The 72089-nt window shown below is 38.8% G+C and overlaps 2 pseudogenes; both read right to left on the bottom strand.

The window, feature by feature from the left end:
- Nucleotides 1-16441: 16441 nt before the first annotated feature.
- On the bottom strand, nt 16442-17496 carry LOC149180307 (dicarboxylate transporter 1, chloroplastic pseudogene; annotated as a pseudogene).
- Nucleotides 17497-17807: 311 nt separating this feature from the next.
- Nucleotides 17808-56546, bottom strand: LOC149180306 (uncharacterized; annotated as a pseudogene).
- Nucleotides 56547-72089: the final 15543 nt, after the last annotated feature.

The raw sequence follows: 72089 nt of genomic DNA, 5'->3' as shown, positions 1-72089 counted from the left end.
ATTGTACCGGGATTGGATGAGTTGAGGCGAACTTGTTGTACCAACATTGTATGAGTTGAGGTATTATACTTTATCTTCATTACTATAACAATATAAAGTGTGTCAATGCTGTCCTAAATTTGTGATTTCCAATATGATTTTTTTCATGTATTGAACAAATTTCGGGGCTATTTAAGCACGTTGATTTATTGGGACAGCGACACTAGATCCTTTGTTGATTTCAACATTCTTAATGAAGATTTAAAATCTCTGTCATTGTTATATTTCCAATGTAGATGAATTGACTTTCATATCTATGTACTAAGATAAATATTTCCCTTAGGGCTCATGAAATGATATATGCTTGAAGTCTTTGTGGTCTACACTCTTGAGTTTGACTAGTAGTGTTGGGAAAATTTGATGTTTCTTACAGGGTTGTTGAAGAAAATAGTTTAAACACCATTACGAGAAACCCTATGAAGTAGATCCATGGCCTCACATTAGTGAGGTGGAAATTTCAGATTCAACATATTTTTTAAGTTTTTACAGCTTTAACATGGGAGGTCTTGGTTTTAGGTCAGGAAGGTTTATAGGTAATTATGTTGAAAGCTAACAGAGGCATGGGAAAACCACCTTAGCTTATGAGTCTATGTATCCTTTTCCAGGTGGACTCGAACCCCCAACATCCACCTTAACATAATATAACCTAGGACATCCACCTTAGCTTATGAGTTCTATTTTTTTGCCAGCAGTATTCAAACCCCCAAACCCACTGGTTAGAAATTGCCCCCCACCAAACAACGCTTCAGGCACCACTCAATTCTACATTTTGTATCCAAATTCTCAAAATTTAGTTGTGCATAATTTTGTTTTCTGTGATTAAAACATAGTAATTTTGAATAGATTAAAACCCACACAAATGTTAAAAATGCAGAGCATATATACATACATTTTTTTTCCTACTTGAAGACGCGCATAGTCCGTGCTTTGATAACAATCTGAGAACGACTGGGTCGGGTCTTCATGAGTTTCTCTTTGTATATGTAGATATCCATGTACAATTTCATGATATTTTTGTTAATCACATCGCTCTCTTATTCATCTACCCCAACCAAGAACCCCAACCAAAAAATAAATCACACAGTGGATCAAATCATAGCTACTATGTCCAATCATCCGTGGCTACTATATTATATAGAAAATAATTGCTTAAACACTTACTTACTCATACGCCTCCTCCACAGATGGAGGAGGGGGGCCTTCTTATTCTTGATACTAAATAACCGGTTTATCATCTTTTCTTGAGTCGAACTCTCCAATGCTCTATCAGTATTGATGATAGGGTGTTAAGGCTCCCCTCCTAGAGAAAAATCTCCATTGCACTATCAGTATTAGAATTTCCAATGCAATAATAGTATCGATGAGAGAGTGTGAAGCTTCCCTCCTGTAGCTCTGCTCTACTATGTTGGTAACAAAATTTTGTCTTTGTTTGGTTTGCACGCCCATCCTCCATGGAAAATACCCTCTTAAATTCTAAATGGAGTGGGAAAATGATATTCGTATGAGTCAAAGAATTTAAAGAAAGGTTCAAAACAATGTAAAAAAAGTATTTGAATATAATAAATACTTTTTTTTTGTAATTTTTTTTTCCAAATATTACAAATATTTTAATATTGTTTGCAAGCCACTTTGTCTTCTTATTTTTTTTAATTCTTTTCAGTGTATATGACCAGTCTAGATCCATCTTAACTTTTGATCTACCAAATACCCACAAGGATCAAATCTCTTTTCACTCTAAAAGACGTTTGCACCTCAAGAGATTTGATTCCTCCATGTCGGTGCTTGGTATATCTAGAGTTAATATGGATCTAGATTGGATTAATTATAATTAATTATTATTATTATTAATTATAATTAATTATTATTATTATTAATTTTATTTTTAATTTTAATTTAATTTAATTTTGATAGAGTCAAAATGTTAAAGAGGACATTATAACATCTCTACCATGGGAGAGGAATTCAACACTGGAGAAACCTTAGAGGCCCACAAAAAACTGCAGATGGAGAAAGGGTCGTGGAGTTTTAGACTAGAGGAGGGCATAATTTTTAACAATGTCAGGCTTTAATATCCTTGTCAAAATGCAAAATAAGATTAAATGGTAGCCATGAGTTTTTATCCACATGATATATATGTATATGTATATGTATATGTATATGTATATGTATATGTATATGTATATGTATATGTATATGTATATGTATATGTATATGTATATGTATATATATATATATATATATATATATATATATATATATATATATATATATATATATATATATATATATATATATATATATATATATATATATATATATTTAAGTACAAATATGGTCGTCACAATGAACCCTTTGAAGACACACAACGACTCGTCAAATATGATTTTTATATCAAAGATGTTGGTTATATATATATATATCTATATATATATATATATATATATATATATATATATATATATATATATATAAGTACAAATATGGTCGTCACAATGAACCCTTTGAAGACACACAACGACTCGTCAAATATGGTTTTTATATCAAAGATATTGGTTTCTTACTATTGGACCCACGGGGAGGAGGATGAGTTGGTGGATTATGCACTGGAGGAGTGGGATTTTCAATAAAATGGGCTAGTCCCAAGAATTTAATCCATTTGCATTTGGAAGTTTTCTTAGTAGGCCAGCAGATTGCAGTTTCTAGGCCTACCAGGTCTTTAGAAGCAAAGTTAAGAATTTAATAGACGACCATCTGGTAGTTTAGAGGCCCTAACCCCTACTCAAGACACGCATTGTTCGGGTCCTCTATGTTCGACCATACTAGGGCCTGAGGACATTTTTCAGGGGTTGGAGAAATTTTCTTAGGTTCTCTAGCTCTAAGTTTAGTTTCCCTATTATACCAAAGTCCAGAGGAAGGCATACATTATCTTACGAATTCCTTAAGGTTTTCAGAATTTTTTGAACATTGTGGGCGTTCTTCCCTCTCATAAGCCTCTTTGGTTTATTTTCTTGCCTATCCTCCATCTCAAGTGCCATCAGCCTCGCCCTCCTTGGGTGAATTAGTGAAGGAGAGCCTTGCCTTGATGATAGAAGAAAGTTGAACTAATGTCGCAAATGTGCTAGGGTTTTCAAAAATTCAAGTCATCAACTGTAAAAGCATTGGTGGACAAGGAAATATCGCCTACTGTCAAATGTCAACCAGAGGTGTCTCTGCTAACCCGAATTTGGATTCATTTGTGCTTCAAATATGCACTTGACGCCAAGAAGGTACAACAAATGGTTTTGAAAATGAATTCATCTCCTATCCTTTTCAATTCAAGATGCCCCTCTTCCATGCAAAGTAGGAGATGTTAGATATGTTGAAGAATGTAACTAGATTTGGTTGTCATTGTACTTGAGTCAAATTAAAAGAAAGATTTTTATTTATTTATTATTAATCGAATTGACTTGTTAAAGCATGGGTTTCATGCTTGGGTCAATTATCATAGGTCAAGCCTCCATTGTAGGCTTTAGGATTTATAAGTCAAAGACTATATTGTTATGTTAAACTTCTCCATAAAAGTCTCCTTGTTGTCGGCCTCAAAATAAATCATCATCAAGTTGGCTACACTCATTGAACTCATGTCGACTCAATATAGAAGGGAAATACTATATATAGGAGTGCAGCCTTTGGTCATAAACATAGAAAAGAATTCGTGAGATCACAAAAGTAAGTGCAAATTACATGTTCGGTTAAAAATATCAGAAGGAGGTTTGGATGTCACAATGATGGATTTCGGTATATATTAAGGAGAAATTTTCAGATCATTTTCAGAGATTGAGGATGTAAGTTCGCTCAAATCATAGAGAAGGTCTTTCAGTGGAATCAAGTGACAGGGCTTCGGTATACTACAATGAATTATTTGGATCAATTTTAGAGACATCGATTCGAGTAATCTCAAAAACAAGTTTAGATCAAGTTCAATGGAAAATCACAGTGAGACAATTAAGATAATATCAAAGAATGGGTTCATAGAGTTTGGTGAATATATATCACTATGACTACAAGACAATGTAGGTGTATTAAGGTCAAAACGTTGATATGTTTATGGGTTGAATACGAAGTTATCACAGAACTAATAGAAGTGCAATGAAGAAGGTCTACAACTAGTTAAAGAAAAGGAACTCGGTATAGTTTCCTGTGGAGACCTATGACTGCAAGAAGTATGATAAGGGCTATTACAAGACCAAGGACGAGGCCATAACTAAAGATCAAAGTATATTTAGGATCATATAGAATCGTGAGCATGTTTTGGGTGCCATAGAACTAAAGTATGTCACCATTAAGAAATGATAAAAAAATGATAGAGTTGACTTGATGGAGGCTGTCTCTATGTTAGGTTGTGAGAGTCTTGGTCGTCACATCTTGTTCTTAATATACCAAAGTAATATTTGACCCGGTTTTCCCCTAGAGTGGGGTTTTTCCATGGTTGCGTGCCTACATCTTGCGTCCTCTTTTATTTGTTGTTTGACATTAGCCTTGATGATAATAAAAAGATAAATTGAAAGAAAGAATAATAAGAATGAAACATCACAATATAATGTCATATCAAGAGAAATCGATTATCTTGCCTCACTTTGGATTTCTCAACATGGTATCAAAGATATGGTAAAATAATATCACCTAATTGGCAATAATATTTTGAAATTGGAGAAAAGCCACTGTCTAAGGTCGAATTCATTATCAAGACTATATCGAAGCATCCAAGACAATGAAATGTATAAAGCCTCCTTATTTAAGAGATATAATTTGAAGGAACCTTCACTGTGAGCATAAGTTCATCATTTAAGGGCAGAACTGGAGTTCATCATTATCACCAACATGCTACAAGAACAATAGCAGTCCTCCTACACTTGAAGAACAATTTGAAGTCCAAATTAATTATATAAGTTGATCCAAGTCTGGTTAAAATTATAGCTATGAAAGGAATCTGAAGTTTGTCCTATGGAGAAATAAATTCAAGCCTTCAAGATATGAATTGATAGTACAAGCACATGGTACTAGCTCAAGGAAATCAATTAAGTATTGTCACTTAATAATATGCACATGCAACAAGTCTAATGAGTTATCAAATCAGAGTTATGTAAACACAAGGTACGTATATTCATAAGATTTTTAATATCTCTAATCTTAAATGATTCATATAATCCTTGTTTATAACTAGTCTAGGGCAAAAAGTTGTAATCCTTAGATAACATATGAAAATCTCATATTAAAACCTTAATCCTTATCTTCTAGGGTTCACAAGTAATCTAGGATGTCAAGTAAAAGTCCTAATATTGATTGAAGGAATAACTTGAGTTTTAATATCATAGGATTCCATACTCCATGGTTACGTAGAAGATCTAACTTGAGAAATTAAATCGTGTTCTTGGTATCATATGTTTTTATTGAAATTATGTATTACAGGTATAAAAGATCATGGCTTAATACAAAGAGAACACTTCAAGGAATCCTTACAAGGTTTGTCAAGGAACATCTCCAACTATGTCTTAGACAATACACCTTATAAAATTCTCTTAATATAAAAAGTGTGTTCATATTAATTTGAAATTTGCATTACTAACGTCATTATGTTTAGCTGTATTGAATCATAAATATTCTTGTTTAGGGCGATTCATCATTTGATAAATCTACCCTCTTCACATCCTTGATTGTTCTTATAGAACCCTATAAAGGTTCTCTGAAAAACTCTAACTTAATGGTATGCTAATGATAATGTGTGAAACCCTAGCCTAGTTAGGGTTATTGGGAAATGCTATTTGAAGTTTTTGATGTCTTGTTTGGGGTTTTGGTGTGATCATGAAAACCCTATCTTGTTAGGATTGAATGATGTTGTCTGAAATCCCAAACCTTTGAAGTTTTGGTAAAGTAAGGTTTTTCTCTATTATGAATTGAAACCCTAGATATTTAGGGTTTGATTGGGCCTATAAGTAAAACCCTTGTAATGTATTCAAAGTGAATTCCTAGGAATGAATCCCTAGATGTACACGTGTCCACTTAGTCGAAACCCTAGCCTGGTCTAGGTCAATATATGTCTAATATATTAATATTGCCTCTCATATGATGTGCTTATGCATGATGGTGAATTCGTAGATATATGAGTTGACCTAATTGAATTTTTTTCTTTAGGATGATAATATTTATGAATTCTAGGGTTTTGGAGTTAAACCTTAGTAAAATTTCAAATCTCTGGTGTATAATGACAATATAGTATAAGATTGTTGAAATCTAAGTTATATGTGTGTTAAAATTGGCAACCAGGGCAAAACTTCATGTGGGTCATCTTATTCATGGCTAATAATATTTTTATTAGATTCCTCTCGTCGAGAGGTGTAGGATTGATATAAAGATCATCCAATTCCAATAAGTATTCATGGAGATATGAATTTATTTTGATTATGGAATTATTATCAAGCCGACCTACAACTCATGTAGGCTCAGAAGCCCAATAGTCGCATCTATTCACCCACCAACGTTGTGTATAAATATAAGAGGACTTTTCCTCATTTGGACTCACTCATCTCATCACATCTCTCTCTCTCTACTACGCAGATATGAGTCTCTTCTCTACTGCGCTGAAATGGGTCTCTCTCTCTCACACATGTGAAGCCGGAAGCTGTTGAATTTGAAGCTGCAACCACAGAAGTAAATATTGACTTGCGTGGCCTAGAAGATCTCCTCTTTGGAACTATGTTGTAGGTTCATCTGAGCCTCCTTTGAAAGCTGCAACTTTTGGTGGTGGAATGAAGTCAATCCGACGAACGGTTTGCAAGATATCGACTGCCCTAGTTTGAAGCCGGAAACTGTTGAAACTGAAGCTGCAACTGCAGAAGTAAAGATTGACTTGCGTGGCCTAGAAGATCTCCTCATCTGAACTGCGCTGTAGGTTCATCTGAACCTCCTCTGGAAGCCGAAACTTTTGGTGGTGGAATGAAGTCAATCCGACTGTCGGTTTGTGAGATATGGTCTGCCCTAGTTTGATAATGAAGTCGCTAATGCTGATGCTACTGATCTAGGGTTTGCTACTGCTGATATGAATAAGATTTATTGTACTATTTCTCTCTGCTGAATTTTTGAAGATAAAAGAAGATTTGATCAAAGGGTTTCCCCACACATTGTGGGGTTTGTCCCTGGCTAGCCGCCACATCTTGTGTCTCTTGTCTTGGCTTGTTTTCTGTCGATTGTTTAATGTTCTATCTGCACTTTACTTTATGTACATGTGATTGCTAATCGGTGGAATATAATAAGAAAAAGAAGTAAACTTTTATAAGCATAGAACATACCATAACTTAACATGGTATCAGATCTGAGGTGAAGACAAAGCCCGAGCAAGAGCAAGAGAAATCATTAAGAGAAGATTGGCAAGGCTATCTTAAAAGAACTATGGGGCCCTCAACACTCTTTCCTGCCGAAGACAAGCTCCGTGAGAAAGCTGACTATCACGGATGGAAGATGTCTATCGATCTAACCCTTGAAGATCAAGGAGTGCTGGATCATGTAAGAGGCAATATTGTTGAGCCTTCATCAAATGCATCTGCTGCTGCCTGGAACAAATGGAAAAATGGAGAAGTCAAAACAAAGAAGATCATCCAGGACTCTATCGACAAGCACTTGGTGGCCTACATCTCTGATCTAGACACCTCCAAGGAAATCTATGACAGACTGGTGAGTTTATTTAAAGTTAATGATGCAAATCAAGTTTTGTTTCTTAGAAATAAGTTGAGGGAAATCAAGAAGGGTAAAGATGAAAGTATGCAAGCATACTTCTTAAGAATCACCGAGATCAAGAACGATCTCCTATCTATTGGGGAAACCATTACTGACAGAGAAATGGCACTCACAACTCTCGGAGGATTACCATATGAATGGTATGTGTTCAGGACTACTCTTCTGAACAATAATGTAATTCCTAGTTTCGAGGAATTAATGGCTAGATGCATTCAAGAACAAACAAGGGTAGAAGAGCAGGAAATGCCCTTGCCTAAAGGTCCTCCTCCTGCTTTTTCTTATCATGCTAAGAAAAGAAATAATTTTGGGTCTAAATCGAAAAGAAAGGCTGGATTTAAGGGTGGAAGAAAAGGACGATGTTTCATTTGCAATAAAGCAGGTCACTATGCAAGGGAATGCCCTGATAGAAAGGACTCTCACCGTGACGATGATCAAAATCCCTCTCATGGTAATCGAAGGAACGGAAAATTCAACAACAAAGGAAAAAGGAATGCGGGAAATCAAGGAAGAGGGCAACCATTCAAGAAGGCTAGAAATTCCAGGTATGAATCTAACACTGTTGACGATAAGCAGGCTGAATATTATCTACCAGCTGCTCTATCTACCTCCGCTCCTTCGGACTCAATGAGAATTTGGCTCATTGATAGTGGTGCCTCAAGACACTTCACTGGTTACAAAGAAGTACTCTATAATCTGGTAGAGAAAGAAACTAACCTGGAAATTTTCCTTGGAGATGACATGAAATACCCAGTGAAAGGTGTAGGCAATGTTTCTCTTAAACTGAATCAAGGTAATACGATTCACTTACAAGATGTATTATATCTACCTGATCTCAAAAAGAACCTAGTATCCATCTCGGCAATGGAAGACAAAGGATATAAGGTAACCTTCAGCGATGGTAAGGTACGCATATGGAAAAATAATGTTAAAGATGCTTTCACTCTTGGGTTTCGAGTTGATTCTTTATATCAAGTCGGTGAAAGTCCGCTAGGTGTCATGTCTTGTGACACAACGCTTCAGTCCGAACTTTGGCATCGGAGGTTTGCCCACCTTCATTACAAAGCTCTACCCGATGTAAGACAGATGGTAACAGGGATGCCTGAATTCCAAGTAGAGAAAGAAGGTGTATGTCCGGGATGTGCCAAAGGAAAGCTCAAAAGGGGACCATTCCCTTCAAGTCAAAGCAAGACCTCCGATATATTACAACTAGTTCACTCAGACATATCAGGTATGATGCCTGTGAACTCCTTGGGAGGATACTCATATTATCTCACTTTTACAGATGACCATTCTCGAAAGACCTGGATATACTTCTTGAAAAAGAAGGATGAAGTGTTCCCTTGGTTCTGACACTTCAAAGCCCTAATCGAGAATCAAACCGAAAAGAAGATCAAGATCTTAAGAACTGACAATGGGACTGAATATGAATCTAATGAGTTCCATGATTTTTGTAAAGAGGTTGGCATCAAGAGGGAGACTACTACACCATATACTCCTGAACAAAATGGTGTGGCAGAAAGGAAAAACCGCACAATTATGGAAGCTGTCCGAGCCATGCTACATGATCAAAGTCTTTTTAAGTTTCTATGGGCTGAAGCTGCAAACACTGCCGTATATGTACAAAATCGATGCCCTCATCAAGCATTGGGTTCCAAGACTCCTGAAGAAAAATTCACCGGTAAGAAACCTGATGTTTCTCTTTTTAAATTTTTTGGAAGCCCTGTATACTTTCATGTGCCGAAAGAGAAAAGAAATAAATTGGGAGCATCTGGAAAGAAGGGAATTTTCGTGGGCTATGGTGAAAATACTAAAGGCTATAGAATCTATGTAGCCGGTCAAAGGGAAGTCATAATTAGTCATGATGTCACCTTTAACGAAGATATGGCTCTCAGCAAGGTGATCAATCTTCTGACTTTGAGGAGCTCTCAAGAAGCCGACACCAGGGAACCGAAAGAAAAGGATGATGAATCAATGCCTGATGTAGAAGAACCCATGGATCCGATTGATCCTCCTCCATATGAGCCTTCCTCTTCTAGGAAGAGGCCTTCATGGCTTAAGGGGTTACTTGATGATGCTGAAGGACATGCTGCACCTCGAGGAACCTTTCGTGAAAGTAAGAAACCTAATAGGTATCAAGGATACCTGACCATCATGAGCACGATCATACAAAATGAGCCTTCGTCATTCTCAGATGCCGTCAAGCATCAAGTATGGAAGGATGCTATGACTGAAGAATATGAGTCTATCATAAAGAATGATGTTTGGGAAGTAGTTCCCAGACCCCAGGACAAGACTGTTGTTACTTCCAAATGGCTTTACAAGATAAAGCATGCAGCAGATGGAAGCACGGAAAAGTATAAGGCTCGTTTTGTTGCTCGAGGTTTCTCCCAAAAGGAAGGTATAGACTATGATGAGATATTTGCACCTGTTGCCAGATATACGACCATCCGCTCGATCATAGCCCTTGCCGCTTCACAAGGATGGAACCTACATCAGATGGATGTTGAGACTGTGTTCTTGCATGGCTCGATCAAAGAAGAGGTCTACGTGGAGCAACCCAAAGGATTTGAGATTTATGATCGAAAATCTCATGTATGCAGGTTGAAGAAAGCTCTCTATGGGCTGAAGCAAGCTCCCCGAGCATGGTATGATAGGACCGATAGCTACTTGATGAAGCTGGGATTCACTAGGAGTGAAGCCGATCCTAACCTTTACTTTAAGGTTGAAGATGACAAGCCTCTCATACTGGTGTTGTATGTGGATGACCTCTTTCTAACAAGTGCAGATCCTCTCATTCACAAATGTAAGAGGGAGCTGGCCTTTGAATTTGAAATGAAAGACCTAGGACGGATGCACTACTTCCTAGGACTTGAAGTGTGGCAAAAGCCAGGAGAAATTTTCCTATCTCAAGGAAAATATGTGGTGAAGATATTGGAAAGATTCGGAATGGTGGACTGCAAGCCTGTAACTACTCCGATGGAGCTTGACTTCAAGAAGTTAAGCGGTAGTGCTGCTGGACCTGTTTTACGAAATGCTACCGAGTATTGACAACTCGTCGGAGCATTAATGTTCTTAGTGAACTCCCGTCCAGATATATTCTTTGCAGTCAACATGTTGAGCCAGCATATGGTTGAACCCCACCACATACACTGGATTGGTGCCAAGAATCTGCTGAGATATCTTCGTGGCACTATCACTTATGGGTTAAGATACATTTCCAGAGATGTGAGACTATTTGGATACACAGATGTTGACTGGGCAGGCAATGTGGAGGACCGTAAGAGCACTTCCGGGTGTTGTTTCTCCTTGGGATCTGCTTCGATATCTTGGATGAGCAGGAAACAAAAGTCGGTGGCTTTGAGCACCGCCGAAGTAGAGTATATTGCTGCTAGCATGGCTTATTGTGAGGCAGTTTGGTTGCAAAAGCTCTTCAGTGAGTTGTTTGGATTCACACTGGATACCACTGTGATCCTTTGTGACAACCAAAGTGGGATTCGTTTGTTAGAGAATCCAGTATTCCATGATCGCTCCAAGCATATTGATATCAGATACCATTATATTCGAGATATGGTGCAACGAGGAGCTATAAGGCTCCATCATATCGGTACAGATGAACAGGTCGCCGACATTCTGACAAAACCCTTTGGGAAAGTAAAATTTCTGACTTTCTGTGAACAACTTGGAGTTGTTCAAAGACCCTCCAATGAGGGTCATGTATGATACATTGAGCTCTGAGAGCTCCAGGGGGGTGTGGGGTGCTTCTTGGAGCAGCATATGACCACAGGATTATTCACTATCCCCTAGTGGTATACATGTACACCCCATGGCGACATTGTAGCAGGATTGATGTGTTCTCCTGTGAGGCCTGGATTGATGTGTTCTCCATGGCAGCCTGGATTGATGTGTTCTCCATGGCAATTGTAGCAGGATTGATGTGTTCTCCTGTGAGTCCTGGATTGATGTGTTCTCCATGGCAATTGTAGCAGGATTGATGTGTTCTCCTGTGAGGACATGATTGATTAGTTCTCCTGTCGAGGCATCCTACCCATGCAGTCTGGGACTCTTGGGAAGTACCTCTCATCTGATCAATGAGCAGGGAAATGAAGTTAGGGACCATAGTAGTACCGATGGACGCATCGTTGTAACTACCGTACTCCCTACGCTAAGATGACCTCCATTGATCTGGGATCAATGATACTGGTCTGGGACCAGTGGTAGGAGTTGTACCATACTATGACGCTGACTTCGGGTCGATTGAGACTGGTCTGGGATCAGTGGTACATACTCTGAGACTGACTTTGAGTCAGTGGAGGATGATATTGGTCTGGGACCATTGGAGTTGTACTCACTATGACGCTGACTTTGGGTTGGTTGAGACTGGTCTGGGACCAGTGGTACATACTCTGAGACTGACTTTGAGTCAGTATGATACATCCTCGATCATTTCTTCTTCTTCATAATTCGGACAAAAGCAGAGTAGAACAGAACAATGCAAGAGCAGAGCAGAACAGAACAAAACAGTACAGATCAGTGCAGGGCAGAACAAGACAAAGCAGAACAGGAAAAATAGAGCAGAGCAGGGCAAGGGTCAGGTTGTACAAGGCAGTGCATTTGATGGATGAATAGTAACGACCGATAGACAGATTGCAGATGAAGTTCTCCATGGTTGAGAGGGAGTGTTAAAATTGGCAACCAGGGCAAAACTTCATGTGGGTCATCTTATTCATGGCTAATAATATTTTTATTAGATTCCTCTCGTCGAGAGGTGTATGATTGATATAAAGATCATCCAATTCCGATAAGTATTCATGGAGATATGAATTTATTTTGATTATGGAATTATTATCAAGCCGACCTACAACTCATGTAGGCTCAGAAGCCCAACAGTCGCATCTATTCATCCACCAACATTGTGTATAAATATAAGAGGAATTTTCCTCATTTGGACTCACTCATCTCATCACATCTCTCTCTCTCTACTACGCAAATATGAGTCTCTTCTCTACTGCGCTGAAATGGGTCTCTCTCTCTCACACATGTGAAGCCGGAAGCTGTTGAATTTGAAGCTGCAACTGCAGAAGTAAAGATTGACTTGCGTGGCCTGGAAGATCTCCTCTTTGGAACTACGCTGTAGGTTCATTTGAACCTCCTTTGAAAGCCGCAACTTTTGGTGGTGGAATGAAGTCAATCTGACGAACTGTTTGCAAGATATCGACTGCCCTAGTTTGAAGCCGGAAACTGCTGAAACTGAAGCTGCAACTGCAGAAGTAAAGATTGACTTGCGTGGCCTAGAAGATATCCTCATCTGAACTGTGCTGTAGGTTCATCTGAACTGTGCTGTAGGTTCATCTGAACCTCCTCTGGAAACCGAAACTTTTGGTGGTGGAATGAAGTCAATCCGACTCTCGGTTTGTGAGATATGGTCTGCCCTAGTTTGATAATGAAGCCGCTAATGCTGATGCTACTGATCTAGGGTTTGCTACTGCTGATATGAATCAGATTTATTGTACTATTTCTCTCTGCTGAATTTTTGAAGATAAAAGAAGATTTGATCAAAGGGTTTCCCCACACATTGTGGGGTTTGTCCCTGGCTAGCCGCCACATCTTGTGTCTTTTGTCTTGGCTTGTTTTATGTCGATCGTTTAATGTTCTATTTGCACTTTACTTTATGTACATTTGATTGCTAATCGGTGGAATATAATAAGAAAAAGAAGTAAACTGTTATAAGCATAGAACATACCATAACTTAACAATGTGATTGATGTTTGATTGAGAAAATCTAGGGTTTGGAACAAACCCTAGTGGAAGCTACTCATGTTGTTACTTTGAATTGAGCTATGATTGGTTTTGATTGTTAAAAACTCATGTATGAAATCTAGGGTTTGTATGAAACCCTAGTGAGAAGTCTAGCATGTGAATTATGGAGTTGTTAGATACCTTGTATATCTATATTTTTTCTAGGGTTTGCAATATGATGTAGTAGGGTACGTCATACCTTTGAAAGAAACTTTGAAACCCTATATTTAATGATAGTTATGAAATGCTCAAAGTCTTGATGAAGTAGTCTAGGGTTTATAACAAAAACCCTAACAAGAAGTTGAAGAGTATGTGTCTCTTGTATGTAATTAAGTTTGGGAATTTGATATATAAAGTTGAATGATTCCATGATTTTGTTATGGCTAACTTCATGCTTCTATAGTTTTGGTTGTACTTTCTATCTAAGTTGTGCATGTACATAATCTTCAAGATGGCGAAAATAGTCGTAAAGTATGTCGATATGATAAGCATGACGTGAATGATAAGGATCATGATAACTCTGATGAGAAGGATGGAATCCATGAAAGAATCTTCGTTGTCATAGAAAAGAAGTAGAACTCTCTAATTTAAGAGGGAGCCTAGATGAAATCTCCCTAGGACAAGAGGGAGCTACAAATAAAGAAATCTCCCTAGGACAAGAGGGAGCTAGAAAGAAAGAAATCTCCCTAGGTTAAGAGGGAGATTGAATAAAAGAAATCTCCCTAAAGTAAGAGAGGGAGAACGAATGCAAGGAATCTCCCTAGTTGAAAGGGAGGTCATATCATAGTTATGATGGACACCTTGATAGAAGAAATTAGAGAATGAATTGGAAGGGCTACTGAGATAAGAAAATTCGAATCGATTTGTGGAATGTGTTTCTGCATGAGAAGTAGGAAATGAAGATTCATGGTTTAAGAATCTTCTGTCAAGATTCATAGCAAAATCTCCAAGTCCTACTATGAAAAGTTGAGAAGCAACATCAAGTTATTTGAAATACCCTGAAGGTTTGTATCTATTTATGTACATTTAAAGGTTTGTTACTGATTGGGGTTGTGTTTGTACTGTTAAATCTCTCGAAAGTTGGATAGCATGTTTTTACATGCTTATTATTGTCAATCAATTTGATTTGGAGAAATTTGTTTTTATGGAAGGATTTGTTACTGATTGCTTGGGAGGACATATGGACGACACTTTGTGTTGATGTCTAGGTCCCGAAGTAGGGAGGGTGTCATTGGTCATGGAACTCTGACCTTGGATATGCACCTGGACTAGGTTGATGGTTATTGAGTAAGCGTGGTGGTACCTAGATAATCTGGAAGCTTTAGTCCATCTTAGTCCCACTCAAATATATTTCCCGAGTCAGGAATCTAGTCCGTGGCATTAGGGTGCCTAAATTGTTGAGAGACCTTGGATAGATTGCCTTGGTCAAGAATCTAGTCCCTGGCATTGCGCAACCTAAACTCTTCATAGATTATGTGTTTTGAGATCCTCCATGTACCTCTATATTTATATGTAATTATGAATATCTCTCTAGTTAAGAGGGAGTGTTGAAGAATGTAACTAGGTTCAGTCTTCATTATACTTGAGCCAAAATGAAATATATTTGTCAAAATAAAGCAAAAATAATTTTTATTATTAATTGAATTGACTTATTAAAGCATGGGTCAATTGCCATAGGTCAAGCCTCCGGCCTCAAAATAAATGATCATAAAATCGGTTACACTCATTGAACTCGTGTTGGATCAAACAAAAGGAAACTACTATATATAGGAGTGAAACCTTCGGTCATAAACATATAAAAGAATTAGTGAGATCATAGAAGTAAGTGCGGGTTATAGGTTCAGTGCAAAATCTCATAAGGAGGTTCGGATGTCATAGTGATGGATTTTGGTATACATTAAGGAGACATGTTGATCCACATCTTGGGGAGGGCCCCAAGATCTGAGTAATTGTCGCACTAAGAAAAGAACAAAAGTGAACCAAAACAAAAAATAAATCATGAACTAACTCTTATTAGAACAAAAAATGATAGTTGCAACTACATTGTGTTGGAGAATCTGTCCTCTTACAAAAAGAGGCTCATTATTTATAACATTTTTTAGTTACATTACCATGGGTAAATACCATGGGCAGATTTCCATTCGGATCATTACCATGGATAAATAACATGGGTGGGAAATTACCATGGGTGGATTTCCATTCGGATCATTCCTCCCTCCTTAGGAAGCAATGGTCCCCATTGCGTGAAGTTCCCTCTGGAGAAGCTTTTGTTGAAGATGAGTTGTGGATGACCAAGTGTTGTCGAAGACAAGGGTTTTGCATGGTTGACCCATAACCGAGGGTTTGTGGATGACCCATAACCATGATGCACAAAGATCCAAGGATAGAGATACCTTGTAATGCTTGTGAGCCAACTATGATATTGACAATGTGTGGCCAAGCAAATGGATTTTTCTGGGAAGGATTTTGCATGGCTGACCCATAACCATGAGGAACGAAGGGCCGAGGATAGAGATATCCTATAATGCTGGTGGGTCAACTATGAGGTGGACAGTGTGTGGCCGAGCAAATGGAATTCGTTGATAAATATTTTTGTGTGGTTGACCCACAACCATAATTAGCGAGGGTTCGAGGATAGAGACACCTTGTAATGAACCTAAAGATCACTTGTCGATCTATCTACTAGAGATTTGGTGGCTTATGTTTGTAGATTCTCACAATCCAATGAGATGTTGTAAAGATGCCATCCAAGTGAACAAGTTTCAATTTTTGGTCCCATGGATATGAGTTGATAGGCCTACCATGACATTGCCTTCGCATTAGAAGGGGTACCTTGTCACAAACAAAAATATGCTTCAAGATAGTAAGAAAAAATAACCTTATCACCATAAACACCCCTAGCTGCTAGAAAATCATAATACAAAATTATGACACACACTATTGTTCTATAAATAATGAGCCACGAACCACTATTTTTTCCATAGTAAACAGAGGCTGATCTAATACCATAATGTGTAAGGCCTCTCATAAGTTTTGAAAGGAAAGAAAGAACCATTGCCCCAAATAAAGGTGGGGTCCCTAAAGAACTTGCAATAGATAAAAAGGCACTAAACATTGCCCCAATATGTGCTGCACCACTTGCAAAGAAGTAGTGAGAATAAAAGTACAACAATACCAATATTCCAAAAGAAAGTTGCCAGGACAGTCCAAGTCCACCAACACCCTTCACAACAGTCTAGATAAACAATGAAATAAGACCATATTTGTTTAGATATCCTACCATTGCAATGAGTGCAGCACACCAGGTAAGAGTGTCCCACACAAATGATTCATCCAAGCACTCCTTCCATGTCACAACCCCTGTGCAGAGTAGGACATACAAACCAAGGATCGTTGCAGTGACAATATCCACCTTTAACATTCCCCAAAATATCCAAAGACCCACCGTGACCAGTAGCGAGCCGCTCATGATGATATCATTCTTGGTCATCGATGCCATATTATGCAGCTTTTCCCACGCGAGCTTCGGCGCATCGGGACTTCTCTTGACACACTGGGCGAGTATATCACATAAAGAAGAAGAAGCATAACAATGATCATAGACACCTGACACGTCACCAATGCCATCAGTGCCCAGTCCGTCTCTGGCCAATGGTCCCTGCGACAAGATTCACACTCAAGGGATTAGCTGCCATGGTCGTCAAGAACATGGCAGAGGAAATGATGGACGTTTGGAAGCAGGTGAGCATGAGCCATGATTCCAGCCGTCGCTCTGTCCCATCACCAACGTTTCTTTTGCGGGCCACATAGAGATTTCAGAGGCAAAAAGATGTCGACGACACGAGCGGAGAAGAAAGTGAGCACAACAGCATCGAGGCCCATCAGTGCCATGACCCCTAGAGGCAATGATTGCGTAATGATCTCCACGATCGTGGTCAGGAATATCGTGAGAAACTACCAGGCGTTTTTCGTCACCCCCACTGGTGCCGGCACGAAGCATAGGAGGACACCAGTGGCGATCAACGTTGCCAGGCTTTAGCGCTGCGCCTTGCCATGGCCGCACAGGCGGCACTGGTGGAGGAGCCGCCACAGAGGAAGCACGTGACCTTCCAGCCGTCGGAGCGTTAATGGGGCAGTGGTGTCGTAAGCCTTCTAATGGGGCGAATAATGATTGTTTCTTCACCTGGATCTTGCTGCCTCCCTCACCATGATGAGACAACATTGTGTCTCTTTTGTGATTGATAATATTCTTCCAACTGAGCTGTAGCAACGGACAACTCATTGTACATAAGATTCACAGGGGTTGAAACCACATGAATTCCGGCAAGATTGTAGATGCTGAGCTTTAGAGTGGAATTCATTAATATCATCATCATGGGCACACCAGTCTCATCAGCTCCCTCGTCAACATGGAAATTGCTGAAGGAAATACTCTGCAGGGTAATCTGGGGCTTGTAGGGATGGATGGAGCTCCACAGTGATAGAAAAATATGGGAAAAAGAAAACCAAAACACGATACAAAGAGCACAACTTGACAATGACGGGGCCAAATATTTTTGCCCCCAGAATCATCATCGCGGAACATTTCCTTTGCAATGGCATTGGCATGAGGCCACTTGATTATGCTATTATTTTCATCAGGGATGACCTTGCCCCAATAACTGGGTGCTCGATAAAGTCCATGAGTGGCATTCCAACCACGACACCGACACCAAGCAATTCGAGGTCGACCTGAGTACAGTGAAATTAGCGGAGTGAATGGCTAAGGAGTTGTCCATCAACGTTCAGTTCTGCACGAAGTAGAGAGGCCTCTGTCGCATCGATGACGACGAAAACCCCATGCTTGACACCTTCGACTCCGACTTCACATGAACGCAACATTCCTCGACATGTCTTCGAATCCCCTCATCAACTCTGGCACTAGAAAATCTGATAGTCTCTTGATCCGACCGATCTCCAGGGACTATAGAATGATTATGGTCTGTACAATATCAAAAACAATGGCTGTCAATTTGTCCACGAGCTCCGACTGCGGAATCTTAGACATCTCTCTAAACAGAGCCTCGCTATACCTCTCATTTGATTCGAGATCAGCTCAATGCGTTCAAAGATGAGGGTTTGGAGGCTAACAATAATGGTTGTTGTAGAGGCCTTAGGGAAAATATTTTATTCCACTAACGTATTTCATATGATTCGAAATATGCACCTAGAGAGGGCAAAGGTTTTTAATATTGCGAGTGAACTAGACACACTGGAGACATTTCCACTGGTGTGGACTGGGACCAACTCTTGCTTTGATCGGAAGGTAAGATATAACCCACGGGTATCGATCTAGACCACATAGTTCGCAAAGGGGTCGATAAGAGAGGGCGAATAGTTGGTGCCAAATTTGCGAAACAAAATATTATGAGAAGATATGAGAAATTTTACTACAGACCTTTAGAACCTTGATTACCATGGAATCATAACTTGCTTTGATACCACTGATTAAGATCTTGGGGCCCTCCCCAAGATCCGAGTAATTTTCGCACCAAGAAAAGAACAAAAGTGAACCAAATGAGAAAATAAATCATGAACTAACTCTTATTAGAACAGGAAATGATAGTTGCAACTACATTGCACTGGAGAATCTGTCCTCTTATAAAAAGAGGCTTGTTATTTATAATAGATTTTAGCTACATTACCATGGGTGAATTTCCATTCGGATCATTACCATGGGTAAATACCATGGGTGGGAAAGTACCATGCGCGGATTTCCATTCGGATCACATGTTTAGATTATTTTTAGAGAATGATGATGTAACTTTTCTCAAATCATAGAGAAGGTATTTCAGCGGAATCAAGTGACTGGGTTAGTCTATTGCACTGAACTATTTAGATCAATTGTGATGGATTCGTGTAATCTCAGAAACAAGTTCATATCAAGTTCAATGAAAAATCCTAGTGAGACATTTCAGATAATCTCAAAGAATGGGTTCATAAAGTTAGGTGAATATATATCACTATGACTACAAGACAGTGTATGAGTATTAAGGTCAAAAAATTGATATGTTTATGGGCAAAATACCAAGTTATCACAGAACTAAGACAAGTGCAATGAAGAAGGTCTACAACTCGTTGAATAAAAGGAACTTGGTACAATTGCCTGTGGATATCTATGACAGTAAGAAGTATGATAAGGGCTACTACAGGACCAAGGATGAGGCCGTAACTAAAGATCAAAGTATATTTAGGATGATATAGAACCATGAGCATGTTTTGGGTGCCACAGAACTAAAGTATGTCACCATTAAGAAATGATCAAAGCTTGACAGAGTTGACTTGACGGGGGGAGTCTCTAGGTTAGGTTGTGACTTGTGAGAGTCTTGGTCGTCTCATCTTGTTCTTAATCTACTAAAGGAAGAATTTTTTGACCAAGTTTTCCCCTAGAGTGGGGTTTTTCCATGGCTGCGTGCCTACATCTCGTGTCCTCTTTTATTTGTTGTTTTACATTAGTATTGATGATAAGAAAAAGGTATATCGAAAGAAAGAATAATAATAATGAAACATCACAAGATAATGTCATAATAAGAGAAATCGATTATCTTGCCTCACTTTGGATTTTTCAACATGGTATCAGAGCTATGGTAAAAGAAGATAACCTTATTAGCAATAATATTTTGAAATTGGAGCAAAGTCACTATTTGAGGTTGAATTCATTGTCAAGAGTAGATCGAAGCATCCAAGACAATGAAAGGTATAAGGCATCCTTAGGTAAGAGATATAATTTTAAGAAACCTTCACTATGGGCATAAGTTCATCATTTAAGGGCAGAACTGGAGTTCATCATTATCACCAACATGCTACAACAACAATGGCAATCCCCCTACACTTGAAGAAAAATTTGAAGTCAAAATTTCTTATATAATTTGATCTAAGTATGGTCTAAAATTTTGACTATGAAAGGAATCTGAAGTCTGTCCTATGGAGAAAGAAATTCACGCCTTGAGGATATGAATTGATAGTTCAAACACAAGGTACCAACTCATGGAAATCAAGTAAGTATTGTCACTTAATAATATGCACATGCAACAAGTCTAATGAGTTATCAAATCAGAGGTATGTAAACACAAGGTACTTATATTCATAAGCTTTTTAATATCTCTAATCTTAAATGATTCATAAAATCCTTGTTTATAACTAGTCTATGGTAAAAAATTGTAATCCTTAGATAACATATGAAAATATCATTTTAAAACCTTAGCCCTTATCTTCTGGGGTTCACAAGTAATCTAGGATGTCAAGTAAGTCCTAATATTGATTGAAGGAATAACTTGAGTTTCAATATCATAGGGTTCCATCCTCCATGCTTATGTAGAAGATCTAACTTGAGAAATTAAATAATTTTCTTGGTATCACATGTTTTTCTTGAAATTATGTATTACATGTATAAAAGATCATGACTTAAATACAAAGAGAGCACTTCAAGGAATCCCTACAAGGTTTGTCAAGGAACATTTCCAGGTATGTCTTAGACTATACACCTTATAATATTCTCTTACTATAAAAAGTACGTTCATCTTATTTTGAAATTTGCGTTACTAACATCGTTACGTCTTGCTGTCTTGAATCATAAATATTATTGTTTAGGATGATTCATCATTTGATAAATCTACCCTCTTCAATCCTTGATTGTTCTTATAGAACCCGTTCTCTACAAAACTCTAACTTAAGGGTATGATAATGATAATGTGTGAAACTCTAGCCTGGTTAGGGTTATTGGGAAATGTTATTTGAAGTTTTTGATGTCCTGTTTGGGGTTTTGGTATGAAAACCGTATCTTGTTAGGATTGAATGATGTTATCCAAAATGCAAAACCTTTGAAGTTTTGGTAAAGTAAGGTTTTTCTATGTTATGAATTGAAACACTAGATATTTAGGGTTTGATTGGGCCTATAAGTAAAACGCTTGTAACGTCTTTAAAGTGAGTTCCTAGGAATGAATCCATAGGTGTATATGAGTCCATTTAGTTGAAAGCCTAGCCTGGTCTAGGTCAATATATGTCTAATATATTAATATTGCCTGACATATAATGTGCTTATTCATGATGGTGAATTCATAGATATATGAGTTGACCTAATTGAAGTTTGTTTATTTAGGATGATAGTATTTGTGAATTCTAGGTTTTGGGAGTTAAACCTTAGTAAAAGTTCAAATCTCTAGTGTATGATGACAATATGATATAAGATTGTTGAAATCTAAGTTTTAGTTATGATTGATATTTGATTGAGAAAATCTAAGTTTTATTTGTGATTGATATTTGATTGAGAAAATCTATATTTTGGAGCAAACCCTAGTGGAATCTAGTCATGTTGTTACTTTGAATTGAGCTATGATTGGTTTTGATTGTTAAAAAATCATGTATGAAATCTATGGTTTGTATGAAACCCTAGTGAGAAGTCTAACATGTGAATTATGAAGTTGTTAGATACCTTTTTTATCTATATTTGTTTCTAGGATTTGGAACATGATGTAGTAGGGTATGTCGTACCTTTGAAAGAAACTTTGATACCCTAGATGTAATGATAGTTATGAAATGCTCAAAGTCTTGATGAAGTAGTTTAGGGTTTATAACAAAAACCCTAACAAGAAGTTGAAGAGTATGTGTCTCTTGTTTGTAATTAAGTTTGGGCAGCTGATATATAAAGTTAAATGCTTTTGTGATTTTGTTATGGCTAGCTTCATGCTTCCATAGTTTTGGTTGTACTTTCTATCTAAGTTGTGCATTCACATAATCTTCAAGATTGCAAAGATGGTCGTAAAGTAAGTTAATATGATAAGCATGATGTGAATGATAAGGATCATGATAACTCTGATGAGAAGGATGGAAGCCATGAAAGAATCTTCATTGTCATAAAAAGAAGTAGAACTCTCTAAATTAAGAGGGAGCCTGGATGAAATTTCCCTAGGAAAAGAGGGAGCTAGAAAGAAAGAAATCTCCCTAGGTGATCCAAAATGGATCTAGTATAGACTCTAAGTCTAAAAATATTCCTCACAAATGAAAGTCAAAGGATGCTCTTGGAAATAGTCTCATTGCATAGATCTCTTCATTCTGAATCTAATGCAATTTGAATGGATCAAAACGGACTCCGGAAGAAGGAGTTATTGTAAAAAGAAAATTGCCCAATGTCTTTAGAAAATGAGGCAAATTCTTATAAATGGGACTTAAGGGCTCCTTAAAGAAATCGCATTGGAAAGGTTCAAAGGGAGGACTTAACCATAGGTGGAAGGACTTCCCAATTGGCGATCCCTGACATATCGCATCGAGGAAAGACTTACATATGATATCGGAACCCGGGCGAGCCGATTTGTGATTGCGATAAAGCGGGATCGGCGATCAACATTGTATATCACATCAGAGCTGGCTATGGGATGTTGTTCAGACCCCGGGCTGTTGGGCAATGTGACTGTGAAATACCGACGTGATTGGCGATCGGGATCACAAAAAATACAAAGGGTCGTTTATACATGCGACAAGTGACTTGCGATAGTGCGATGACCTATGACGCAATCGCATCCTAATCGTTGGATTGCGAGCTCGATCGGATTGTGGAGATTTAACGGGGAGTATTGCATCACTATTGTGTTAAGTCCATGGACTTGGGGCTCCTTCCTGTTGCGATTGCGATATTGCGGCCAAAGGCGGACCTGATGGGATTATAAGCGCGATTTCATATAATTTGAAATCCGGATTTACGAGATTCCTTTGTATTTCCATGTAATTGGGTTTTTTGGCCATACGCATTGCGATTGCGATATGCGATAGAATGAAGGACCCGAGAGGATTATAGGGCTGATTGCATATATTTTGAGTTCTGATTAAACGACTCATGATGCGTTTTGCCTGTGTATTCTGTTATTTGGCTATTTTCGGGATTTCTGCACAGAAAAGCAAAACAACCAGGTTTCTTGTGCTCGCTGGTTCATTTCCATTGGAAACAGTCTCTCGCACCTGTGCCATGGTGTAAGTGGGATTTTTGTAATAGGAGTTATAGAAGACACAGAGCCACAGAGCCAGTGAGCTGAAGGGCTAGTCGAAGAGACGTAGAGCTACAAAGGAATGATTCATCATGATGAGAGACAGAGGAATGGCTGGGGGAGCCACAAAGTCGGAGGATTCCTCAAAATGCAAAGAGTATGACTCTCACAGGGGGGCTCACAAACATGTAGCAACAGAAAAGTGAGTCTCCCTTCAGGGAGCTCACAGCTGGGAAAAGAGCTAGAGCCAAGAGCGAGAGTGAGAGTGAGAGTGAGAGCCGAGATTAAGAGCGAGAGCCAGAGTTGAGAGCTAGAGCCAGAGTGGAGAGCCAGAGCCAGAGCCAGAGCGGAGAGCCAGAACCAGAGCGAGAGTGAGAGCCAAGAGCCAGAGCTAGAGCCGAGAGCCAAAGCGAGAGCCGAGAGCGAGAGCCAAGAGCCGAGAGCGAGAGCCAAGAGCCGAGAGCTAGAGAGCCAAACAACTGGGGATAAAAATGGTATTCTAAGCCTAATGGTTTAGTCGTAACCTATTGGAGTTGAATGTGGAACTTGTAAAAGAATTCACCATAAACCTAAAGAGTCTAATTGAGTTGATTAGAGCTCAAGGAGATATAGCCCAAGAGGTTTGTGTGAAATCCATATTATGTTACTGTTATGTGTGATTGCGTATTGCTGCATTGTATTTGTTGTTATATGTTTTATATCAGTTCAAGCAAATAAAATTAAAGCACTTAACAGTTAAAGTACAAACACAAGCATACACCTATTTCAAGTTATTTATTCCGCATTTGTCAATATAAGTCTAGATCTTGGAAATTGTTTAAGCTTTGGAGTGGGAGAGGTTCTTGTAAGCTGACAAGAAGCCTTTAGTGCCCCATTTCAGATCAGGTGGTATCAGAGCTGGTTATATCAGAGCATCAGGTTGATTAACCCCACCTTCAAAGAAGGTGATATCAGAGTAAGTTATACTAGAGTAGGTTGTATCATGAAGCAAGTTGTATCATGATGCAAGTGGTATTAGATCAGAATGCTTGATTGACAGAGCAATCTATATGCTTGTTTGACTTGAAAGGTGTTCAAACAGTAGAAAGAATTTAGCTGTTTGATTGTTTGTAAACTGACTATTGTGTGAGTTTACGGAGGTGAAGGGAAAGCTATTGATAGCTAAGTCCAGGAGAGGACAAGAAGGAAGAAGGGCTGAAGGCATTCTTCTTATCCCAAAGGACCTCAAAGCAATCCTTGAAGCACAAGAGGTTTGTTGCAAAAGGTTGCTTGAATAAGCTCTTTGTTAATATTGTTTGAAGTTATTTTGTTCATTTTGATAATGACAAAATTCTACAAGTGAGTCCTCAAATTCTTCTTTCTTCACAAGATTCTTTGATGAAGACAAGAAGCAAGACTTGTTCACCATGAGGGATATGGTGAGATAAATGTATGAAGATGGAAGGAAGAGCATCATACTTAGAGAGAAGTTGAATTCCATGAAGGAAGAGAATCAGTTGCTTTCTGATGAATTGCAGGAAATGGAGAGGCAACTTCACATTGCAAATATGAACCTGGAAAGGATGCATGAGTTAGAGACACAACTCCTTGTTTCCAAAGAAGCCTTGGTTAAGTATCAGCTTGAAGAAGAGGTAAATAATTCTAGTTTGTCTTCAATTTCTTCTAAGAATGATTATATTGGTTCTTTTGAAAAACATACCAGAGGTATAGGGTCCAAGTTAATGTCCAAAATGGGGTATGAAGGAAAAGGCTTGGGAAAACATGCATACGGTATTTTTGAGCCAATAATGGTTGAGGAAAGGCCTAAGTATTTGGGTCTTGTCTATGGACAATCTTATGGAGAAAGTTCCAAAGTTGCCATGAAGATAATTGAAACAGTTCCAAGAAGGAGTTTCATGTCAGGTCTTCTACCTCAGAAGTGTAAAGATTGTATTCATGGGGAATGAAATAGCTTGAAACATCATTTGCAAAAAGAAGGAGTTCATAAGCATACACTTGAACCAGAGAGTTGTGGAAACTCTGAAACCATTGAAGAGGTTGATGGTGTTCCAAAGGGAGCTACTTCTTCATTCAATTCACCTCCTCATGAAGGTAATAAAGGTAAAAGAGAAAGGTATAAATCTGGTTCTAATCATATTCCCTTTGATTATGTAAAGCATGATAAATTTCCATACAAGAATGGGAAAAGAATTTCATTTTCCTTTTGTGGTTTGGATAACCATAATGTTTCTAGACGTTGGAAGAGAATGGCCACATACAGGAAAATTTTGAAGGAAAGGAAGAAAGAAGCCAAAGGTCCATTGGACAAGGCAAATCATGCTGTCAAGAGGATGCACATGTGTTGCACTTACTACCATAAGCAAGGAAATATTGCTGCAAAATGTTGGACTCTGAATCCAATAATGCCTCCAAAAAACTTGAAGGGGGTGGAAAGAGAGAATGGCAGGAATGGAAAGAAATATTCCATGATTGATATGTTTCAGGATGATTCACATGTGATGTGCAGACAAAGGAAGGACCTTTGAAATGGATTGGTAAGAAATGGTTAGAGTTCTTATCCAATTAAAGTTTTCATATCTTTTGATGTGAAAATAAATATACCACATATATTTGCATTTCTTTGTTAATGAGATGCAAGTTGCAGGATTTTACCAAGAAGGTGAATGGAAAAGTTGATTGGGAGACTCACTTTATTACTGCAACATTATATTCATTTCAGCTTCGAAAGTACAGTGTGCTTAAGTGAAAGTTGAAGGATGAAATGCATGCATGAGAATGATGTGCATGAACACAGGGATGCTGATGATTTCCTTGTATTTGAACATGTATGTGTAATTAACTTAAAGGGTTGATTGCTTTGTTTTTAAGCATGCTTGTAATGTTAATGTTGACTTGGAAAAATTTGATTTGGTCTCCAAGATGGAGATAATGATGAAGTGTTTCATCTTTGAAAAAGAATCCTAAAGTTCTTTTTCTACATGCTTGACTTGAAGGGTCAATTGTCTTAAAGGCATGTTTTGTTGGCTTGTTATCTAGTCAATCATTTGTATGTAGATGTAAGACATGGAGGTAATTCACAAGATGTGAAATTTGTTTCTTTTGATGAAGCAAGAGTTTAGGCCATCCAGTTGTTGTCTGTAATCCTGTTGTTGTTGACAGTATGTCAAATAGGTACAAATGAAAATTTTGTGAAGTAGATGTAACTTCACATTGGTTTAAGCTAGCTTGGACCAATGATTAAGGCATAGAAGTTCAAACTACCTTCTGTGACCTTCTTAGTAGGAGTTCTGCAGGAAGTCAAGGAGGAAGACAATTCTTCCTAGGAGGACAAGCACATCCAGGAAGGGAGTGTTCAAAGACTTTGGTTCAGAGGCACTATGCAAGGCAAGTGTATGGAGGTTGAAAGAAGAGGGTGAGGTACTCTCATTTAATGTTCAGATCAGTATATCAGTATTTTGAAGTCCAGAAGATTTTTAGTGGGAAGGCATGATCCAAAATCGATCTAGTGTAGACTCTAAGTCTAAAAATATTCCTCACACAGGAAAATGAAAGTCAAAGTATGCCCTTGGAAATAGTCTCATTGCATAGATCTCTTCATTTTGAATCTAATGCAATTTGAATGGACCAAAACGGACTCCAGATGAAGGAGTTATTGTAAAAAAATAATTGCCCAATGTCCTTAGAAAAGGAGGCAATTTCTTATAAATGGGACTTAAGGGCTCCTTAAAGAAATCACATCGGAAAGGTTCAAAGGGAGGACTTAACTGCAAGTGGAAGGACTTCCCGATTGGCGATCTTCGACATATCGCATTGGGGAAAGAATTACATATGATATCGGAACCTGGGTGAGCCGATTTGTGATTACGATAAAGCGGGATTGGCGATCAACGATGTATATCGCATCAAAGCTGGGTATTGAACATTGCTCAAACCCTGGGCCATTGGGCAATGCAACTGCAAAATGCCGATGCGATCGGCGATCAGGATTGCAACAAATACAAAGGGTCGTTTATACATGCAACAAACAACTTGCAATAGTGCGATGAGTGATGATGCGATCACATCTTGATCATTGGATCGTGAGCTCGATCATACAGTGGAGATTTAATGGGGAATATCACATCGTTGTTGTGTTAAGTCCATGGACTTGGGGCTCCTGCCTGTTGCGACTGAGATATTGTGACCAAAGGCAGACTTGATGGGATTATAACTGCGATTTTATATAATTTGAAATCCGGATTTATGAGATTTCTTTGTATTTCCATGTAATTGGGATTTTTGGCCATAAGCAATGCGATTGCGATATGTAATAGAATGACGAAACCGAGAGGATTATAGGGGCGATTGTATATATTTTGAGTTCTGGTTAAATGGCTCATGATGTGTTTTTCTTGTGTATTCTGTTATTTGGCTATTTTCAGGATTTCTGCACAGAAAGGCCAAACAAACGGGTTTCCTATGTCTGTCAGTTCATTTCCATTGGAAACAGTGTCTTGCACATGTGCCACATTGTAAGCAGGCATTTTGTAACAAGAATGTGTTACAGAAGACGCAGAGCCACATAGCCAGTGAGATGGAGGGCCAGTCGAAGAGACGTAGAGCCGCAAAGGAATGATTCCTCATGATGAGAGACAGAGGAACGACTGGGGGAGTCGCAGATTCGGAGGATTCCTTAAAAGCTAGAGAGTATGACTCTCATAGGGGGCTCACAAACATGTAGCAGCAGAGAAGTAAGTTTCCCTTCAGGAGTCTCCCTTCAGTGAGCTCACAACTAGGAAAAGAGTGAGAGCCAAGAGCCAGAGCCGAGAGTCAGAGCTAGAGCCGAGAGCCAGAGTCAGAGTGAGAGCCAAGAGCGAGAGCCAGAGCTGAGAGCCAGAGCCGAGAGCTAGAGCCAGAGAGAGAGCCAAGAGTGAGAGCCAGAGCCAGAGCCAGAGAGAGAGCGAAGAGCAAGAGCCAGAGCTAGAGCCAGAGCCAGAGCCAAGAGCCAGAGCCAGAGCCAGAGCCAGAGCCAGGGCCGAGAGCCAAATCCAAGAGCCAAGAGACAGAGAGAAAAACAGCCAGGGATAAAAATGGTATTCTAAGCCCAATGGTTTAATCGTAACCTATTGGAGTTGAGTGTGGAACTTGTAAAAGAATTCAGCCATAATCCCAAAGAGTCTAATCGAGTTGATTAGAGCTCAAGGAGACGTAGCCCAAGAGGTTTGGGTGAACTCCATATTATATTGCTGTTATGTGTGATTGTGTATTGTTGCATTGTATTTGCTGTTATGTGTTGTCTATTAGTTCAAGTAAATAAACTTAAAGCACTTAACAATTAAAGTACAAACACAAGCATACACCTATTTCAAGTTATTTATTCCACATTTGTCAATATAAGTCTAGATCTTGGAAATTGTTTAAGCTTTGGAGTGGGAGAGGTTCTTGTAAGCTGACAAGAAGCCTTTAGTGCCCCATTTCAGATCACTAGGTTAAGAGGGAGCTTGAATAAAAGAAATCTCCCTAAAGTAAGAGAGGGAGAAAAAATGAAAGGAATCCCCCTAGTTGAAAGGGAGGTCATACATAGTCATGATGGACACCTTGATAGAAGAAATTAGAGAATGAATTGGAAGGGTTGCTAAGATAAGAAAATTCGAATCGATTTGTGGAATGTGTTTCTGCATGAGAAGTAGGAAATGAAGCTTCATGGTTGAAGAATATTCTGTCAAGTTTCTTTGGAAAAGATCTAAGAATTACTATGAAAAGTTGAGAAGCAACATCAAGTTGTTTGAAAGACCCCAAAGGTTTGTATCCATTTATGTACATTTAAAGGTTTTTAACTGATTGGGGTTGTGTTTCGTACAGGTAAATCTCTCAAAATTTGGATAGCATGTCTTTACTTGCTTATTGTTGTCAATCAATTTGATTAGGATAGATTTGTTTTTACGGAAGGATTTGTTACCGATTAGAATAATCGGGAAGTTTAGGCTTTATGTGATACATTGCCTGGGAGGACATCTGGACGACACTTTGTGTTGATGTCTAGGTCCCGAAGTAGGGAGGGTGGCGTTGGTCATGGAGCTCTGACCTCAAATATGCACCTAGATCACTAGGTTGATGGTTATTATGTAATCCCGATGGTACTTAGATAGGCTGAAAGATTTACTCCATCTTAGTCCCACTCGGATAGATTTGCCTAGTCAGGAATCTAGTCCATGGCATTGCGGTGCCTAAATTGTTGAGAGACCTTGGATAGATTTCCCTAGTCAAGAATCTAGTCCATGGCATTGTGGTGCCTTAATTCTTCATATATTATGTGTTTTGAGATCCTCCACGTACCTCTATATTTATATGTAAGTATGAATACCTCCCTAGTTAAGAGGGAGCGTTGAAGAATGTAACTAGGTTCGGTCTTCATTGTTCTTGAGTCAAAATGAAATATATTTCTCAAAATAAAGAAAAAATAATTTTTATTATTAATTGAATTGACTTGTTAAAGCATGGGTTTCATGCTTGGGTCAATTTTCATAGGTCAAGCCTCCATTGTAGGCTTTAGGATTTATAAGTCAAAGTCAAAGACTATCTTGTTATGTTAAACTCCTCCTGCATCAAAGTCTCCTTAATATCAGCGTCAAAATAAATCATCATCAAGTCGGCTACACTCATTGAACTCATGCCAGATCAATACAGAAGGAAACTACTATATATAGGAGTGAAACCTTCGGTCATAAACATATAAAAGAATTCATGAGATCATAGAAGTAAGTGTGGATTATAGGTTCAGTGAAAAATCTCATAAGGAGGTTTAGATATCATAGTGATGGATTTCGGTATATATTAAGGGGACATGTTTAGACCACTTTCAGAAAATGAGGATGTAACTTCACTCAAATCATAGAGAAGGTATTTGAGTGGAATCAAGTGACAGGGTTTCGGTATACTAAAGTGAACTATTTGTATCAATTTCAGAGTGATGGATTCATGTAATCTCATAAACAAGTTCAGATCAAGTTCAATGCAAAATCACAGTGAGACAATTCAGATAATCTCAAATAATGGGTTCATAAAATTAGGTGAATATATATCACTATTACTACAAGACAATGTAGGGCTATTAAGGTCAAAACGTTGATATGTTTATGGGCTGAATACCAAGTTATCACAGAACTAATGCAAGTGCAATGAAGAAGGCCTACAACTCGCTGAAGAAATGAACTCGATATAGTTGCCTATGGAGATTTATGACTATAAGAAGTATGATAAGGGATACTATAGGACCAAGGACGAGGCCATAACAGAAGATCAAAACATATTGAGGATGATAAAGAAACGTGAGCATGTTTTGGGTGCAACAAAACTGAAGTATGCCACCATTAAGGAATGATCAAAGCCTGACAGAGTTGACTTGATGGGGCAGTCTCTAGGTTAGGTTGTAAGAGTCTTGGTCATCTCATCTTTTTCTTAATCTAATGAAGGAGGAATTTTTTGACCTGATTTTCCCCTAGAGTGGGGTTTTCCATGGTTGCGTGCCTACATCTTGTGTCCTCTTTTATTTGTTGTTTGACATTAGTCTTGATGATGAGAAAAAGACAAATCAAAAGAAAGAATAATAAGAATGAAACATCACAAGATAATGTCATAATAAGATAAATTGATTATATTTCTTTACTTTTGATTTCTAAACATGGTATCAGAGCTATGTTAAAATAAGATAACCTTATTGGAAATAATATTTTGAAATTGGAGCAAAATTACTGTCTGAGGTCGAATTCATTATCAAGAGTAGATTGAAGCATCCAAGACAATGAAATGTATAAATTCTCCTTAGTTAAGAGATATAATTTGAAGGAACATTCACTACGAGCATAAGTTCATCATTTAACGGTAGAACTGGAGTTCATGATTATCACCAACATGCTACAAGAATAGTAGCAGTCCTCTTACACTTGAAGAACAGTTTGAAGTCCAAATTAATTATATAAGTTGATCCAAGTCTGGTCTAAAATTCTGAATATGAAAGGAATCTGAAGTATGTCCTATGGAGAAAGAAGTTCAAGCCTTGATGATATGAATTGATAGTCCCGACACAAGGTACCAACTCAAGGAAATCAAGTAAGTATTGTCACTTAATAATATGCACATGTAACAATACTAATGGTTTATCAAATCAGAGGTATGTAAACACAAGGTATTTATATTCATAAGATTTTTAATATCTCTAATCTTAAATGATTTATATAATCCTTGTCTATAACTAGTCTATGGTAAAAGATTGTATTCCTTAGATAACATACGAAAATCTCATATTAAAACCTTAATCCTTATCTTCTAGGGTTCACAAGTAATCTAGGATGTCAAGTAAAAGTCCTAATATTGATTGAAGGAATAATTTGAGTTTCAATATCATAGTATTCCATCCTCCATGGTTACGTAGAAAATCTAAATTGAGAAATTAAATCATGTTCTTGGTATCACATGTTTTTCTTGAAATTATGTATTACAAGTATAAAAGATCATGGCTTAATACACAGAGAACACTTCAAGGAATCCTTACAAGGTTTGTCAAGGAACATCTCCAGGTATGTCTTAAACTATACACCTTATAAAATTATCTTAATATAAAAAGTACGTTCATTTTATTTTGAAATTTGTGTCACTAACATCGTTATGTCTAACTGTCATGAATCATAAATATTCTTATTTAGGGTGATTCATCATTTGATAAATCTACCCTCTTCAATCCTTGATTGTTCTTATAGAACCCTATAAATGTTCTTTGGAAAACTCTAACTTAAGAGTATGCTAATGATAATGTGAAACCCTAGCCTGGTTAGGGTTATTGGGAAATTTTATTTGAAGTTTTTGATGTCTTGTTTGGGGTTTTGGTGTGATCATGAAGACCCTATCTTGTTAGGATTGAATGATGTTGTCCGAAATCCCAAACCTTTGAGGTTTTGGTAAAGTAAGGTTTTTCTATGTTATGAATTGAAACCCTAAATATTTAGGGTTTGATTGGGCCTATAAGTAAAACCCTTGTAATGTCTTTAAAGTGAGTTCCTAGGAATGAATCCCTAGGTGTATATGTGTACATTTAATCGAAACCCTGGCCTAGTCTAGGTCGGTATATGTCTAATATATTAATATTGTCTACCATATGATGTTCTTATGCATGATGGTGAATTTGTAGATATATGAGTTGACCTAATTGAAGTTTGTTTCTTTAGGATGATAGTATTTGTGAATTATAGGGTTTTGGAGTTAAATATTAGTAAAAGTTCAAATCTCTGGTGTATGATGACAATATAATATAAGATTGTTGAAATCTAAGTTTTAGTTGTGATTGATGTTTGATTGAGAAAATATAGGGTTTGGAACAAACCCTAGTGGAAGCTAGTCATTTTGTTACTTTGAATTGAGCTATGATTGGTTTTGATTGCTAAAAAATCATGTATGAAATATAGGTTTTGTATGAAACCCTAGTGAAAAGTCTAACATGTGAATTATGAACTTGTTAGATACCTTGTATATCTATATTTGTTTCTAGGGTTTGCAATATGATGTAGTAGGGTATGTCATACCTTTGAAAGAAACTTTGAGACCCTAGATGTAATGACAGTTATGAAATGTGCAAAGTCTTGATGAAGTAGTCTAGGGTTTATAACAAAAACCCTAACAAGAATTTGAAGAATATGGGTCTCTTGTTTGTAATTAAGTCTGGGAATTTGATATATAAATTTGAATGCTTTCATGATTTTGTTATGGCTAACTCCATGCTTCTGTAGTTTTGGTTGTACTTTCTATCTAAGTTGTGCATGCACATAATCTTCAAGATGGCGACGATGGTCGTAAAGTAAGTTGATATGATAAGAATGATGTGAATGATAAGGATCATGATAACTCTGATGAGAAGGATGGAAGCCATGACAGAATCTTCGTTTTCATAGAAAAGAAGTAGAACTCTCTAAATTAAGAGGAAGCCTAGATGAAATCTCCCTAGGACAAGAGGGAGCTAGAAAGAAAGAAATCTCCCTAGGTTAAGAGGGAGCTAGAAAGAAAGAAATCTCCCTAGGTTAAGAGGGAGCCTAAATAAAAGAAATCTCCCTAATGTAAGAGAACGAGAAGATGAAAGGAATCTCCCTAGTTGAAAGGGAGGTCATATCATAGGCATGATGGACACCTTGATAGAAGAAATAAGAGAATGAATTGGAAGGACTGGTGAGATAAGAAAATCTGAATCGATTTGTGGAATGTGTTTCTGCATGAGCAGTAGGAAATGAAGCTGCATGGTTGAAGAATATTCTATCAAGATTCACTGGAAAATATCTAAGTCCATACTATGAAAAGTTGAGAAGCAACATCGGGTTGTTTCAAAGACCCTGAAGGTTTGTATATATTTATGTACATATAAAGGTTTGTTACTGATTGGGGTTGTGTTTGTACTGGTAAATCTCTCAAAAGTTGGATAACATGACTTTACATGCTTATTGTTGTCAATCAATTTGATTAGGATATATTTGTTGTTACAGAAGTATTTGTTACAGATTACAATAATCAGAAAGTTGACGCTTTGTGTGATACATTGCCTGGGAGGACATATGGATGACACTTTGCGTTGATATCTAGGTCCCGAAGTAAGGAGGGTGGTATTGGTCATGGAGCTCTAAACTCAGATATGCACCAAGATCACTAGGTTGATGGTTATTAAGTAAGCCTGATGGTACTGTTGAGGCCTCGAAAATCGCTGCCACAACAAAGGGGAAACCACCCGGTCCGGACCTTAGTACAGCTCCTTTTCCGTTTGGAATAGTGGCTCCGACTGGGGATAATGGGACCAGTTTCCCAATAATGAATAAAAGTGGGATGGATGAGTAACTTATGATGTATGATGGTGATAAGCGAACAGCTAAAACTATCAGCGAAATATAGTAACTATAATCTAATCCCGGGACTTATCAATCTTTCAAAGCGTAGCGTTTGATGATCTGTGCTTTAAGGTAGGCATATAGATGACTCTAACACTAAAGCATAGACGTTTAAACCATTTAAGATTGCTCTGCATAATTAGTTATGCAGAGCGATAATAGCAAATTACTACACATTGTCATTCATATCATTGCTACATGCATGATTAAAAGAAAGGGCATATCACAAAACATCCAATAGTGGAATGCAATGAAAATTTGCGGTTATAGCGCATACATGTATTCAACAATAGCAAAAATAATAACACAGCAATTCATATGAGAGGAAAGAGGACAGATGCAGATAAAAGTACCATGTAAGCCGCTCAACAATCCATTATATAAATCGCTATGTCGCAGTCCTTTCTTCAAACCAAAAAAGCATTCCAAACAAGAGACAATAGTGCGCAATTGCATAAAACAGCCTTCTTGTCAAATTAAGGACTATTGGTCGAGTTTCACAAAAGAATATAGACTGAAGCACAGTAGTGCAAACTTCAGTCTTTAAGTCTATTACAAAATTTTACGACCCTTTCCAAAACAATGAAAGGGTCTATAAATACTAATCTAATCTAAATATCTAAAAGAAACTGAAAATCTATTAAATTGGCATCAATAAATGTTTTCCATCTTTTTTGGGCGATCTGGCAGTCGGCAGCAATGCTTCATTCGGTGGGCTCTTTGCCTTTAAACCTCAGCTGACATATCGCCAGCATTGGCTCTGCTTCCGGTGGAGTATTGAGACGCGACGTGAGCTGGGCATCATATGTGGCATCCTTAATGTCGGGGATCAGGCATTCGAGAGCATCTGTTAAACACTTAAGAGCCGACCTTTGAGTGTGCGGCTTGATTAGAAAGAGCCAATATGCGTCGGAGGTTAAAGTATTTACTCTAGCAATTAACTTTCTCCTTTCCTCCAGTTCATGATAACTTGTTTGTTCAATCATGTTTGCCATGGTTATGCTTCCAGGTGTGCACTGAGAGATCATGCTGGCCAAATAAAGTGTGTTGTTGACTAGATCTATCATATTGTTGGCAATCATTTTACACCTTGAAGCTGCCCTTTCCGCTTTCATCATCTGAGTGTTCCATTCCGTGAAGAGTATGTCTTTGTATGTTTCATAGATTCTAGGCAAGTTCGTTGCCTTCCCTTCATCAGAATCTTGCCAATCAAGATATTCGGCTATAGTTTCTTCAGTTTGATCTAGCTCATTTCTGGCCCTTTCTATCTGCTTACACACTGTTGTAGATATTTCACATAATGGCTCAACCTCGGTAAGTTGTCGGCATAAGAGTCTAACTAGAGATATTAATGCACTATTTATTTGAGCTGCCTCTGCTCTGAAATCTTCGACTTTCTTAGTGCCTTTGATATCTTCGAGCTGTGCTAACAGTTGAGCGATTTGCTCATCTTTTGACTTCGTCATTAGCTCGTTTGCCGCTCTCAATTGTGTCAATGCCTCCGTTAACTCTTTCTGCTTCTGGATTGCGCTCTGGTCAATCCTCTGTTTTTCCATTTGCAGCTGCTGGGTCAATATATTGTTTTCTTGCTATTGTGTCAGCAACTGCTCTTCTACCTGTGCTGCCTTATTTCGCGCCTCTGCTACTTCTGCTTGCAATGCCCAAATCTCTTGGTCCTTAGTCTTTAACAAAAGACTTACCTCCGATGCTTTATCAATAGTTGCTGCAGAATAAGCTCCTGCATACTGCAATAGCTTGGTTAGGTCATCGGAGGGGTCCAATTCCTCCTTCCAGACTACATTCCCCGTGACTGTTTGCTCAGGAAAGATGGAAGGTTGATCAAGCCTTCGTCTCTTCCTTGAGCGCTTAACAACTGCTTTGTGCTTAGGGCTGTAGAAAACGTCCAGGGGAGGAATATCTTCCACCTGGAGCACAATCTGATCGGAAGGGTCTTTGGTGATTACCTCGACATCCTTTGAAGTGGGTGGGCCGCTGGTTCCGCTTAGAACCTGAGAAGAAGTGGTGTCTGGTGCGTCGCTTGTCTTAGAGGTGTCTTTGGAGCTTTCCTTTCCACTGATAATGGAATCGAATTGATCCCATTGTTTAAGCAATTCAGGATCCATGGAGGTCTGTTTGTGTTGCTCCGTCGGGGATTTACTCTTCTCCTTTTCTTGTTCCAACTTCTTTTGCTCCTCCAGTTCTTTCCGCTGCTGCTCCTCTAACTCCTTTCTTTGTTTCTCTTCTTGCTCTCTTCTTTGCTCATCCGCTAATTCCTTTTTCTGCCTATCTGCCAGTTCTTTCTTTTGTTTTTCTTCTTCTTCCTTCTTCCGCTGTTCCTCCATTTGCTTCTGCTTTCTCTGTTCTTGTTCCTTCAGCTCTTTCTGCTGCTTTTCCATTTGCTCCTTCTTTTGCCTTTCAGACTGTTCCTTTCTCTGCTTTTCTGCCTGCTGCTTCTTCTGCCTTTCCTCCTGTTGTTTCTTTTGTTCCTTAATTATAACAGGAGGTTGGCTTGTTTGTTTCTGACCAGGCTCGCTTGAGGAGGACGCTGAGGTTAATGACAATAAATCTAGAGACAGAGTTTGCAACCTCTGCTCTCTAAGTTTATTGAACTTAGTTAAATTCTCATCATTGTATCTCATCATGGCAAGCTGTTTGGTTTGGCTTATCGAATCGGCAGCTACGAACAGGTCATCAAACTCATCTTCTTGATGGTCAATCTTTGTCAGTTTGGCCTATTCTAGGGCAAGATAAGCAGTCTTCCTTGGATCATAGAGTCTGGCTGGCATAGTGGGCAGGGATAAAGCTTGCATCTTTATAGCCTCCTTTTCTGCATGCTTAAGATTAAGCAGAGTAAAAACACCCATCCTCAAGGGAAAAGGGGGCCAGCCCTTCTTCTTCTCATTCTTGAGAGTTTGGGTTACACTATCGGCCATGATTTGGTAGGAGATCTCTCGGGCTAACAGTTTGTCTGGAACATATAGAGGGAGAATATGCGGCTTGGCTTGGCTTCCATAAACCCTAATATAGGTAAAATTCTCTTCTCCAAACCATCCTGCTATAGCTGGTAGGTCGAAGGAAGCGAGATAGGAAATTTTGGGAATAGGCCGATCGAAGATGGAATAATGAATGGGAACCATAAAACCATTGCAAATTTGATACAAATGGTCCTTGTAAGAGGACTTCCACAATTTCTGATGATACACATGAATGGGCGAAGGGTCTTGGGTGGTCCATCTCCAACCGAGGATGGGAAACTCAGAGTTAAAGCACAATGTGTCCATAATGTAGGCACTATAATAAAATGGGGGAATTTTCCTTTCAGTGACTACAGATTTAGCTCTAAAATCCCGAATAGCTACAGTCAACTTATCAGAAAGAATGGTGGCCCAATCCATGATTATACTATTAACAGCGGCCTCCATCAGGGGAACCATTTCTATATCAAAATTGGCAGAATCATGTAATCCCCATAGCCTACACATCATAATTCCCGCATAGCAATAGGGAGAAGCCAAAGAATCAATGGAGTACTTACCCGAGCTTTCGTGCTTGTGTTTGGCCGGGTTCTGTGTCCAATCTTGAATGGGCTCAGATGATGTTTCATTTTCAGCTGCAAACTTCTCCAAGAAGTCTTTGTTGTAGATTTTCTCTGGCTCAGGCAAATGATACATTTGCCTTAGGTGCTCTGGCTTAAACGACCCAAAAATCCGCCCGTCTCTCGTGTGGAATGTTCTGTCAATGATCGGAATTTCCTCGATTTCCCATCGCACTACATCAGTGTAGGGAAGGACTTGCTCTCTGGCCGCTATTCTGTAAAGAAAGGAATCGGCCAATTCTTTGAGAGTCGCATCGGACTTTTTGGTTGAATCGGCAGTAGCCATTGTCACTGAAACTTCCGGTTGCTCAGCTTCTAATAAATTATATGTGCCCTGCCATGTAGTCTTCTTGTTAAGGCCAATGCACGTAGTGTTTGAAATGAGGCCTTTCTTCTTATCTGTGGCAACTTGCCCTACTATAGGTGTAACAGCAGAGCCCGTAGTCCTCTTGGATCTTTTCCCCATCATGCTCAGACTTCTCCCAAAAGACGAATTCTACACAATTGCAAGAGAAATCGTAACAACATAATAACAATGACACTTCACAGCGGGATAGATATATCATTTGAAGCGTGCCAAGATTAATTTTCAAAAGTGGCTGCGGATCCAATCGCTTAGAGGATATTACAGATGCATTAATGGTGATTTGAGGCCTGCTACCCATTAAATGTGATGATTACACCGTTATCCGGGTGAATGACTCCCTTAAGCGTGCAACAGATATTCTCGCGGTTAAGCGCTGGTGTTCGTTAATCGAAGGGGCAAAATCTTTTAAATACACACGCATTACCTTATCCCTTGCATTTAACGGCATTTTGGGATTCGTGCTTTGTCAACCGGATATGAATATAAAATTAAAGCTTTAAATAATGGCTTTTAAGAATGCTGACCATCGATGAGCGATATCGCATCGCTTCGGGGAATAAGTGCTGCACAATTATTACCAAAAGATCCTACCGACAGGCGATAAGCGATATCGCATGGGGCTAGCGCATGGAAACGGAGCTAGGTACACATAAAGTGGTTTGGGGTTTACCGATTGCGATATCGCATCGCATCGGGGGTAGGAACCGGGCGCCTTACTGAAGTGGGTGGAATTCTGCCGACGGCCGATAGCGATATCGCGTCGGGTCGGGACTTATAACATAAAGCGGTCCCACGTGATGTATCGCCGATAGCCGATATCGCGTCGCGTCGGGGGATGAGTCATGTGCCGTTACTTGGTGTGCATGTAATATTGCCGATCGCCGATAGCGATATCGCATCGACGGAGACCAAACTGTCATTTGAATGCATGTCTCATGTTATTGCGATATGCGATCTTGCGATTGCTTTATCGCAATAACAAAAGATTATTTATTATTCGAAACTTTAATATCCCAAAAAGGCTTAAATATATGAAAACTCATTTGATTATCCGGCCTTTTTTGAGCATAGAAGCATTGATGCCAAGATTTTAAAAGGGACCCATTCCATATGTTAAATTTTTGCAAATACGAATAATATGAAATGGGGGGTTGTTGTAGGGCACAACAATTGGCGATTCGCTGGAAGAACCAGTTATCTCAAAAATTAAAAACCAACACTTAAACTTTTTTGAAAATAGAAACTTAATCAGAAGGGAAAACTTCTAATTTAACGGGATATTCACGCGGTCTGAGCCAAGTGAACTTATTCTGTTAACTTCTTTTCTATTGGCTTCAAGAAAAATAAATACATCCTAAGTCTTTAAAATAGGCCTTTTATTGGTTTATAATGATAAAACAAAAACTTTCCCAAATCAGCTTTTATAATTAACTCCTCTGTCATAGGTAGAGCCTCTGTTGCCAGCAAACGTTTATAGTCTCGACAGGGATACCTTTTAACCATAGTATTGTTCGCTTTTCCATTCCCATAAGAGTGTAGTTAACAGAATGAATCTAAAACATGTTTCCATATTTTATTTTGCACCTGTTTTTTCTTCTTTGTCATTAATAAGATAAAAAGCCATTGTCCTGGTTTGGTGGCCAGCTGTTGACAATGCCATTCACTGGTAATAATTTAACTGAACAAGCTGGCTCGTGATGAGACCTCTTGTCTTGAAATTTCAAGCCATTACCCTGTTTTGGTAGGCAGCATTGGTAATGTCAGTCAAACTATTTTCCTATGAACATGGTAAGCAGGCTTGTAATAAGACCTCTTATCTTTAATCTTTTATATTTTAGAATTACACTCTGAGTAACCACAAACTTTAGCGAATGGGGTGAACAATTTTCTCCTTAAGAGCACATGGATGACAGGTGAAGAGTTGAAGATGCTGAAGATGGGTTAGCTTCTATCTTAAAATGGATAACCTTTAGAGACCAGTTTTGAAAACCGAGAATGATTCACAGAACTTTTACCTCTTGAGAAGAGTTTCCAAAATGTTAGGTTGTGATTTCAGAACACACAGATATCTAGTTTCCTAGAAATTATTCCTTTTGGTTGAGGGTTCTACTATCTAAAAGCAAATATTCATATTATTTTGTGAGACAACTTCTTCAAACCCAGCAAAAGGTCAATGGGGATACTCTACAGTTTTATTTCCTACTGATCCTACAAACTACACAAATCTACAAAGAGGAGAAGGGGTTACCTCCTCAATTGAAGAATTTCTTCAAGATCAGGCCATTAACAGGGAGAGAATCTCTCACCCCTGATAAGTCTTGCAATAAAAAGGTCGAATGGCCTATCTTTTCACAGATCTGAAATGGTCCAAGCCACATTTTCTGAAATTTGGTATGCTTACCTTTATCTTCATGGGCCTTGTCCCATTTGAGAACTAAGTCGCCAACTTGAAACTGTTTAGAACCGGATGAGGTTAAGTCAAAGGATGCTTTGATGATTTGTTGATGTTTGACATGAGTGATTCTAGCTTTTTCCCTTTCTTCTTCTAATTTGAGAATTTGATCATGTCTAAGTTGGATAGAGGAAGAAGGAATCTCTTCAATGTATTGTACTAGGGCTAAAGAGGGTAAAACAAGATTCGCAGGCAATACTGCTTCTTTTCCATATACCAGATTAAAAGGGGAGGAACCTATAGAAGCTTTTTGTGTAATCCTATCAGCCCATAATGCAAACACTAAAGATCTGTGCCAGTTTCTATGATTCTGCTCAACAGTTCGCTTAATAATTTTGATGAGATTCTTATTAGTAGATTCGGCTAAACCATTTCCCTGGGGATAATAATTAGCAGAATATTTTAGTTTAAACCCCCTCTTAATGGCGAAATCATACATGGCATTTCCTGAGAAATAGGAAGCATTATAAAAAACGAGAGCGTTTGGGACACCAAACCTGGTAATGATGAATTGGTCTATGAACTCGATGATTGCCTATGAATTTGTTGCCTTCAAAGGTATAGCCTCTACCCATTTGGTAAAATAATCGGTAGCAGTGAGGATATACTTATGTTGTTTGGAAGATGGTGGAGTGATCTCTCCAATGATATCTAATCCCCATTGTTCAAATGGCTGTTCAATGTTGACAGGTTGTAGAGAGAAAGCTGATTTCCGTTGTCTTCCACTAGAAGTTTGGCAATTGAAGCATTTTCTTACGTATTCATGAGCATCTCTAAACAGAGTAGGCCAATAATATCCAACATGAATAACTTTGTGGGCTGTTGTGTCTGCTCCAAAATGTCCTCCCGCTGGCCCATCATGTAGCTCCTGTAAAACCTTTTGAGCTTCAGTTTTCTCAAGACACCTTAACAGGATAGAATCATAATTTTGTCTAAAGAGTACATCATCAATGAGAGTGAAATTCTTCGCTTTTAACCTAATGGCCCTTTTATTTTTGTAAGATAAATTTGGAGGAGCATAACCATTCTTCAAAGAAAATATTAAATCTGCATATTGAGATTCAGAATCAGTGACACTTATCTGATTGATTGATTCAGTCTGATCCATATCGCTTGATTCAGGAATGTTTGACGCTCCTGCCAATATCCTGCAAAAACCTTGGCCCCTAACAATCTTTGCTGGCTTTATTTCTAAGTCATATTCTTGAAGCGCTGTAACCCAATTGGCCCTTCTTTCACCCAGTTCTTTTTGAATTAATAGTTTCCTTACCGCTGGGAAAGGGACTATAACTTTCGTGTGAGTTTTCAAAAGAAAGGGCCTGTAATGTTTGACTGCTTTGAACACAGCAAAGGCTTGTTTCTCCACATCAGAATAATTTAATTCGGCACCCTGAAGGTTTGAGCTAAAAAATGAAATGGTTGCTTCCAAGTTGTGAGCATTTGGCTGCGTGAGAACTGCAGCATAGGATACATCGGACGCAATGGTATACAATGTAAAATGATTAGAAAAATTGGGAGTATTCAAGGCTGGGGCATTGATTATTGATTGCTTGATAACATCAAAAGCTTGCTTTTCTTCTGATCCCCACTTGAAGACTGAATTCTTCTTGATCATTGTCTGGAGTGGTAATACAATTTGAGAGAAATCTGGAACAAATCGTTTGACAAAATTAATCTGACCCAAAAATGACTGCATCGATTTTTTATTGTGTGGGAAAGGGATTTCAGAAATTTCCTTAATCCGATCAGGATCAATATAAATGCCATCTTTGGATACTATAAAACCTAAGAGTTTTCCTTGGTCAAGAGCAAAGAAAGACTTCTTTGGGTTTAGAGAAATACCATATCTTTTGCATCGCTGAAAGATTTGATTTAAGTCATGCAAATGATTATATCTCTTTTTAGAATATACAGTAATATCGTCTAAATAGATGACTACTGATCGATTAATCAACCCTTTGAAGGCTATATCCATGGCTCTCTGGAATGTCGCTCCCGCATTTATGAGTCCAAAAGGCATTTTCTGATATGCATAAGTTCCCCATTTTGTTATGAATGTGGTTTTAAGTTGGTCATCAGGATGAACCAAAACTTGGTTGTATCCGGAGAATCCATCAAGAAAGGACATCAATTCAGAGCCTGCTACTGATTGGAGGATTTGCTCCATAGTAGGTAATGGGAAGTTATCTTTCAGGCTTGCTTTATTCAAGTTCCTGAAATCAATACAAATTCGAATGTCGCCATTTTTCTTTCTGACTGGCACCATATTAGAGACCCAGTTTGAATGTCGGACCGGAAAAATAATTTTGGCTTTCAAGAGCTTATTAAGCTCCGACTTTATCTGGCCCTCCAAATTTGGATGTATTTTCCTTAACTTTTGCTGAATAGGTTTCTGATTAGGAAGCATAGGGATGGTATGCTGGATAATAGATGTATCATATGTCTTTAAGTCATCATATTTCCAAGCAAAGACTTGTTTGTTTTTTCTCAATAGTTTAATAAATGCTTCCTTTTCTTCCTGGGAAAGTCCTATTCCTAAGTTGATGTTTTGAGGAGCGTCGTCAGTGCCTAGATTTATTAATTCAAACCTAAGGGTGGAACTTTGAAGCTTTGCATTTATTACAGGTTTGAACCTGTCTTTGATATCGTAAAGGTCTTCAAGCTTCACCACGGGTTTGGGAATTGAATTTTCCTGAGGCGCTTGTTTCATCTGTAGATCGTGATCATCTTCCTCAATGACTTGATTGTCATAGGATTTTTCCGACGTTAGAAACTGCAAGATATCTTCGTCATGGTTAAATACTCTCCAATTGGTGACATTGTCAGGAATTGAAGGCCTAAAAAGTAATTCTATAGAAAATCTATCAAGGCTGTAGTCTTCAGAAGGTAGAAGTTTAGAAGCTACATTGGCTAGTAGGTCGGCTGCTGAATTTTGTGACCTGGGTATGGAAGAAATGTTGAAGGCTGAAAAGTGTGAGGTAAGATCCTGAACTAGCGATTGATAATGCTTGAGGTGACTTGAAAGACAGTGAATTGCGTTTCTCACCTGTTTGACAATTATTTCCGAATCGCCGAACACTTTTAGATATCGCACTTCAAGGTCGATTGCTTTATATAAACCTTGGACTAAAGCTTCATATTCGGCTGTGTTGTTGGTACACTCAAATTCTAACCTACAAGACAACATTGTCTTTTCTCCTTGTGGGCTAACCAAAATGCAACCTGCTCCTGAGCCTTCGCTGCACTTAGAGCCATCAAAATATAAAGACCAAAATAAAGGAGTATTAACAAAAATATCTACATTATTCTCAGCATCATTAAAACATCTGGACTTATCGGTTTGTGAAAAATTTTCAATCTGAGATGTAAAATGATTAGCTGAAAAAGGAGATGGTTGGGCAACAAAGTTGCCAAAGAATGATTCTGACGAATAGTTCCCCAAAATATTGTTGTTGAATGCTACAGGTTGGTTTTCCTGTTCAAATTCAGTAACTGTGTGGGTCATATGCTTCTCCCGATCGATCCTTATCTGATTCGGCTTTCCCTTGTAGGGAAGCCACATATGTGACCAATCTGTGGAAATATACCCATGCAGTTTTTCGGACCAATCTCTGCTTAAAATCAAACCATAAAATTCAGGTATGTCGGCAATTAGGATGTCAATCCTCTGAACAATTCTGGGGTCGACTGATAACCTGATGGTTACAGAATTAATTTCTCCCACAACCTGTACCTTAGTCCTGTCCAACTGTACAATATGAATGGCAGACTTCTGGGGTTCGATGTTCAGCTTAGAACAAACTGAAGCTGGCATTATATTAGATGAGGCCCCTGAATCGATCAAACAGTTGTGCAGGTTTCTATTATAAATCTCATAAGTCAGAAGGAAGGGTGGAGTGTGAGAATTTGATTTATCTCCGATTAAAACTGAATCGGTAATTTCAACCATACCTGCAGGAGGCTGGCCTAAATCGTTGGCAGCTCTTGCACTGGGAAGGGGAGTAGAGGGAACAGCATTTAATTCTTTAAGAAGTAACTTTTGTTGGTGCTTTAGTTTGCTAAGTTCAAACATGGTTATATTTGCCTTAGTTTTCTTCATGTCATCAACAATGTTATATTCCATTGAATCGGATATCACTAATGTCTTGGATGTTGAAGGAGAACTAGAAGTTGAAGGCTGGTTTTGTGGAACTACTACAGGTGACTTCTTTGGGGGAGGTTTCTCCTTTGCTGTAGTAGCACCTGCGCTCCTCTTCTTTGAAGTTGCCTGGGCGGGTTCAGGAGTGTTTTTACTTCTTGTAGTAACCGGAAAGGCTTCTTCTTCATTCTCGGTATCAGATTTTGGGAGTATAAAATCCCACATTCCGTGGCATTCAGCTACCTCTTCTTCATCATCGGTTTGTGAAGTCGTTTCCTCTTCCTCTTCTTCTTGGTCTGAATCTGCGTTAGATATAACATTGGGCGGCTTTGATTCAGTTTTTTTATAAGTTCTAAATTGTCTTTTGTTCGAAGTTTCGGCCACCTGCTTCTTTATCTCAACCATTTCGTTAGACAATGTTTTAAGGACCTTTTGTAAACCTTCCATGTCATATGGGTCCTTTGGGGTTTTCTTCTTAGGATCTTCTTTAAACGAGACTTTTTTAGCTTTTCTATCTTCTAAAGCAGCTTTCTTTTCTAAAGCATTGATGCGCTTTTCAACAGCAAGTGCCTCTTTCATGTTTTCAGCTAAGGTAGGTTTCCCAGCCCTGTCTACAAAAATAGCTATATTGGCGGGTAGGGCTGTAATATACCATTCGCTTCGTATTTGTTCACTTGGTTTAGAAGCGATAGGGATTTTATTGAGGAGTTTATTAAATCTAGCATTAAACTCCTTTATCGGTTCCCTATGCTCTATTCTCAGATTGGAGAGGTCATTTATTAAAGTGGCTAAGGACCTGTCATCTCCATATTTGGTGAGAAACTGCTCTTGGCATGTGTTCCAACTGGTAATTGAACCAGAAGGTAAGGAAAAATACCAGGATCCCGCTGATCCTTGTAAGGTATAGGGGAAGAGTCTTACAACAACATCTTGCTCTGTCACTCCTTTTAAGTTAACTGCTAACATAAAATTGTTAATATGTTCTTCAACTTGGGTTCCGTTATCTGGATTAAATTTAGGCAGCCATTTTTCGGGAGCATCTGGTAGATCATGCAATGGTCCAGGCATGTTAACTGCACCTGGCCTAGTCCATGGGTCTGCCATTATGCTAGGGACAGTGGTTGACCCTACTGTTGGGATTCCATATGTATGGGAAGGTATCAAAGATGAGGAGTGAATAGGTTGGGATAATGAGGCTCCTGTTCCCTGATGAACAACAATACGTAATGGAGGAGTGGATGGTCGACTTTGCAGATGGGGAGATGAAATGGAGGATGTGGAAGAAAGTTCCCCACTATCAGATCCTTCAGTATTTTTCTTTGGCTTCTTCCTTTTGGGTAAAGGAAACTCAGTGGGTTCAATACCGAGTTTTTCGCTCTGAAGTCTGGTGAGAGGATGAGTGAGGTTGAACTGCGAAGTCGCACTGCTTTCTGATATCTCAGATTTCTGTGGTGAGATCGAGAAGCTCTGAAGTTTATGGATTAGAGACTGGACTTCAGGAGATTCAAGACTTAGCTGTTCTGGGATATGATGGGATTGAGCAGTGGTGGTTGATTCCTCTTCTTCTTGGTTATGGGCTGGGGAACCAGCATGCAATTGAGAAGAACGAGGAGATTTGGAGGGAGAATTACTCTTAGAATGACTTGCCGATTTGGGTCTGCTTGCCATTCACAGTCAAGGCCCTCCTTCTAGCGCCAATTTTGTTGAGGCCTCGAAAATCGCTGCCACAACAAAGGGGAAACCACCCGGTCCGGACCTTAGTACAGCTCCTTTTCCGTTTGGAATAGTGGCTCCGACTGGGGATAATGGGACCAGTTTCCCAATAATGAATAAAAGTGGGATGGATGAGTAACTTATGATGTATGATGGTGATAAGCGAACAGCTAAAACTATCAGCGAAATATAGTAACTATAATCTAATCCCGGGACTTATCAATCTTTCAAAGCATAGCGTTTGATGATCTGTGCTTTAAGGCAGGCATATAGATGACTCTAACACTAAAGCATAGACGTTTAAACCATTTAAGATTTCTCTGCATAATTAGTTATGCAGAGCGATAATAGCAAATTACTACACATTGTCATTCATATCATTGCTACATGCATGATTAAAAGAAAGGGCATATCACAAAACATCCAATAGTGGAATGCAATGAAAATTTGCGGTTATAGCGCATACATGTATTCAACAATAGCAAAAATAATAACACAACAATTCATATGAGAGGAAAGAGGACAGATGCAGATAAAAGTACCATGTAAGCCGCTCAACAATCCATTATATAAATCGCTATGTCGCAGTCCTTTCTTCAAACCAAAAAAGCATTCCAAACAAGAGACAATAGTGCGCAATTGCATAAAACAGCCTTCTTGTCAAATTAAGGACTATTGGTCGAGTTTCACAAAAGAATATAGACTGAAGCACAGTAGTGCAAACTTCAGTCTTTAAGTCTATTACAAAATTTTACGACCCTTTCCAAAACAATGAAAGGGTCTATAAATACTAATCTAATCTAAATATCTAAAAGAAACTGAAAATCTATTAAATTGGCATCAATAAATGTTTTCCATCTTTTTTGGGCGATCTGGCAGTCGGCAGCAATGCTTCATTCGGTGGGCTCTTTGCCTTTAAACCTCAGCTTACATATCGCCAGCATTGGCTCTGCTTCCGGTGGAGTATTGAGACGCGACGTGAGCTGGGCATCATATGTGGCATCCTTAATGTCGGGGATCAGGCATTCGAGAGCATCTGTTAAACACTTAAGAGCCGACCTTTGAGTGTGCGGCTTGATTAGAAAGAGCCAATATGCGTCGGAGGTTAAAGTATTTACTCCAGCAATTAACTTTCTCCTTTCCTCCAGTTCATGATAACTTGTTTGTTCAATCATGTTTGCCGTGGTTATGCTTCCAGGTGTGCACTGAGAGATCATGCTGGCCAAATAAAGTGTATTGTTGACTAGATCTATCATATTGTTGGCAATCATTTTACACCTTGAAGCTGCCCTTTCCGCTTTCATCATCTGAGTGTTCCATTCCGTGAAGAGTATGTCTTTGTATGTTTCATAGATTCTAGGCAAGTTCGCTGCCTTCCCTTCATCAGAATCTTGCCAATCAAGATATTCGGCTATAGTTTCTTCGGTTTGATCTAGCTCATTTCTGGCCCTTTCTATCTGCTTACACACTGTTGTAGATATTTCACATAATGGCTCAACCTCGGTAAGTTGTCGGCATAAGAGTCTAACTAGAGATATTAATGCACTATTTATTTGAGCTGCCTCTGCTCTGAAATCTTCGACTTTCTTAGTGCCTTTGATATCTTCGAGCTGTGCTAACAGTTGAGCGATTTGCTCATCTTTTGACTTCGTCATTAGCTCGTTTGCCGCTCTCAATTGCGTCAATGCCTCCGTTAACTCTTTCTGCTTCTGGATTGCGCTCTGGTCAATCCTCTGTTTTTCCATTTGCAGCTGCTGGGTCAATATATTGTTTTCTTGCTGTTGTGTCAGCAACTGCTCTTCTACCTGTGCTGCCTTATTTCGCGCCTCTGCTACTTCTGCTTGCAATGCCCAAATCTCTTGGTCCTTAGTCTTTAACAAAAGACTTACCTCCGATGCTTTATCAATAGTTGCTGCAGAATAAGCTCCCGCATACTGCGATAGCTTGGTTAGGTCATTGGAGGGGTCCAATTCCTCCTTCCAGACTACATTCCCCGTGACTGTTTGCTCAGGAAAGATGGAAGGTTGATCAAGCCTTCGTCTCTTCCTTGAGCGCTTAACAACTGCTTTGTGCTTAGGGCTGTAGAAAACGTCCAGGGGAGGAATATCTTCCACCTGGAGCACAATCTGATCGGAAGGGTCTTTGGTGATTACCTCGACATCCTTTGAAGTGGGTGGGCCGCTGGTTCCGCTTAGAACCTGAGAAGAAGTGGTGTCTGGTGCGTCGCTTGTCTTAGAGGTGTCTTTGGAGCCTTCCTTTCCACTGATAATGGAATCGAATTGATCCCATTGTTTAAGCAATTCAGGATCCATGGAGGTCTGTTTGTGTTGCTCCGTCGGGGATTTACTCTTCTCCTTTTCTTGTTCCAACTTCTTTTGCTCCTCCAGCTCTTTCCGCTGCTGCTCCTCTAACTCCTTTCTCTGTTTCTCTTCTTGCTCTCTTCTTTGCTCATCCGCTAATTCCTTTTTCTGCCTATCTGCCAGTTCTTTCTTTTGTTTTTCTTCTTCTTCCTTCTTCCGCTGTTCCTCCATCTGCTTCTGCTTTCTCTGTTCTTGTTCCTTCAGCTCTTTCTGCTGCTTTTCCATTTGCTCCTTCTTTTGCCTTTCAGACTGCTCCTTTCTCTGCTTTTCTGCCTGCTGCTTCTTCTGCCTTTCCTCCTGTTGTTTCTTTTGTTCCTTAATTATAACAGGAGGTTGGCTTGTTTGTTTCTGACCAGGCTCGCTTGAGGAGGACGCTGAGGTTAATGACAATAAATCTAGAGACAGAGTTTGCAACCTCTTCTCTCTAAGTTTATTGAACTCAGTTAATTTCTCATCATTGTATCTCATCATGGCAAGCTGTTTGGTTTGGCTTATCGAATCGGCAGCTACGAACAGGTCATCAAACTCATCTTCTTGATGGTCAATCTTTGTCAGTTTGGCCTGTTCTAGGGCAAGATAAGCAGTCTTCCTTGGATCATAGAGTCTGGCTGGCATAGTGGGCAGGGATAAAGCTTGCATCTTTATAGCCTCCTTTTTTGCATGCTTAAGATTAAGCAGAGTAAAAACACCCATCCTCAAGGGAAAAGGGGGCCAGCCCTTCTTCTTCTCATTCTTGAGAGTTTGGGTTACACTATCGGCCATGATTTGGTAGGAGATCTCTCGGGCTAACAGTTTGTCTGGAACATATAGAGGGAGAATATGCGGCTTGGCTTGGCTTCCATAAACCCTAATATAGGTAAAATGCTCTTCTCCAAACCATCCTGCTACAGCTGGTAGGTCGAAGGAAGCGAGATAGGAAATTTTGGGAATAGGCCGATCGAAGATGGAATAATGAATGGGAACCATAAAACCATTGCAAATTTGATACAAATGGTCCTTGTAAGAGGACTTCCACAATTTCTGATGATACACATGAATGGGCGAAGGGTCTTGGGTGGTCCATCTCCAACCGAGGATGGGAAACTCAGAGTTAAAACACAATGTGTCCATAATGTAGGCACTATAATAAAATGGGGGAATTTTCCTTTCAGTGACTACAGATTTAGCTCTAAAATCCCGAATAGCTACAGTCAACTTATCAGAAAGAATGGTGGCCCAATCCATGATTATACTATTAACAGCGGCCTCCATCAGGGGAACCATTTCTATATCAAAATTGGTAGAATCATGTAATCCCCATAGCCTACACATCATAATTCCCGCATAGCAATAGGGAGAAGCCAAAGAATCAACGGAGTACTTACCCGAGCTTTCGTGCTTGTGTTTGGCCGGGTTCTGCCTCCAATCTCGAATGGGCTCGGATGGTGTTTCATTTTCAGCTGCAAACTTCTCCAAGAAGTCTTTGTTGTAGATTTTATCTGGCTCAGGCAAATGATACATTTGCCTTAGGTGCTCTGGCTTAAATGACCCAAAAATCCGCCCGTCTCTCGTGTGGAATGTTCTGTCAATGATTGGAATTTCCTCGATTGCCCATCGCACTACATCAGTGTAGGGAAGGACTTGCTCTCTGGCCGCTATTCTGTAAAGAAAGGAATCGGCCAATTCTTTGAGAGTCGCATCGGACTTTTTGGTTGAATCGGCAGTAGCCACTGTCACTGAAACTTCCGGTTGCTCAGCTTCTAGTAAATTATATGTGCCCTGCCATGTAGTCTTCTTGTTAAGGCCAGTGCACGTAGTGTCTGAAATGAGGCCTTTCTTCTTATCTGTGGCAGCTTGCCCTGCTATAGGTGTAACAGCAGAGCCCGTAGTCCTCTTGGATCTTTTCCCCATCATGCTCAGACTTCTCCCAAAAGACGAATTCTACACAATTGCAAGAGAAATCGTAACAACATAATAACAATGACACTTCACAGCGGGATAGATATATCATTTGAAGCGTGCCAAGATTAATTTTCAAAAGTGGCTGCGGATCTAATCGCTTAGAGGATATTACAGATGAATTAATGGTGATTTGAGGCCTGCTACCCATTAAATGTGATGATTACACCGTTATCCGGGTGAATGACTCCCTTAAGCGTGCAACAGATATTCTCGCGGTTAAGCGCTGGTGTTCGTTAATCGAAGGGGCAAAATCTTTTAAATACACACGCATTACCTTATCCCTTGCATTTAACGGCATTTTGGGATTCGTGCTTTGTCAACCGGATATGAATATAAAATTAAAGCTTTAAATAATGGCTTTTAAGAATGCTGACCATCGATGAGCGATATCGCATCGCTTCGAGGAATAAGTGCTGCACAATTATTACCAAAAGATCCTGCCGACAGGCGATAAGCGATATCGCATGGGGCTAGCGCATGGAAACGGAGCTAGGTACACATAAAGTGGTTTGGGGTTTACCGATTGCGATATCGCATCGCATCGGGGGTAGGAACCGGGCGCCTTACTGAAGTGGGTGGAATTCTGCCGACGGCCGATAGCGATATCGCGTCGGGTCGGGACTTATAACATAAAGCGGTCCCACGTGATGTATCGCCGATAGCTGATATCGCTTCGCGTCGGGGGATGAGTCATGTGCCGTTACTTGGTGTGCATGTAATATTGCCGATCGCCGATAGCGATATCGCATCGGCGGAGACCAAACTGTCATTTGAATGCATGTCTCATGTTATTGCGATATGCGATCTTGCGATCGCTTTATCGCAATAACAAAAGATTATTTATTATTCGAAACTTTAATATCCCAAAAAGGCTTAAATATATGAAAACTCATTTGATTATCTGGCCTTTTTTGAGCATAGAAGCATTGATGCCAAGATTTTAAAAGGGACCCATTCCATATGTTAAATTTTTGCAAATACGAATAATATGAAATGGGGGGTTGTTGTAGGGCACAACAGGTACCTATATAGGATGAAAGCTTTTGTCCATCTTAGTCCCTCTCGAATAGATTTCCCTTGTCAAGAAGCTAGTCCATGGCGTTGCGGTGCCTAAATTGTTGAGAGACCTTGGATAGATTGTCCTGGTTAAGAATCTAGTCCATGGCATTGCGATGCCTAAACTCTTCATAGATTATGTGTTTTGTGATCCTCCACATACCTCTGTATTTATATGTAAGTATGAAAACCTCCCTTGTTAAGAGGGAGTGTTGAAGAATTTAACTAGGTTCGGTCTTCATTGTACTTGAGTCAAAATGAAATATATTTGTAAAGACAAAGAAAAAATAATTTTTATTATTAATTGAATTGACTTGTTAAAGCATGGGTTTCATGCTTGGGTCAATTGTCATAGGTCAAGCCTCCCTTGTAGGCTTTATGATTTATAAGTAAAAGTCAAATACTATCTTGTTATGTTAAACTCCTCCAACATCAAAGTCTCCTTGGTGTCAGCCTAAAAATAAATCATCATCAAGTCAGCTACACTCATTGAACTCATGTCAGATCATTGCAAAAGGAAACTACTATATATAGGAGTGCAACCTTCGGTCATAAACATATAAAATAATTCGTGAGATCACAAAAGTAAGTGCGGATTACAGGGTCGGTGCAAAATCTCATAAGGAAGTTCATTTGTCATAGTGATGGATTTCAGTATACATTAAGGAGACATGTTCAAATAATTTTTAGAGAATGAGGATGTAACTTCACTCAAATCATAGAGAAAGTAGTTCGGTGGAATCAAGTGACAGGGTTTCTGTATACTACACTGAACTATTTGGATCAGTTTCAGAGTGATGGATTCGTGTAATCTTAGAAACAAGTTCAATGAAAAATCCCAGTGAGACAATTTAGATAATCTTAAAGAATGGGTTCATAAATTTTGGTGAATATATATCACTATGACTACAAGACAGTGTGGGAGTATTAAGGTAAAAACATTGATATGTTTATGGGCTGAATACCAAGTTATCACAAAACTAATACAAGTGCAATGAACAAGGCCTACAACTCATTGAAGAAAAGGAACTCGATATTGTTTCCTACGGAGATATATGACTGCAAGAAGTATGATAAGGGATACTACAAGACCAAGGACGGGTCCATAACTGAAGATCAAAGTGTATTGAGGATGATATAGAATCGTGAGCATGTTTTGGGTGCCACAAAACTGAAGTATGTCACCATTAAGAAATGATCAAAGCTTGATGGAGTTGACTTGATGGAGGGAGTCTCTAGGTTAGGTTGTGGGAGTCTTGGCCATCTCATCTTGTTCTTAATCTACTGAAGGAAGAATTTTTTGACCAGGTTTTCCCCTAGAGTGGGGTTTTGCCATGGTTGCATGCCTACATCTTGTGTTCTCTTTTATTTGTTGTTTGACATTAGTCTTGATGATAAGAAAGAATAATAAGAATGAAACATCATAATATGATGTCATTATATGAAAAATAGATTAGCTTGCCTCACTTTGGATTTTGCAACAATATGTGGCCCCAATTTAGGTTCATCTTCCAAGTATCCATCCGTGACTATTAGGATGCCCTAATTTTCAAAGATATGGGTAGCTCATTGGGATCCTATCTAGACCATGAACCTACGTATTTGGAGATGGGGATTAAGATGTACATTTGTATTTTGGCTAATATGGATCTCAGAGAAGGGCTTCTAGAAGACATGGATATCGAGATTGGGTTGGAGCATATTTGGTTACTGGATTATGGAGGAATACCTTTTAGGTGTAGGTGGTGCCATAGGTATGGGCACTTGGCTAAAAACTATTAGCTTCCCTTTTCTGTGAAGGACCATCTATCGAGAGGCAAATACCTGGTGCAAGGACATATTGGGTCAGAAAAAGGTTTTGGATTGGAGGCTTTAGGTGCCAAGGAATATTTGGATGGTGTAGTTCCTTTCTGCAAAACATCCTCCAGGCCATCGGCGACAACTGTTGGGAGATGGTGTTTTTGGTTGTCATTTGTCTGGAAGACCTACTAAAGGGGTGGAGTTTCATTGCCTTAGTTTGCAATGGAAGGTTGGGGGGTTTAATAGTTGGATGGAATGCATGAAATATCCGGGTATCCAATTCTTATGGCTTGGATTCTAGTTTGGCCATGTAAGAGAGAGATGGAGAAGTGGAGGGAGATATGTAAGAGCGAGAGAACATGAAATATGTAGCACACTATACAGGAAGGGGACAACAGGATCCTCTTTGCTCAAAACCTGAACAAACATATGATATAAATTTGTACATATGTTTATGTTCCTAGTGGAAGCCCAAGGCCAAGGCCAGACTAGGGAAGATATTAGACTTAGAGATCAAAACTTTTCCTAAGTTGAAGTACTAAATAGGGAAAATATGAAGGAATGAAATTTATTTTTAAGTGTAGAAACCCTGATGAATCTTATTGTCTTAAATATGTAAACTGTAAAATATTGGTTATATTTTTGTAAAAATATTCAAATTTCAAAAGATTTTATATAGTTTCTATAAAATTTTGGCATTTTCAAGGTAAAATAATTTTATCCTATTAAATTTGGATGAAATATTTTTAGCAAAAATGGAAATTAGTGAATCTATTTTTGAGAAAAAATATAGAAGATTATCCCTAGGGTGAAATTCAACCCCTAAAATTTTCCTTGGTACAAAAGTAATTTTTGATGTGACAATGATGTGAAAGTTTTAAATATAATATAAACTACAAAGTGAATGTGGAATATTGATTTTGCCAGAGAAAGAGGGGGGGTTATGACACAATAAGAGAGGATAACTGAAATGGATGAGAGATGAAAAAGTGAATACTTGACTTCGCCAATTGTCAAACTCCCATGAGGCTTCTCCTTCTTCATTACTGCTCATGGTATTATAATATAAAACAAATGTGTTCTGCCATTCACAAATATGAAAATATATACATATTATGTATGTTTTCAACGTTATATTATTTTTTGAAACTATGTAATGGCAATCATTGCATATATGAATGGACCAATTCTTAATTATAATTCAATGAAATGTAGCATATATTATTAGTGATACCCGCATAACAATTCATGGTAAAGGAAGTTGTGATTTCGAGGGAGTATCCAAATCTTCATTAGAGATTTCCTTATGCAATCTGCAACATTCACATTACACTCAACAAACTTCACAAAACTAACGCTCAACACCAATGCCAATGCCAACACTAACCAATAATCACAGTTAAATGCAGGGATGTGTAAACACAAGTAAACGTAGGTTTAGTTACAGTACCACCATGGCCTTTCAAGCTAGAATTGAGCGATGAAATGTTGTCTACAACCTTGTTACAACATGCACAATGTGTATCAACTGAAGGAGGGCCTCAATCAGTGTGTATAGTGCATAAAATGAATACAGAAAATTTATATTCAGGCAACAAAAGGATAATTTGTTAAGGTCAATGTGGATGAATTTCAATTTTCCACAACGCAAATGGTTCTACCAAGGCAAGGAATGGCAAAGGGACATGTTAGACTAATGGAAAAGGAGTTACAAAGGAAAAAGGATGCTAAATTTGGGACCTGCAGACTTGCGCTTTGATACCATGTCAAACTAGGTATATGGTAACTCCATAATATTGAAATTTTCTATTAAGAAGAACATTAATATATACACATAGGGGAGAGACCCTTGGGATTCACATTCCAAGGTATATTCATTTTATTATTTTGTATTTACATATTTACACCATATTTTCCCAGTCCCCGAGGATTAGGTGTCAAAAATATATTAAGAACTAAAATCAAAACATAACAACACATCATTGTATAAATTCAATCCCTAATCTGTGTGCATATTTATTTCATGAAAACCACGACCCAAGGTAAAAAGGAGATATGCCATATTAATCATGTATAGAATGTGGGAAGGGTGCTATGATGATGTGTTATATCATATGATATATGTCCCAAAACTATATGAGATCGAAAGAAGCCATATAGTATGAGTAAGTTATCAAACCATATATGCCTAACATAAATAAACTAAGGTGTTTTGGTTAAAAATTAAAAATTCAAATGGAGAATCACTTCAAACAAGAGGAGATGTATAGCCTATAGCATGAAGCAAATGGAAAACTTGTTAGAAAGAGATGTTGAAGACCATAAACTATGCAGGGGAGTAGGAAAAGACAATAAGTGAGCCATGTATTCCCCAAGTAGAGTGTGATTATTGTCTATTATATTACAATTTTTTATTTTTTTGGTACCAAAATTGAGGTACATGAAAATTGTGTGTAATACATATGTAGAAGATGGTCTTGAAACTAGTAAGTTCATGAATCCATAAGACTGTAAGGTCGTTGGTAGCATCATAATCATCGTAATCGTCTTCATTATCATTATCAACACCGTCATCATTGTTATCACTATTGTCATCATTACTCATTATCATCATAATCACCATTCATGTCATCGTTATCATCTTCATCATTTTCATCGTCATGATTATCAACATTGTCATCAATTGTTCATAATTATCGGCATTGTAAGAAATATCTTCAACCCAAAAAATGTGATGAGCGTTAGAAAAGGGTTGCTTAGGACACGTGATATATTCATAAGAAATAAAAACTCTATTTTTGAGAGATGATGATGATGATCATCACCATCATTATCATCTTCATTATCATTTTCATCATCCCCATCATCATCATTAATGTAATTTCTATCATCATTGTTGCCATCGTCATCATGGACATCATCATCATTGGCATTGTCATCATCATTCATGCCATTATTGTTTATTGATGATGACCTAAATGCCAATGATAATAATTATGATCATATGATGATGACTTGGATGATAATGATTATGATTATGACAATGAAAACATTTAAAAATTGGTATCATCATAATATTAGGTAATTAGCTTGTCATCATCATAATCATTGTTGTCTTCATCATCATCATCATTGTCATTTTCATTGTAACCACCATAATATTTATCATCATAATCACATTCATGTCATCATCATCATGATTATTGGCATTGTCATTAGTTGTTCATAAATTTCAATTTCATAAGAAATATCATCAATGCAAAAACTTGATGAGTGTTGGAAAATAGATGCAAGAGTAGACACAAAAATGGGTGCAACAATGGATGTAAAATTGGCTACAAAAGTGGATGCGATAGAAGTAGATGCAAAACAATATGCAAAACCCGACACAAAAGTGGATGCAATAGTCAATACAAACTTGGACACAAAATATGATGCAAACGCGGATACAAAAGTGGAAGCAAACATGGGTGCAATAGTAGGAGCAAAAGTTGGTGCAAATTGTGGTGAAACAAAAGTGGATGCAACAATGGATGCAAAAAAGGACACAAACTTGGATGCAAAAAAGATGCAAACTTGGAAAAAATTATGTAAACATGGATGCAAACACGGGTGCAACAATGAACACAAAATTATAACCAAAAGTGGATGAAATAGAAATAGGTACAAAAGTAGATGTAAAATTAGACGCAAACCCTGACGTAAAAGTCGATGCAAAAGGGGATGAAAAAACATACACAATATTTGATGCAAACTTGGATACAAAAGACTATGCAAATGTGGATGCAAAAGTAGAAAGAAATGCGGGTGCAATGGTAGGCACAAACCGTGGCACAAATTGTGGTGCAACAAAAGTGGATGAAAAATTAGTAGCAATAGTAGACAAAAAAAAGATGCAAACTTGGATGCAAAAGAAGATGCAAAAAAGGAATCAAAAGTGGATGCAAACATGGGTGCAACTGTGGACACAAAATTCGATGCAAAAATGGACGCAACGAAAGTAGATGCAAAAGTAGATACAAAACAAGATGCAAAACTTGATGCATAAACCTGACACAAAAGTGGATGCAAAAAAACATGAAATATTTGATGCAAATTTGGATAAAAAAGAGGATGGAAATGTGGATGCAAAGGTGGAAGAAAATGTTGGTACAACGGTGATGCAAAACATGTTGCAAATTATGGCACAAAAAAAGTGGATGCAATTATAGAAGCGAAAAAGGAAGCAAATTTTGATGCAAAAGAAGACACCAAAAGGGATGAAAAAGTGGATGTAAACATGGGTGCAATAGTGGATGAAAAATTGGATGCAAAAGTGGTTGCAACAGAACTTGATGCAAAAGTAGATGCAAAATGAGACACAAAACCTGGTGCAAAATTGGATACAAAAATGGATGCAAAAACAGATGCAAAAGTAAATGAAAACTTAGGCACAAATGAGGATGCAAACATGGATGCAAAATTAGAAGCAAAAGTGGGTGCAAAGGTAGGTGCCAAACTAGGCACAAATTATGGCACAACAAAAGTGGATACAATACTTGACACAATAATGGGTGCAATAGAGGATGAAAATATGGAAGCAAAACAACATGAAAAAGTGGATGAAACAAAAGTATATGCTAAAGTAGATGCAAAACTAGGCACAAACATCGACGCATGACTTGTTTCATAGGGGGATGCAAAAAAAGATTCAAAAAATGATGCAAAATAGGATGCAAAAAATGATTCAAAAGTTGATGCAAGTGTAGGCGCAAAACTATGGATGCAATAGAGGATGCAAAAGTAGGTGAAACAAAATTAGTTGCCAAACTTGACGTAGAAATTGGCACAAAATTTGGTGCAAAGGATGGCACAAAACTTGGTGCAAAACCCTATGCAAAACCTCATGCAAAATCTGGTGCAACACTTGGTGTTAAACTTGGTGCAAGGCTTGGTGAAAAAATCGGCGCAAATTTTGCATCATGTTTTGCACCATATTTGATAAATGGATGCAAATAACACCAAAAATGGACTCTGGACGCAAAAAAGGAAGCAAAAAGGGATGCTAATCACATAGATTTGTTGTAGTGATGAACAAACATGGTAAAGAGAATTAGAAAGAAGTAAAGTGGATTATCAGGTTTTTGAGAGGTTCTACTACTCATGAATTATGTTTTAAAGGTTAAAAAACTATCCTATAGGGATTTGTTGACTCATATATAGTCTGTGATATAGATAGCAGGAGGAGTACCACATGGTATGTTTTTACTATAGGTGGAACAATAATAAGATGGATTTCAAAATTGCAAAAGATTTTTTCACTTTCAACAACATAAGCATAGTATGTTCCTACAAAAGAGGCCATTCATCTTATACATAACTCATAATTTCATTCTAATACTAAGCATATACAACTCAGGTACCATTTCATATGATCAATTTTGGAAGAGGGACAATTGAGGATGGAAAAGATACATATTACCAAAAATCTTGCATACATACTAACAAAGGAAGTCATGAAGGAGAAACTGAGTTTCTGCTTAATTTTAGTTGGTATTCAAGCATGACAAGGAAGATAAGAACCTATCCAAGTCCGGAATTGAAGCATAGTCTAACATTTTCAATAGCCATGGAGTTGTTATAATTAGCCTCCAAGTGCGATATTTTTGGTTGTGGAACTTAATTATCTTCTTACTTTAGAGGTCTTGTTTTTAGCCACATTTCGACCCTAGTTCTTGATTGATGAGCCTCAATATTGCAGCAAGGATGCTACAACTCCTAGGGCTACCAACTTTACTTTATCAATCTGGGGTTTCGTACAAACTTGGAGGTGACAATTTTATATACACAACAGATGCAACATTCTACTCATGTCATTTCTCAACTAGGGCGCTAGACCACTAGGGTTCCAGACCAGTCTTCTATTGAATAGAATGGGTCTGACTACTGACAATAAATGTAAAGCTAGTTCTAATGGAAGAAAGTAAATGCTTGCCTAGTTAGGAAATGAAAGTTACTGAATGGTAAATGCTATGATATGCCATAAATAATCTAGCTAGGAAATAACACAAATTACTTACAGAAAATAACTATGCTAACCTTGCAATTTATACTATAGCTATTATGATTGTTTGAAATGGAAAGTTTTCTATCATTCTAGGACTCATACATACATGCACTAACTATCTCATTTTACATTTGCAGAAAAACCATATTTTAATTCCTAAATTCAGAAATATAAATGCTGTGTTATTATGTCCGATCTTGCGGGAGAAAAAGGAATGGGAAGGTTGATCTAACTAGAATTGATGGGCATGGAATCCAAGATGAGGGCCTAACCTGCTCTTATACTACCATATTTGGTCAAATTAGGGTCAAACAGGCCACTACAGGAGATCCTGTAGCTGCTATAGGAAACTGCCATAAGATGTCCTGATCTGCTAGTGGATGTCCTGGTTTGCTATAGGAAGTTAGCTAAAAGGATTAGGGGGGAAAGAAAAGTGATATGAGGTGTTGGAGAGATGTATGATGGTGATAGAAGGTGCACGTTACCCAAGACTAAGTGCACCACTCCAAGGAGGTTGGATTTGCCTAAGGTGGCTTGCTCACTGTGGATGTAAAGCAGAGGTTCAGACTATGGGTTGGTATACCTTAGCAAAAGGTGGAGAGGACCTAGGCGAATCTATTTGGATGAGTTTCTCCTTGCAGATCAACAATCCCTGCAAAAAAACCTATTTTTATTTTGATTTATGCATCACTACATGTCAACATGGAAAAGATGAATCGAATTTGAGAAAGCTGATCTATCTATTATTAAGAACTAAATCTATGAAATGTAGTGCCTTTTAAGCTACAACAAACGTAAGGAAATAAGATAACAATTGTAGGTGCTTTCATGAAATCATAAATAATGATTTAGCTAAGAATGAACCCTAAGCTATGCAATGACCAAAAGAAAAAATCTGTTTTTTGGGCTGTGAGAGTGGGGCCCTCTAATCATGATCCCATGAGGGACATGATATAGATTCCATTGTCATAAGATTTTCTGAATTACTTTTACTCACTATTGCACCACTGATCTACCTATTCAAACGAATGGAAACTAGGTTAAGCAATAATTCAAACACTTATTAAGCTAAAAAAAACATAAATAAACTTCACCAACTAACTATCACTATAGTCTAAGAATACATATACAAAAAGAGGAACCTCTGCTACTAGGGTTGGGCCCTAACCCAAGAGATTTATCCCTCTAAGTCAACTCAGTGTTGTATCAAGGTAGAATTTCTCATTATCATCAAAATGTCAAATACAACATAACAATAACAGTCACAATGTTTTAGCTCAAAATGGCCTCTTGGATACAACAAAAAATTGAATCCTAATGAGTCCCTTGGCTCTCTTATTTATACAAAACTAGAGCTCCCAACAACTCCCTAGAAAATAGGGAGACTTGGCTCCCTAACTTGAGAATGACTCTTTCTTAATTGTCACTGGCTTGGCTGCCAATGGACTTGGCTTTGCTTGGCTTCTAGTAACTCCGAGCTGATGAGATATGGTGGAGGAATCTTCGAATTATTTGAGGAGTTAAGGAGGGAGACCAATCTCCTAAAATATCTCTTTCTTGCCCACTTCAAGTTCCTGCACTTAAGTCAACCCAAAACTGCTCCAATTCCTGCATTTAATACATATTAGGCCACATGATATAGTAACTCACCTTCACCCTTCTCACTAAGAAAAATATAACAAAATATGTAAATAAATGTGAGAAAAGTCAATTTTAATAAGTTGGAGAGTGGAATTGTGACCCATATAGTTTACCTATTAATGAGCCTCATCATCAACCCCTACTGAAAGTGTTGCTCATCCTCTGAGCAACTTAGTTTATATCCATATCCTTCATAGCTCTTGTGGCCTCTGTAACATCCTAAGCTTCTATTGATGGAGTTTCCTCTTGAGGATAGGACCCTGCATTTTTCTCTATCTCTTCCCATTACTTTCTTTCCTCCTCTTCCTTCCTACTTTCTAACAGACCCAACAACAAGGGTGGACTGATTTTTAGTCTAATCCAGTTGATCTTTAGTCTCTGTATGACATTCTTATACAGGGGGGTCCTTTCTAATGCATTTCTAAACCTCTTAGGGGTGTGGTACTCTCTGATCCTTTGATAGTGTGGCAGGTTGCTCCATCTCCTCTGGCATGCTTATTGACTTTAAATCCCCAACAATCTTAAAGTGTTCTCAAAATGGGAGATGGCCCTGTCTTGTGTAGACAGGTATCTTGGTGCAAGTTGGGCATCATTGGAAATGATGTTGTGGTTACTAATGACAACCATGGAATTTATTTGCTCTGCTATGATGTAAAGGGGATCTCTTTCCTCTTTTTCTACTATTCTCTTCACTTCCTTAGCCCTGGCCTCCTCATGACCCATCCATGATGCAAGGGCCATTAACTTCATGTCCCCCAACTTTGGATTGGGGTCCCACACATTGAAATCTGTCAAGGAAAATTTGTGTAGGTAAAATTCAGATATTTTGGCCTTGTCTTCCAAGGTGCTCTTGTTACATAGCTATATGAATTGTGTTAAAATTGGAAACTAGGGCCAAACTCCATGTGGGTCATCTTATTTATGGTAGCTGATATTTTTCTCGGATCCCTCTCATCGAGAGGTGTAGGATTGATCTAAATATCATCCGATTCCAATAAGCATTCATGAAGTTATGAATTTATTTGCGTTATAATACAATTCATCAAGGTCGTCCAGCAACCAAATAAACCCCACATGTGCTCAATGTTTTAGTATAAATAGAGGTGGCCTTCAAGTCATTTCAACACACTTGGGATCTCTTCCTCTCTCTACTTATCTTTGGGTTTTAGTAGGAGGAGAGATCCTAAGGAATAACATTGCCTTGATCAGAGGGAAGAAATCCGGAACTGTCGGAAAAGCTAGAACTACCGGAAAAGCCAGAAAAGCTAGAAAATCTGGAACTAACGGAAAAGCCGGAACTGCCAGAAAAGCCGGAAAAGCCAAAATTGTCAGAAAAGCCAGAACTGTCGGAAAAGCCAGAAAAGCTGGAAAAGCCGGAACTACCGGAAAAGCCAGAACTGTCGGAAAATCTGAAAATGTCAGAAAATCTAGAACAGCCAAAAAAGCCGAAAAAGCCAGAAAAGTCGAAAATGCCGAAAAAGCCAAAATTGCCAGAAAAGTCGGAACTGCTGGGACTGTAGGAATTGCCGAGAACAGCCAGAATTGCCGGGAACAGCCGAAACAGCCAGAACTGCCAAAACTACAGGGAACTGCCGAAACAGCTGGAGCATCTGTCTTCGAAGGAGAGTAGCATGCAAGGGACAACTAACTAACATTGGGACAGTTGTATGGTACTTAGCAGCAAATACACCAAGCATGCAATGTTACAACTAGCATGCAAGGGACAACTAGCATGCAAGAACAAGCATGCTAAGGACAAAAAGCATGCTAGGGACAAGAAGCAAGCAAGGGACAACAAGCAAGCAAGGTGCAGCCAACACATAGGTCAGGATGGAAACATGGTGCAACAATGGCATGTAATGCAGTACAATGATGGGTACAGTCATGATTAATGAAGTGTGATGAGATGCAGCATAGGGATGATGGGTGTAGCATGGTGTAGCACGGTGAGGTGCAACATGATGACGAAATGCAACACAACAATAGGTGAAGGAGTCACCTTGGAGAATTAGTTGAAGTAGCATGTCTACAACTGAACTCATGTATCATCTTCTTAGAGATGATCTATGCTCTTATCTAGATAAGTTAAAGTGTTGACTTATGTTGTAAGTTTACTCTCTCTCTCTCTCTCTCTCTTTGTTGAACTATTGAAGAACATATAAGAAGAATTGATCAAGGGTTTCCCCACATTGGGGTTTGTCCCTGGCTAGCGCCACATCTTCTGTTCTCTTGTCTTGGATTGTCTTCTGTGATTTATGTTTATGTTCTATTTGTAGTTTATGTTAATGCTGATGTGATTGCTAATCTAGAAAAGATATGGAGCTAACTGTGAAAATTGAAATATATTGCTCTAAGCATAGAACATACCTAAAATTAACATGGTATCAGAGCTGAGGTGAAGACAATGCCCAAGCAAGAGTGAAAGAGAAATCACCAAAGACAGTTGGGAAAGGACAAAAGGATTAGTGGATTCCTCATCCCTCTTCAAATTCACCAAGGGTGAAGTCGAAGCAGAGAATATTATCAGAATGGCACAGCGGAATATGGGCTACCTAAAGATCACTTCATTGGAAGACCGGATCTCAGGTTGGAAGGAAAGGAAGATAACTAGTTCATCCATTGTGTGAAGGAGTGTCTGAATGGCAGGGACACATCACTTGATGATGATAATAATCATTCTAGGGACATCTTCAATGATCAAAGGAATGATAGGTAATGCAAGTCATCAAGGAAATGGCTGACTCTTCATAGAAAGCAAGGAACCCCAGGTATGAATAATCAAATGTTGTTTCTTATAAGATAAAGAAGCATTATATTGTATTGGCCCTCTCCTTCAGATTCTTTGGGAATCTGGCTTATAGATTGTAGTGCTTCAAGGCACTTCATCGGATAGATGGGTGCATTCTCTAATTTGGTAGAGATGGAAACAATCATGGGATTATACTTGGAGCCGATGCGACCTATCCTAGAAAGGGTGTAGGGAATGTTAACTCTCAATTGAATAAGGGTAACTCGATTCATTTACAAAATCTCTTTTATGTACCTGATCGCAAGAAGAACCTGGTGTCCACCTTGGAAATGGAAGTCAAAAGTTTTAGGGTGGCATTCATCGATGGAAAGGTATGTGTTAAAAAATATAAATTTCAAACATGATTTTTCTCATGGGTTTAGGGTTGGAAATTTGTATCAAGTTGCAGGATGGGCCATTGGGGATCATGTCAATTGACATATCACATCTATAACACTGGAGGTCTACCTATGGGGCCCTACTTGATGTGAGCCAAATGGTGATAGGGATGTCTGAATTCAAGTAGAGCATGAAGGTACATGTCTGAGATGTACTGAAGGAAAATCTTATAAGGGGACCATTCCCCTCATGCAGTAGGTCCACAGGTTTGGAACAACCCGAGGAGTTTGAGATTCATGATCAGGAATCTCATGTATACAGGTGGAAGAAAGCCCTCTATGGCTTGAAGCAAAACACCCCAGGCATAATATGAGAGGATTGATAACTGTCCGATGAAGCTGAGATTCACTAGGAGTGAAACTGATCCAAACCATTACCGAAGGTTGTGGATGATAGACCTCTCATACCAGCACCTTATGAGGATGACCTATTTATGACAGGTGTAGACCCTCTCATTTGCAGAAGTAAGAGGGAGTTCGATTCCGGATGTGGAATGATAAACTGCAAGCCTGTGACTACCTTGAGGATCTTAACTTTCAATAGTTATATGGTAGTGATGTCAGACCAGATTTGGGAAATGCCTTTGAGTTTCATAAACTCATTTGCGTTGATGTTATTGGTGAAATTCCGTCCGGACATATGTTTTGAAGTTAGCATGGTGAGCTCATATTTGGTTGAGCCTCACTGAACTAGTGCCAAGAATCTTCTAAGATATCTTCGAGGCATAATCTCTCATGGATTGAGATGCACTTCCAGAAATATGAAACTACATGATTATTCGAATGCTGACTGGGCACGTAGTGTGGAGGATCACTAGAGCACTTCTCAGTGCTAGTTCTCTTTGGATTCTGCTTCAATATCATGGATGAGAAGGAAGCAGAAGTTGGTTGCTATAAGCACCGCCGAGACTGAATACATAGCTACGAGTATGATCTTGTGTGAAGCTGCATGGTTGCAGAAGCTCTTAAGTGAGCTATTTGTACACATGATGAATACCACTGTGATTCTCTGTGACAACCAGAGGGGGGATTCGATTATTGAGGAATCTCATATTCGATGATTGCTCCAGTAGATAGACTTCAGATATTGCCTTATGTACGATATGGTAAGTCGATGAGCGAGGAGGATCCATCACATTGAGATTGATGTATAGGTCGCAGACATTTTGTCAAAGCCTTGGGGAAAGGTCAAATCTGTGACTTTCTTGAATGACTTGGACTCGTTGAGAGACCTTCTTATAAGGGTTCTGCATGTTGCATGCATTGAGCTCTAGGAGCTCTAGGGGACTTGGGGTACTTACTGGAGCAAAATAAAACCACGGGGCGACTTACCCTCCCCTGGTGGTGCGCTATGAATAGGATGATTAGTCTCATTTGGGCCAGGATGATTTGTTCCCCGTGGCGACTATGGAACAAGATGATTAGTTCTCCTATGGGCCAAGATGATTTGTTCTCCATAGCGACTATGGGCTAGGATGATTTGTTCTCTGTGGCGACTGTGGAATAGGAAGATTAGTTCTCCTGTGGGCCAGATGATTAGTTCTCCATGGCATCCACTGACAGGATGATTCATTCTACTATGGACAAGATGATTAGTTCTCCTGTCGACGCATCGTACCCATGCAGTCTGGGACTCATGGGAAGTACCTCTCATCTGATCAATGAGAAGGGAAATGAGGATAGGAACCATAGTAGTACTATCGATGGACGCATTGCTATATCTACCATACTCCCTATGCTAGGATGACCTCCATTTATCTGGGATCAATGAAACTGATCTGGGATCAGTATGAGTGGTTTGAGACACTCTCTTGTGACATTGATACGGGAACAATGAAACTGATCTGGGATCAATAAAACCGACTTCGAGTTAGTAAGAGTGATTTGACACACTCTCTTCAGATGAAACTGACTTAGGGTCAGTAGAGAATGGTATGAGACATTCTCGATTAATTATTCTTCTTCATGGTTCAGCAGAGTAGAGCTCAGTAGATCAGAGCAGTGCAGGGCACTGATGGCGGAGATAGTATAGTAGGACATATAGATCAACAGATGGAGTTCTCCCTAGTTGAGAGGGAGTGTTAAAATTGGAAACTAGGGCCAAACTACATGTGAGTCATATTATTTATGGTCGCTGATATTTTTCTTGGATCCCTATCATCGAGAGGTGTAGGATTGATCTAAAGATCATCCGATTCTGATAAGTATTCATGGAGTTACGAATTTATTTGCGTTATAAGACAATTCATCAAGGTTGGCTAGCAACCAAATAAACCCCACATGTGCTCAACGTTTTAGTATAAATAGAGGTGGCCTTCAAGTCATTTCAACACACTTGGGACCTCTTCCTCTCTCTACTTATCTTTCGGTTTTAGTAGGAGGAGAGATCCTAAGGAATAACATTGCCTTGATCTAGAGGGCAGAAAGTCGAAATTGCCGGAGAAGCTAGAAACGCCGGAAAAGACGGAAAATCCGGAACTACTGGAAAAGCCGGAACTCCCAGAAAAGTTGAAACTGCCGGAAAAGTCGAAAAAGCTGGAACTGCTGGAAAATATGGAACTACCGGAAAAGCTAGAAAATCTGAAAAAGCATGAACTTTCGGAAAAGCCGGAAATGTCGAAAACGTTGGAACTGCCAGAAAAGTCGGAGAAGCTAGAAAAGCCGGAAATGTCAGAACTATCGAAAAATCCGAAACTGTCAGAAAAGCTGGAACTTCCAGAAAATATGGAACTACCAGGACTGTCGTAATTTCCGGGAAAAACTGGAACTGTCGGAACTATCGGGAACAACTGGAACAACAAGAACTACTAGGAACTGCCGAAACAGCCGGAGCATCTGTCTCCGGAGGAGAGCAGCATGCAAGGGACAACTAACTAACATTGGGACAATTGTATGGTACTTAGCAGCAAATACACCAAGCATGTAATGTTACAACTAGCATGCATGGGACAACTAGCATGCAAGAGCAAGCATGCTAAGGACAACAAGCATGCTAGGGACAACAAGCAAGCAAGGGACAACAAGCAAGAAAGATGCAGCCAACACATAAGTCAAGATGGCAACATGGTGCAACAATGGCACATAATGCAGTATAGTGATGGGTATAGTCATGATTAATGAAGCATGATGAGATGCAACATAGTGATGATGGGTGCAACATGGTGTAGTGTAGTGAGGTGCAACATGATGACGAAATGCAACACAACGATAGGTGAAGGAGTCACCTTGGAGAATTAGTTGAAGAAACATGTCTTCAACTGATCTCATGTATCATCTCCTTAGAGATGATCTATGCTCTTATCTAGATAAGTCAAAGTGTTGACTTATGTTGTAAACATACTATCTCTCTCTCTCTCTTTCTCTACTGAACTATTGAAGAACATATAAGAAGAATTGATCAAGGGTTTCCCCACATTGGGGTTTGTCCCTGGCTAGCACCACATCTTGTGTCCTCTTGTCTTGGATTGTCTTCTGTGATTTATGTTTATGTTCTATTGCAGTTTACTTTAATGGTAATGTGATTGCTAATCTAGAAAAGATATGGAGCTAACTGTGAAAATTGAAATAAATTGCTCTAAGCATAGAACATACCTAAAATTAACAAATTGTTTATAGTCTTGGAATGGCATGGTCCCTATTGTGCTAATGTATTAATTTGAAACTGTAGCCATTGATCCTTGAGGTATAGTGCATATGATTTGGATTAATCCTGCAGTGAAGTGCCTCCATGGAGAGGTTTTCCATGGTGGCCAATTGGCTCTCTTTTTCCTGCAACTGACTCGTCAACCATGTGTTTTCTTCCTGTAATTGAGATCTCATGATTTGTTCTCTATCTCTCAACTCACTCAATTCCCTTCCCATCTTTAATAATTTTTCTTCCATATGGCCCACATATTCTACTTTCTTTGAATTGGAAATTTGCATCCAACAATGTGTTCTTACCCTTTATTTTTCAAGCTCAGATAAGAGAGGTATTGAAAATTTCTGTGGTATTACTCTTCCTCCCTCAATGAACTTGTAGTAAGAACTCAGATTTGGTTATGGGCTAGGTTCCTGCAACTCTGAAAAATCTCCCTCTGATGCTTTTGGAGAAGCTGCCCACTCTTGCACCTATGGTGTTGCTTCCCTACCTTCTCTATGCCCCTGTTGTCTCTCCTATATCTTTTTTTTGTGTTTCTTGTAGCACTGACAATGTTTCCTGTAGCACTGCCTGAGGATCCTATAACATGATTTTTCCTTTCTATAAGAGGGTGAAAGATGCCTAGGTTTGTGTTGTTGATGCTGACCTGGTGACAGGTTTCCTAACATAGGTTATGGGAGCCTTTGGGTTTGCTTGTTGTGATGTGCCTTCCTCATTCTTCATTCCTAAGTAACCTAACTCTTCCTGCTTGTTTGGTGACTCTTCAATTAGGATTAGAGTTCTTGTAGGTGTTTGTGGCTTCCCTTGCTTGATCCTGGTAATTATTCTTGTTTTAAAATAGAGGGGAGTTTGTGTTTGTTTTTTCCTCTTGGACTTGATGGGTGTGCTCAAGGTAGCCAAAACAACAACTGCCTCCTTTTCAGTGGGTTTAGGAGACAATCTTTGAGATATCTCCCCTTCTTTAGTATGTTTCTCAAGGTTGGTCTCTGCTTTCTACTCCTCCTGTTCTTCTTTCTCTTCTTCTTTTTCTTCTTCTTCTCCTTATTTCTCTATTTCTCTGTTTCTGCCTCCTCTTCTTATTTTTCTTCTTTTTCTTCCTCTTCTTTTGCTACCTCTTCATCACCAGAGGTTGGGGTCCCACCATATTCAAGGGCTTGGATTTCAAGGACTTCTTCTATATCCATGTCTCTAAATGTGGACTAGAGAACATGAATTCTCAATTGGGTCAAGGCATCCTCCCATTATCAACATAATGAGTCCATGATGTACTAATTGTTGGTGTTTCCCGTCTTGCACCTTTTGGCTCATGTCTATAATTGACTACAATAGGAAATAAGGCACACTGAGTATTTGGTTTATGGGTAAATCATCTCCGAACCTCAACTCATGGAGGAGTCTGAATTGGTAGCCATAGACTACACTGAGCCTCCCTTCACAAGAAATGTATTTGAGGATGTGGTATCTCACCTCATCCCAAGGATAGGGAAGGCTCTCCCTCCTGACCCCATTTTTGTCTTCAATTGGATCTTCATCATTTAGGAAGAATTTTTTCTTAGCAAAGGTGCTTCTAGCCTTGTCCTCCCTCCTACATTGAACCCCTTGAGGATGTGTGGTTATTCTACTGATCACGTTAGGGTTGATTGTAATGGAAAACCCTCTCACCATAGTGGTAACACTTGTTCTTTCTTGAGGGTTGAGTGCCATGGAAAACTCATGGGCTATATCATCATCGTACCCCCTGAGCAACTCAAAGAAGCCCAACTAGTGATGCCTCCTAAAGATATCTACCATAGGGGGATGAAGGTGAATCCTTGATGTATATTTGGGTTCTCTTCTATTGAATCCCCCTCCCATTTCTCTTCTCTGTTTATAGCTAAATGTAGGAGGTTTTGTAGGCTAGCTTCAGTATGAGTTTCAGGGTGGCTGAGAGCTTAAAATATTTTTGGTAGATGACTGCAATGTATACCCTTTTCTATATCCACACAATTCCCTTAAATTTCCCAAAATTCTATCTAATTCTCCAGCCCACTGTAATTACTAGAAGATTGTAGAGTTTTTTTTTCTTTTTAGTTATCAAATCATGAACACAGGAGATATGGGCCACTTAATTTTCACTGTGATGCTTGAGATATTGATAATTTCTAACCTATTTGACCTTAGACAACCCCTTGCAGATTTCTTGTAGAATTCCAGTGCTTCTTGTACCTTTCTGAGTTTCTTGTAGCTTCATGTAGGTCTGTTTCCTGTAGGGTGGCCAAAACAAGGTTCAACTCTCTGATGGCTTCTTTGATTGTCGTAGTCTCTCTGATTTTGAAATGAGCAACAAGTGCATGAAATTTTGGAATTTTATGCTATTTAGTAGAGGCTTGGAGCACTGTGCTGGATGGTAGTGGTACGAGATTTCCTCATTTGGACTGTTGGCCCACTGTTGGTGATCATGCACTTTCCCCTCGTAATCATCACCCGCTCTCAAATAATTGAATCGACCACCTTTTTGACTGATTCCCATTGATTTGACACTCCAACGTGGCATGTTGACTGGGAGTTCACTTTTTGATCATGAGATGAGGGTGGCCAAGTTAACTGTCCACCTCCAGCTTATAAAAAAAAGAACTTTTTTCAACATTTATACATTTTCATCATATCGTACTTGGGGAAGAGTTGGATGAGTGGCAATACATGTGCCTACATTTTTTGATCGATGCATGCTTGGAGGATTAGCCTGCTGTGCTACTTCTCAGGTAAGTGTTCATTTTTGTCCTTCTTGTTCATTTCCTTCTCCTTATTTAGTTGACTGCCTATTGTTCCATGTGTGTAGGTGCTTGGTATATCCTTGTGTTGTGGTCACCAACACCCCCCCTCTTTGTTTGATATTAGAAATAACACCAAGCAAAGGGGGACCCTTAACAAAAAATCCAAAAAATATTTTTATCAAAATTTTTGTATTTTAACTCCCTAAAGCTATATCGCATTGCGAAGAGAGAGTGAAGCGTTTCCTATGCGCATAAATAAGCTGCGAAGAAGCAACGCGAAATTCATCGCATTGCATATATTGAAAGCGCTCTTAAATGAAAAATCTTAAGGAATCGCCGACGGCCGATATGCGACGTTGCATATCGCAACATCGCATAAGCAACACACAGTGATTGAATGATAAAACGCAATCTTGCGATCTGCGATCTTGTAATCTGCGATCCTGCGATTTGCGATCCGCGATGAATGAGACTATCAATTCCTGCGATGACACTTCTTGACATCGCAATCCTTGATACTGCGATGCGAATCGCAGAAACCACTCATCGCAATATTTCCTCGACATAGTCTGTAAACCCAAAATTAAGCGCGCACCTTAAGGGAGATTAATGATTGTACGCCTGAGTATCCAAGAATGATTGTGTCGCGTTTTTCGAAGAGTCAAGTCATTATGAGTGTCATGATTATGCATTCCTTAGAACTTAAAGCTTTCATATCAATCTTTTCATCGTCTCTCTTTTCCTTTGCGTAAACTGTAAGGCAGCAACTAATATAAATCAATATGCAGGAAACATCTAAGGAAAAGGGGAAAGCGCCAATACTCGGAGAACAGAGAGGAGATGCCTTCGCAAATGGATGCCGCATGCAGCAGGACCGCGGAT

Source organism: Pinus tabuliformis, chromosome 3_2 (assembly GCF_031772625.1).
Source record: "Pinus tabuliformis cultivar Carrire ecotype Pingquan chromosome 3_2, CPIR1, whole genome shotgun sequence".
In the NCBI taxonomy this organism is placed as follows: Eukaryota; Viridiplantae; Streptophyta; class Pinopsida; order Pinales; family Pinaceae; genus Pinus; species Pinus tabuliformis.
This window is presented reverse-complemented; position numbering and strand designations above follow the sequence as displayed.